General features: G+C 45.4%; 4 protein-coding genes across 10 annotated transcripts in view; all 4 read left to right on the forward strand.

Annotated features, from left to right (window-relative positions):
- The first annotated feature begins 12,766 nt into the window (after window positions 1–12,766).
- Window positions 12,767–28,441, forward strand: LOC120827741 (neoverrucotoxin subunit beta). 3 transcript variants are annotated; one of them, XM_078084717.1, is made up of 6 exons: window positions 12,767–12,952; window positions 16,068–16,208; window positions 16,295–16,468; window positions 16,831–17,004; window positions 27,378–27,424; window positions 27,569–28,441. In XM_078084717.1, the coding sequence occupies exons 2-6, from the start codon at window positions 16,105–16,107 to the stop codon at window positions 28,099–28,101; spliced, it is 1,032 nt and encodes a 343-aa protein (XP_077940843.1). In that variant the 5' UTR covers window positions 12,767–12,952; window positions 16,068–16,104; the 3' UTR covers window positions 28,102–28,441. The 3 variants fall into 3 exon arrangements, with proteins under 3 accessions (XP_077940843.1, XP_077940845.1, XP_077940844.1); XM_078084718.1 differs by having other exon boundaries at window positions 12,825–12,952; window positions 16,071–16,208; XM_078084719.1 differs by lacking the exon at window positions 27,378–27,424 and having other exon boundaries at window positions 27,569–27,781.
- A 13,787-nt stretch (window positions 28,442–42,228) lies between these two features.
- On the forward strand, window positions 42,229–54,765 carry LOC120828148 (MAGUK p55 subfamily member 2-like). 2 transcript variants are annotated; one of them, XM_078084712.1, is made up of 14 exons: window positions 42,229–42,372; window positions 45,357–45,405; window positions 45,891–45,991; window positions 46,061–46,216; window positions 46,352–46,522; window positions 46,860–46,967; window positions 47,292–47,411; window positions 47,535–47,666; window positions 47,825–47,927; window positions 48,315–48,383; window positions 49,141–49,302; window positions 50,074–50,276; window positions 52,351–52,479; window positions 52,580–54,765. In XM_078084712.1, the coding sequence occupies exons 2-14, from the start codon at window positions 45,375–45,377 to the stop codon at window positions 52,754–52,756; spliced, it is 1,662 nt and encodes a 553-aa protein (XP_077940838.1). In that variant the 5' UTR covers window positions 42,229–42,372; window positions 45,357–45,374; the 3' UTR covers window positions 52,757–54,765. The 2 variants fall into 2 exon arrangements, with proteins under 2 accessions (XP_077940838.1, XP_077940839.1); XM_078084713.1 differs by lacking the exon at window positions 42,229–42,372 and adding an exon at window positions 42,799–43,065.
- Window positions 54,766–56,634: 1,869 nt separating this feature from the next.
- Window positions 56,635–63,793, forward strand: LOC120814308 (all-trans-retinol 13,14-reductase). Its single transcript, XM_078084711.1, has 12 exons — window positions 56,635–56,962; window positions 57,372–57,554; window positions 59,007–59,145; window positions 59,340–59,442; window positions 59,573–59,768; window positions 60,089–60,286; window positions 60,469–60,588; window positions 60,692–60,830; window positions 61,012–61,121; window positions 61,778–61,944; window positions 62,147–62,306; window positions 62,394–63,793. Exons 1-12 carry the CDS (start codon window positions 56,797–56,799, stop codon window positions 62,543–62,545), a joined length of 1,833 nt encoding a protein of 610 aa, XP_077940837.1. The 5' UTR covers window positions 56,635–56,796; the 3' UTR covers window positions 62,546–63,793.
- Window positions 63,794–70,303: 6,510 nt separating this feature from the next.
- Window positions 70,304–70,917, forward strand: part of smarce1 (SWI/SNF related BAF chromatin remodeling complex subunit E1) — a 6,149-nt gene continuing 5,535 nt past the window's right edge. For 2 of the 4 annotated variants that reach the window (XM_078084714.1, XM_078084716.1), the window contains exons 1-2: window positions 70,325–70,541; window positions 70,900–70,917. The exon at window positions 70,900–70,917 is cut by the window's right edge and continues 39 nt beyond it. The gene's annotated coding sequence lies outside the window, so the exon portion shown is untranslated. Of the gene's footprint in view, window positions 70,542–70,899 lie in introns of all 4 variants that reach the window. The other 2 variants (XM_040190824.2, XM_078084715.1) reach the window with 2 other exon arrangements.

Genomic DNA, 70,917 nt, shown 5'->3' on the forward strand with positions numbered 1-70,917 from the left:
CACTTGGTGTAAGGACACATTCCCTACCTGGAGTAGGCAATCCATCGGTTTCCTGCTGAGAACCATGGCCTCAGATTTAGAGGTGCTAATCCTCACCTCGACTGCTTCACAATCGGCTGCGAACCGCTCCAGTGAAAGTTGTAGGTCACAGATAGAAGATGCCATCAGGACCACATCATCTGCAAAACGCAACCCCCCGTACTGTAGACCCTCCTCCCCCCGACTACGCCTCTATATCCTGTCCATGAAGACCACAAACAAGATTGGTGACAAGGCGCAGCCCTGGCGAAGGCCAACCCCCACCGGAAACGCCTTCGACTTACTGACGAGCACCCAAACACAGCTCTCGCTTTGGGCGTACAGGGATTGGATGGCCCCAAGTAAGGACCCCCTTACCCCGTACTCCCGCAGCACCTCCCACATTTTCTCTCGGGGGACCCGGTCATACGCCAGGTCCACAAAACCCATGTAGACTGGATGAGCATACTCCCAAGCCCCCTCCATGATCCTGGAAAGAGTAAAGAGCTAGTCCGTCGTTCCACGACAAGGGCGACAACCTCATTGTTCCTCTTGGTTTGACTATCGGCCAAATCCTCCTTTCCAGCAACTTGAGGTAGACTTTACCAGGGAGGCTGAGGAGTGTGATGCCCCTGTAATTCCCTGAGCAAGACACCTAACCTCTAATTGCTCCCCAGGCAAAAATATAAAAGCCATGGGTTAAAAATGCAACGTAAATCGCTTTGGATAAGAGCGGCAGCTAAAATTACCTGTAATGTAATGTAATTGGCACACACTATCTGGTCCCCCTTTTTGAAGAGGCGTACCACCACCCCGGTCTGCCATTCTTTTGGCACTGTCCCAGACTTCCACGCAATGTTGAAGAGGGATGTCATCCAAGACAGCCCCCCAACACCCATTGCTTTTAGGATCTCTGGACGGATCTCATCAAATCCCCCGGGCTTTGCCACTGCAGAGTTGTTTGACTACCTCAGTGACGTCCACCAGGCAAATTGACAATGATCCCTCCTCCGCCTCCAGCTCGCCTCTACCAAAGAGGGCGTAGTAGTTGGATTCAGGAGTTCCTTAAAATTTTCCTTCCACCGCCCGATAACCTCCTCAGTCGTGGTCAACAGGGTCCCATCCTTACTGTACACAGCTTGGATGGTTTCCTGTTTCCCCCTCCCCAGGTGCCGGATGGTCTTCCAGAAGCACTTTGGTGCCGACCCAAAGTCCTTCTCCATAGTTACCCCGAACTCCTCCCATACTTGCTGCTTTGCCTCCATCACGGCAGAGGGCTGCTGCCCTTGTCGGTACGCTGCAACTGCCTCCAGAGTCCCACCGGGTATCATAACCCGGAAGGCCTCCTTCTTCAGTCGGACAGCTTCCCTGACCATCGGTGTCCACGGGGTTCGAGGGGTTACCGCCCCTTGATGCACCCAAGACCTTGAAGCCACAACTCACTGTCGGAGCTTCAGCAATGGAAGTTTTGAACATACACCACTCTGGTTCCTGGGCCTAGGAGTATGCTCATCCAGTCTAAATGGGATTTGTGGACCTGGCGAAGGCGTATGACCGGGTCCCCAGAGAGAAAATGTGGGAGGTGCTGCGGGAGTATGGGGTGAGGGGGTCCTTACTTGGGGCCATCCAATCCCTGTACGCCCTACCTCCACAGGAATGTGAGAGAAGCTCCGACGAAGGTGTAAGTTGAAAATCTTTTGGACCGGGGCCTCCTCCAGATGTTCCCAGTTCACCCTCACTACACGGTTGAGTTTATCGGGTCTGTCCCAAGTCTTCCCCCATCCTCTGACCCAGCTCACCACCAGATGGTGATCATGTTCGAACATGGTGTTTGTTATGGACAATCCGTTACTGGCACAGAAGTCCAATAACAAAGGTTCAGATCAGGGAGGCCATTCCTCCCAATCACGCCTCTCCAGTTGTTTCCATCGTCGCCCACGGGCGCATTGAAGTCCCCCAGTAGGACTCCAGTATGGAGTCCCCTACTGGAGCCCCATGCAGGACTCCATTCAGGGTCTCCAAAAAGGCAGAATAATCTGAGCTGCTGTTTGGTGCACAGACAACAGTCAGAGTTCCCCCCCCCCCCCCCCCACCACCTGAAGGTGTAGGGAGGCCACCCTGTTGTCCACCGGGGTAAACTCCAATGTAGCAGCACTCAGCCGGGGACTTATGAGTATCCCCGCACCCGCCTGGTGCCTCACACCATGGGCCACTCTGGAGTAGAATAGAGTACATCCCCTATCCAGGAGTGTGGTTCCAGAGCCGAGGCTGTGCGTAGAGGTACGCTCCACCTCTTGCACAAGCTCCGGCTCCTTCCCCCCCAGAGAGGTTATGTTCCACGTCACCAGAGCCAACATCTGCCGCCGAGGTCTGTTCCGTCTAGACCCCCCACTGTCACTGTCACTGCCACCCTTGTAGCAGCGCACCCGACCCCATCGGTTTCCCTCCCATGTGGTGAGCCCATGGGTAGTAGAGTCTTGGGGTGTCGCATCACTCCTTCTGGCTGTGCCCGTCCGGGCTACGCGGCAAGCCCAGCCACCAGACGCTCGCTGTCGGGCCCTCCACAGAGACACAGAGACATACAACCATTCACACTCACATTTACACACCTACGGGCAATTTAGAGTTACCAATTGACCTAATCCCCAGAGCATGTCTTTGGACTGTGGGAGGAAGCCGGAGTACCCGGAGAGAACCCACGCAGACACGGGGAGAACATGCAGACTCTACACAGAAAGGCCACTTTATATGGTTTTGAAACTGCAGCTGTCGCACAGTTGTGTCAATGGACTCGTTTTAATTCATGGTTCTAAAAGGGTTGTGTGTGTTGCAAAGCAATTCACTGCTAGAAGGAGTAACATTTTTTGTTGGAGACGACGTCTTTGGTGAGGCCCATAAGGGAACGTGGAAATAGGCATCCTTCAGGTCAACAGACGTGAGCCACTCTCCTTTGGAAACAGTCTGAAGGACATATGCTGTGCTTAGCATGTGAAAAGGTAACACCTTCAGGAACTTGTTGAATGCCCTCAAGTCTAGAATTGGACATAGTCTGTCGGGGGTTGTGACAGTGGGTCCACTCTGTCCATTGCACCCATGGCCAGAAGCGCGGCTAACTCCTGGTTAATGGTAATGGATCTTGCCGGGTCAGTAATGTTGGTAATTTTGTCCAGTCCTCCTGAGAGGGGAGCGAGAAAACTCTCTTCACTAAGGAATTGCTGCAGTTATTAGCGTCCTACCAGTTAGCTTGAGCGAGAGCATTCTGCTACTGTTTCGCAATGTGAGCTTTCGCAATCGGACAATTAAGGTGGACGTCATGAGCAATGTGAATGACTGAGATGGTGCGGGACCCAATACTGTTTATATGCACGTACGGGGACTATTTTTTCCCTAAACTACTGAAATGAGATACACCAGGGGTCTTCAACGTTTTTCAGACTAGGACCCCCAAACTGATGGCGAGATGGAGCAGGGACCCCCTATTCTAGTTTGAGTTTGGTCCGCCATCTTTTATTTTTGAGCTTCGGGCTCTTTAGACGTGAGCATAAAATGCATAAATGCGATCTGATTGGCTGGTGCCTGTGCTGTCGTATTTGGATGAAAGGAGCTGTGAATGAACCGTTGTCCAGCTTGAGAGAGCTGCTGTGGGACTGAAACGTCTTCTCCATTCATGTTAATGTGTATTTAAAGACAAAAAAATTCTGATTCTGAAAACAAAACAAAAAAACAATTGGTTTAATTTTTTTTTTTTAATAAAAAAAAGTAAAATTGTCTTATCAACCAAAAATTTCGCGACCCCCCTGCAGTACTTCCGTGGACCCCCTGTAGAAGACCTCTGAGATACAAAACGTTTGGTGGCTACAACTATTTTGTGCGGAAAGGCAGCTATTTACTTACTATTTAGAATTTCAGCTTTGCGTCGGCCTAACAACACCCCTGAACTGTTATATTATACATTATACATTATTGGACGATAAAGTACAGCCTCTTGTACCTTATTGCTTTATTATAGGTCTAGCTGGAGCGGATACGCCCTAGCTGTGATATCTTAAAAATGAACATGCAACTGACCTAGTCAACTAGCTAGCACCACATCAGTTGGGCTGGGACCATCCAACTAATTCTGATTGAGTCGCATGGCTTACAAACGAATATACAAAGTGATACCAAATGGTAATTGGAGGTAACACTATAATTACAGATGATGAACGGCACACATGTTTAAGTCCAACCTCGAGAGAATTCAGCTGGAGGCTGGGAATGAGATCTGAAATCTCTAGCAATAGATCCCACACATTTCTCACATTTTCTGGGATGCCCCGGATAATGATGCCTTATTGTAAAGAGTGAGCTATTTTACATCTTTAAGTGCTAAACTGTTGTTGGAAATGAATGTGCCCTTAAAGACAGGGTCATAAATAAATATTATATATAGACCATTTCACAGTTATCAACGTATCCTAAATGTTTCCCAGTTTGTCAGGGAGTAAACATGGATCCAAATTCAGTTTGTTACAGACTTGTATATTAGTGCATGCTCAAATTTTATGTTCTCTTCTTTATTTTTGAAAATATCTATTCTTTATTCTTAAATCATCTTTGGCTGCGATTACCATGGAAACCATCAATGCATCTCTGAGTCTCAGTGAGGAAACAACACTGGATCAGCTGGCAACTCCATCGACAGAAAAACGGTAAGAGCACTTTATTCCCTTAATTCACAAATGTTCTCTCTGTACCTTTTTTTTATATCAAGATTGGATTTATTATTTCTGTTGATTTGCACACACACAATACATTTTTATTTTAATAATACAAAAATATCAGCCTTTGACAAAAACTTTGACAAAAACTTTTTGTCAAAGGCTGATGAATATATTTTATTGGAAATAATTTCACAGATACGTTGTAGTTATCTAATTCCTTTTTGGATAGCAGTTATTTGAAAGATGCACAACATAAACATGCAGGGAACAAAGCCTGAGTCTTCTTTGTTGTGCATGTCTGACTTGGATTATCTTACTCATGTCCACTTGTTTATTCATGTTTTCTCCGTCTTATTGTCTTTAATTCAAGAGGAAGAGAAGAAAGGACAACCATCAGAGGTAAACTTTGACTCAAGAAGACACCTGCTCTGTGAGGACGCCTGCTCTCTGAGGACACCTGCTCTGACATATCAGCCTCCCTCCAGGTTTTGCTCAGTGGCTCACTTCATATTTACCCCAGAGGCTATTGGTTCTCATGGCCATTAGTTGCATTACTGCACTTTACCGTTTTTCTACATTCCTTACTATATTTACATTTGTGGATCCTCGGTGCCACCATCAATTCACAAGTTCACACAAACACATATTTTCATTTTTGAGCTAAACCATCACTATGTCACAAACATTCATATGTCTTCCTTGGAGTTACCTTCATATTTGTTACTGTCTACATTAGGCATGTGATTCAACACTTAAAACGTTACGCTTACGCTCTTTAAAGGACATTTGATTCAAAGTCTTTCACTTTGACTGACTAAATATGTCTGTACATTTCTTTAAATCTTTTAGGTGACAGATGTTGAACCCTTCGGTGATGAAGGATCCATTTGTGATGAAGACTACGTTCCTGGCTCTTCACCAAGTGGTGATGACTCGGGCTCTGATGATGCATATTCTTCATGTAGTGTGATGTTGCCTTTCCATCAATCCTGAGCCGCCACATTTTAAGACTGCTCCAACTCTGCTGTCTATGGAGACGACAGCGAGTGTGGCACCACTCAGGAACTATGGTGTAACTGACAGAGTTAGTGTTGATGAAGACCTCGTACCTGATTACCTATTCTGATCATGAACCCACCACAAGCAGCACTCAGAGAAGTTACTGAAACAGAGGCTTATTGTTCTGAAGAAGGGGACACGACTGAGACTGAGCCAAACCCCAAAGCTTCTTCTTGCACCCACAAAAATTATTTGTTTTGTTTGCAGGAAACCTCAGTGAAAAATAGCTCGTCACCTAAAAAATCACTAAAAAGAAGAGTCTGATGTTGCTCGAGCATTCTTGCTCCCTAAACATTCTAAAGAGACAAAGAAATTCACTGAAGGAACAAAGGTAATTACCAACATAATCAAGATGTTCTGGGGAATCAGAATAAACCACTGAAACTGAAACGAGCAGGAAAATCAAACATCTCTGTACAGTCGGTCCAAAAAGTGGGATTTTAGAAACCATTAAGATTTTCCTGCATTCGTCCCATTCAGATTTCAGATGTTCAATTTCATTTGTAAAAAATATTTTTTTCTGGTCCGTAGGAAAACAAAACAAGGTGACATCATCCCAGGATGAAACCAAGAGTTCCAAGGGTACAGAAATGCTGCTAGTTTGTTTTGTTGGTATTGCAGTAGTTCAGTTATGTTTGTCTTGGTTGTATCTAAGCAACATGGGGTCCTCTATCTCCGGTCATGGGGGGAGGGCGGAAGATCCTTTTTGATTTTGGACACTGGGATCTAAAGTCAAGCATGTTGAATAGCACATAGAAGAATACAGAAGGCTGGCAAAACTAAAGATGGATGTATCCTCTATTCATCCCCAGGGGGAAATGTGTGTGTAGCAGCAGGGAAGGTTACATCGTAAACATGTTGGATATAAAAGTATTCCACATGGAATGAAACATGCACAACACGATGAGGGAGCAGAACATGCGATGGATCAGTGCAAGTCATCCAGTGAGGTAATGACGGAGAAAGTGTGGAATGCTTCACGTTCCCTCGCTTCTGACAGACAATTGTGTTTTTAGAAATGAAGTAATGTTTTAGTGCTCAGAAACCAGAGAAGGTCGCTATAGAATCTTTAGCTATTTCTTTCAGCTGTTAAAGTGAATTTATGAACTTCCATACAAAACATAAAAGAGTAATACAATAAAACAGCGTTGGATCCAGACAACAATAAATAGGGTCAGACACATTTGCTTCTTTTTGGGATGTAATATGGAGGTTGATGTGCAGGCATGATGGAGGAAACGTCCAAAGAACCCTTGAGCAGCTTTGCCCAATAGGTCGATCGCCGGCAGCACCAGTAGATCGCGTGCCCTCCATTAAAAAAATGACCTCCCGCATGATGACCCAAGCTAATGCTAATGCTAATTAGCGCTCCTAACGAACGCGTTTCCTTTCATCCCAAAGCGACGCAGGCTGAGTCCAGTAAGGTAACGAGCCAGAATGAGCGGGACGCTTGTGACGGTTTTGCGCTTACGGCGGCGCTGTTGTAGGTCACCGCTACTACTTACCAGCCGGTCTCTCTGCCCCACGTCAGCCGGCCGGTCCTTGAGGGGGGGGGTAGATCGCCAGGACTCGGTCAGTTGAAAAGTAGCTGGCCAGCCGTAAAAGTGTGGGCCCCCTGCCCTCGAGGACCACTAATGGAAAAAAGTGTTTTGACGGTGCTGTTAAGGTGGAGTACAGAGCATAACGGGACCACGTCTCTTTTCTTTCTCTGTTCTTGTCTTTTATTATTGCCGTATTGCTCTATTCATTCTACTACTACTGAGACACACTCGCGCACACTACTGAGACACGCTCGCGAACACTACTGAGACACTCTCGCGCACACTAGTGAGACACTCTTGCGCACACTACTGAGACACTCTCGCGCACACTAGTGAGACACTCTCGCGCACACTAGTGAGACACACTCGGGCACACTAGTGAGACACACTCGCGCACACTACTGAGACACACTTGAGCGCACTACTGAGACACACTCGCGCACACTACTGAGACACTCTCACGCACACTACTGAGACACTCTCGCGCACACTACTGAGACACGCTCACGCAAACTACTGAGATACACTCACGCACACTACTGAGACACACTCGTGCACACTACTGAGACACTCTCACGCACACTACTGAGACACACTCGCGCGCACTACTGAGACACACTCGCGCACACTACTGAGACACTATCACGCACACTACTGAGACACTCTCGCGAACACTACTGAGACACTCTCGCGCACACTACTGAGACACGCTCACGCACACTACTGAGACACACTCGTGCACACTACTGAGACACTCTCACGCACACTACTGAGACACACTCGCGCACACTACTGAGAAACTCTCACGCACACTACTGAGAAACACTCGCGCATACTACTGAGACAAACTTGCGCGTACTAATGAAACACTTGTGCGCACACTACTGAGACACTCTCGCGCACACTACTGAGATACACTCACGCACACTACTGAGACACACTCACGCACACTACTGAGACACTCTCACGCACACTACTGAGACACACTCGCGCACACTACTGAGACACTCTCACGCACACTACTGAGACACACTCACACTCGCGCACACTACTGAGACACACTCGCGCACACTACTGAGACACTCTCGCGCACACTAGTGAGACACACTCGGGCACACTACTGAGACACACTCACACTCGCGCGCACTACTGAGGCACACTCCCGCACACTACTGAGACACTCTCGCGCACACTAGTGAGACACACTCGGGCACACTACTGAGACACACTCGCGCACACTACTGAGACACGCTCGTGAACACTACTGAGACACTCTCGCGCACACTAGTGAGACACTCTTGCGCACACTACTGAGACACTCTCGCGCACACTAGTGAGACACACTCGGGCACACTAGTGAGACACACTCGCGCACACTACTGAGACACACTCGCGCGCACTACTGAGACACACTCGCGCACACTACTGAGACACACTCGCGCACACTAGTGAGACACACTCACGCACACTACTGAGACACGCTCGCGCACACTACTGAGACACACTCACGCACACTACTGAGACACACTCGCGCACACTACTGAGACACACTCGCGCGCACTACTGAGACACACTCGCGCACACTACTGAGACACACTCGCGCACACTAGTGAGACACACTCACGCACACTACTGAGACACGCTCGCGCACACTAGTGAGACACACTCACGCACACTACTGAGACACACTCGCGCACACTACTGAGACACACTCGCGCACACTAGTGAGACACACTCACGCACACTAGTGAGACACGCTCGCGCACACTAGTGAGACACACTCACGCACACTACTGAGACACACTCGCGCACACTACTGAGACACACTCGCGCACACTAGTGAGACACACTCACGCACACTAGTGAGACACACTCACGCACACTACTGAGACACGCTCGCGCACACTAGTGAGACACACTCACGCACACTACTGAGACACACTCGCGCACACTACTGAGACACACTCGCGCACACTAGTGAGACACACTCACGCACACTAGTGAGACACACTCACGCACACTACTGAGACACGCTCGCGCACACTACTGAGACACACTCACGCACACACACTCGTGCGCATCTCACTGGCGTTCGTGAGTGAAATCTCAGTTACACTGGAAGGCGGAAGCAAAGAGGGCGGGTTTTGAACAGCGAACATCGCCAATCTTACGTCCTTCCTTATTATATATTTAAGTGATGGAATGTCATTTTAGGAGGAAGTTAGTTGTTTAAGCAACATTTCTGCGGTTGGTTTATCAACATTCAGCCTTCGTAAGAAGTTGCTCCGAGGATGCTTTAGATGTGAGGTCTAGTTAACGGGACCGTCTGGCTCCTCCAGCACCGGGCGGTCAGCTCATCTCACGCCGCAGAGAGCAGCCTGTTCTCGGCCAGACTTCTATGAAATTATCCGCTTGTATTACGGTGACCAGGGGCCTCATATATAAACGTTGCGTACGCACAAAAGAAGGCGTACGCCGCTCTCTACGCAATAATTGGTATAAAAAGCAAACTTGACGGAAAAATGTGCGGTCCTTCACGCAAGCTCGGACTCATGCGTGCGCACAAAAACGGGTGAAATGAGAACCGTCGGCAAATGCAAGAAACACGTGTGTGACAGTGTAAAACTAGACTGTTGTGTAAAAGAAATGCCAATACTGCCCCTCATAAATAACACAAACACCCGTTTGATCGATCTGCAGCGTAAAACAACCAGAATACAAATGAACACATTTTCAAAAAGAAAAGTGAAATATGTTCTGCAATAATATCGGCATGTTATTAAATTCATCCTCTAAACACAGCTGTTGCTTGTCAGATGCAATCAAATGGACGGTAATAAAACGCCATGATGCCGTCACAATGCGTAATGACGCTGATGGCTGATCTTGCGCTCTTAGAAGATGTGGCACATGGAAGGATTCGCGCTGTAGTGCAGCGCACCATTGGCCTGTTTAAGTGCAGCTGGCGCTGCATAGTGATGGCAAAGTGAAGCTTTCTGAACCAGAGAAGCTTTCCAGCCAATTGTATCGGAAAAAGGTTCATTCATCCAATGCATCGCAAACTCTATGATGACCTCTGCTGTTATAGTGCAAATGTATCGAATAGCCTACCAGTATATTTTGGCCCAGTCTCTGTGGGTTGAACATGATTATGAAAAGTTGAACCAATAAATCATCTAATAAATACACGGATTCCTATATGAATGAAACTATTGTTTTTCAGGTTTGAATTGTGTCCTTGTTTGTGTATTTCAATTCTCTGTACATTGATTGTACATTCGATTTGATTCAATGGGCTGGAAACAGGGTTCGGGCTTGTCGATTTGATACAGTCAAAGTCAGTGTTGTTGTAGCAGCAGCAGCAAAGAGCAAATTTACAATGGAATATGTGGCAAAGAGGTCGCTCCGAGATGTGGCAGCACTTCAATTTGATTTCGTCTAACAATGTTGGCAATAGGCAGGCAAAGTCTGTCATTTGTATTGTGTAATTATAGATGTTTATTTTTATTGTGGAGACCACCAGATATTTGGCTGAACCAAACATTCCACGGAGTGAAGACCCGCTAAAATATTGGGTCAAACACAAACATGTGTACCCACATCTATTTGTATTAGCACGTAATCTTATGATTGTGCCGCGTGAGCGCGTTTTTTCTAAGGCAGGGGAAACAGTATCTACAAAAAGAAACTGACTCAACCCCAATACTGTGGAGAAAATTGTGTTTCTCAATAAAAATCAATAATAATTTCATGCCCCATCCGATGTGTCCACAAGCACCTCAATATCCTGTCATAAGAAACCTGTCCAAAAGCACAATCACTGCCCCACTGACCTTTCCTCTGTAAATCACTTCCCACATTCCACATTCAAACAATTCACATAAGTCCCTATGACTGCCATGAACTGCACATGCAGTAGGAAGCACCTACTGGTATTTTAAATTAAATTGCTTACAATAACTCTATATATATATATTTTTTTTCTATTACTCTGCTAGTGTGATCACAAAGGTGCAGAAAGACATAGATAAGTGTTTGTTCCACTTCTTCCCAATGTACAGAGAATTGAAATACACAAACAAGGACACAATTCAAACCTGAAAAACAATAGTTTCATTCATATAGGAATCCGTGTATTTATTAGATGATTTATTGGTTCAACTTTTCATAATCATGTTCAACCCACAGAGACTGGGCCAAAATATACTGGTAGGCTATGCGAAACATTTGCACTACAAGTTTTCAACAGCAGAGGTCATCATAGAGTTTGCGATGCATTGGATGAATGAACCTTTTTCCGATACAATTGGCTGGAAAGCTTCACTGGTTCAGAAAGCTTCACTTTGCCATCACTTTGCTTTCTGTCAACAGACCAATATGATAAAGACACTCGCCCCCCCTCCCCCCTCCACCCTGACCTCTTCTCACTGTTAATCACTCAGTCAGTCAGCCTCTCTCTCTCCCTCTATCTCTTCCTCACCACCCCTCCCTTCCTTACCCTCCCTCTCTCCATCTACACCCCCCCACCCCACCCAGTCCAATAATTACAAAATAAAAGCCCCATGGAGGGAATTTTTACTGTAATGTTTGTGATGAGGCCTATTAATTAAAAACGTCTTAGTTTAATAACAAACATTCTGTCTCCCAACCCCCCCTCACCCAATTCCTTCATTACAAACTAAAAGCCTCAATGATTATCTGTACCTTAACCATGAAGCGGTTTCGTTGAAATACGTATTGCTCTTTCAAATACTACTACAACCACTACGAATATTACTAGTACTTCTAGTAGTACTACTACAACTGATACTTCTACTACCATACTACTATAGTATTTCTACTGCTATTAATACTACAACTACTACTAATGTTATTACAAATACTACTACGGCTAATAGTATCAGTATTACAGCTGTTTCTACTGCTATTGATACTAAACCGACTTCTACTGCTAGTACTACTGATTCCACGATTACAACTATAACTACTACTAATATTACTACAAACAATTTTAAACCTCTTTTTATTCATCTCAGCTTTTTGTTATTTCTGTATTTTTTTTATTCATTTAAGCTCCTGCAACTTCTGTATTTTTTAGAAAATCTATTGAAATTCAGCTTCCCCACTTCCTGTATTTTCAGCAGTTCTTTAAAATAATTTCAGCTTTTCTTATCCCTTTATTAACAGCAATGTTTTAATATTCATTTCTGTATTTATTTCAGCTTTTTTCATTTCTGCTTTTACAGCAAATCTATTGAAATTCATTTCAGCTCCTCCCATTTCTGCATTTTCAGCAATTTCAAATTCAGCTTTTTTAATATCTGTAATTTCAGCAAATGTTTTTCAAATCTCCTTCAACTTTCTGTATTTTCAGCTATTTTTAAAAATTCATTTCAGCTTTTTGCATTCCAACGCATTTTCAGCAGGAAATGCTTTTCCTAGTTCGACTTTCTAACCCTTCAGGTTTTTGTGGCGGAAATGCCACGAGGACAAGATTCCACACGTGGGCGCGTCATGAGAAGGAGGCGGTTTCACGTCTCGCACGTGGACCAGGAGGTGAAGCGGCTCGGGGACTTTCCTCACTGCAGAAGCAGCAGATTGAATCCGTAATTCCCGTGAGAAGCGGCAGAGGTAAGACACGTGTGTCTTTGTCTCATAACCCACCGATTCGCTGCTGTTCTTTGGCTCCAACGTCCGCGAGCTTCAAGCACCGACAAAATGTCCCACTCGGTCCAAAAGTTGTGGACGTCATATGTGACTCTTCCCCGCCAGCTAAAGGTGTGTTTGGAGTATTTTAATGTGGATTCCAGCTTATTGTAGCGAGGACGGTGGTGATTGTGACCAGTAAAGCTGTTCATGAGGAGACTATTCTGATGTCTCTGTCTTGTCTGTCTTCGTCTCAGACAAACACAACCAATGTGAATAGATTCAGGCTGATGCTGTTTGGTGTGGGTGGGTCAGAACATTAACCACGGAGGCTCACAGAAGCTCCCCTTTGTATAACGGATCCATGTCGTTGACTCCAATCTCCGGTTGGAAGGATCGTACGCGACCTCATGGCGTTTTCACAGGGACGCTGCTTGTTCACTTTAATTGGGGGACCATTAAGAATCGACACATGTCTTTGGATGTGTTCCAGGACCCGCCCACGGCGACCAGTTGTTTCACATCCACGACACCAGAAGGTTTCCTCCGTGCCGACCACCTTGTATTAATATATTAAGACATGAATCGCTCGATGCGTTTTGCTGCATGGGTTCGCAACCTGGTCGGTTCGGTCTTTTAATGTATTCTCTTAACTGTTTTGTTCGTGTCTGTGGTTTACGTCACGCGATGGCCGTAAGAAAACAATATCCTTGTTTTATCCAAATGTGTCGCTGCGAGGCCTCAGCCTGTGAAGAAGTCGCGTTGCACATGTCCTGAAGTGTTCCAAGACACGTTGTTCCAGATCCACGACACCAGAAGTTTCCTCCGTGCTGATCTACGTCAACGACATGGATCCGTTATACAAAGGGGGGCGAGCTTCTGTGAGCCTCCGTGGTGCACTGCTAAGAGCAGCCACCAGGGAGATGTTCTGATGTTTTCACTCACTGGGTTGGAATCCAGGTTGTGCCGATCTTTCCTTTTAATATATTTTTTTATGTAAATGTGTTCATACGTGGCTGTGACGTGGTGCTCACTTATACAATCGTAAACGCTGCTATGGATTTGTGATGCGTTTTGAAGATTTTCAGCAATATGTTTGTGAATATGTGACGGATCAGGGAACTGAGGCGGCCACATCTGCAGCTGTGGAGTAAACACAAGTCGAATTAGATTTGAATGGGAAAAGGGTTCCCAGCTCCACCGTGACTGGTACAGGGCTCATCCTTACTTCTCACTGCTCCATCACGTGAAGCAACCCTGGTGGTGGGTCTGCCAGTGTGGGAAATATAAAAATATAATACCTCAATTCTCAAACTATATAAGTGAAGAACGATGTTAAATATTTTTAAATCAAGAACTGAATAAAAATGATATTCACATATTTGTACTTTGTAAAGGTTGTTGTATTCTTCACTGTTTGCTTGGATTTGGCTCCCTATGAGTCCACAAAGCTTCATGTTCATTTCTTCATCTGCTTTAAACGCATTTAGTCACTTTTTAGTGTTTGTTTTCTTTAGTGTTCAGTTTTTCTCTCCTTGATCACCAGGTTGTAGTCGGCCTTTTACTAACTGATCACATGGAGAAGTGAAGCATCCGGAGAAAGCTTCCCCATGTTACCATGGTAACCACAGTGTCTCATCAGGACAGCTACATGTCCTCTTACTGTCTGTGTTTTACTGACTTCTGGACTCTCAAGAGGAGAAACAGCACAGCTCCATCTGCTGGAAGAAGAGTGATAATGTTCATCTTTTAAATCCTTACATGTCATTTAGCTGAAGCTTTTATGCAAAGCGACTTAAGTGCATTCAACCATAAGGATACAAACCCAGAAGAACAAGAAGCAACAAAGTGCAATTTCATCAAATAAGCCGCTTTACAACTTGCTATAGATAAGAGCCATTATAAGTACAATTTAGTACAGTTCGTGTGTTAGTGGAGGTAGAGTGTGAAGTCTAGAACATCCACATTCTATAATAGGTACAGGATTTCCCTTTACAAATATACATGAAGAAATGCTGCATGTTGAAATCTCCACCCTGTCCAGAGATGTATTTATGGCACTGCATACTTAGGAATAATTATAACCGTGGGTTTTCATATGAAAATAACATTAAACAGAACAGATGGGTGCAATAAATACACACATGCACAAGGTATTCATGTTAAATCAATATATAGGCTACTTAAACTCTGCATACAGAACGGCAACATGAGATATGTGTACTTTTATAAACAGAATATTACTAATATCATTTTACATTACAGGTCATTTAGCAGAGGCTTTTATCCAAAGCGACTTACATTACATTTTTAACCCATAGCTTTTACATTTTTGCCCGGGGAGCAATCAGGGGTTTGGTGTCGTCGTGGCGCAGGGGTTAGAGAAGGTGTGCTGGGAAGCACAAGGTTGGTGGTTTGATTCCAGGCTGCCCCATGTTCCATGTCGAAGTGTCCCTGAGCAAGACACCTGACCCCTAATTGCTCCCTGGGCAAAAATGTGAAAAAGCCATGAGTTTAAAGTGTAATGTAAGTCGCTTTGGATAAAAGCGTCTGCTAAATAACCTGTAATGTAATGTGTCTTGCTCAGGGACACTTCAACATGGGACATGGAGCAGCCGGGACTCCAACCACTAACCTTGCGACACCCCCGCTCTACCCATGCGCCACCGTCGATAATACAATCATTTGAATTATTACTTCTTTAAACTAAACATTTAAAATAAAAAAATATGTATTCATATTATATTATATTACTAGTATAATATTGATATTCTGAAACTATATACCTCGTGTTGTCATTCTGCATGCTGAGTTTTAGTGGCCTATACAGTGATTTAACATAAATAACATCCTGATGGACCGCTGCCTCCTGCCAAAGCAAGGACTACATTTATAGGATGGGAATTTAAAATGACGTCTCTTGACACGTTAACAGAGTTTAAAGAAGATAAAAGGAAGTTTGTCTTTCTAAACTAACTAATCTAAAAGTCTAAACTTTAACAGACAACAACACAAAGTGTCTCATGAGAGTTTTAGTGTTGAGGTGAATGAGCTCTGTGTGTTTGTCCTGATGAAGATAATAATGTGTGAGCTCTTCCAGCAGGTTGGTGTGAAGGTGTGAAGGTGTGGACTCTGCCATGAATGAAGAAGATCTGGAGGTGTTTGACCTGAAGAAATACTCTGCTTCAGAGGAGGCTCTTCTGAAGCTGCTGCCAGTGGTCAAAGCCTCCAACAAAGCTCTGTAAGTACGCAGAGTTAGATTCAAACATCAGAACTTAAACATGCTGCCATCTTTTATACTTACTGCTTCTTCATCCCTCTCTTCAGACTGAGTGGCTGTAACCTCTCAGAGAGAAGCTGTGAAGCTCTGTCCTCAGTCCTCAGCTCCCAGTCCTCTAGTCTGAGAGAGCTGGATCTGAGTAACAACAACCTCCAGGATTCAGGAGTGAAGCTGCTGTCTGCTGGATTGAAGAGTCCACACTGTGAACTGGAGACTCTCAGGTCAGGATTCAATTCAAGTCCACTTGGTGTCTTTATTTACATCCATGGTACATTTCTGACCTTCATAAGATTCTTTCTGCTTCCATGATTTAAATCAAATATGTTTATCCCAAATATTTCCATTATTATTATATTTTATTTATTTTCAATATAATGTAAATATTTGACATTCTAGAGTTAGTAGTAATGTTATCAGAGTGTTGATGTACATTAGTGGGTGTTTAGTTGTGACTGGAAACCAGTCAGCAACCATGTTAATGTGACCCCTCTGTACCTGATAGGATCTCAGTGCTGCAGTGACCTTCTAGTCCTCAAAGCTCCCTCAGATCATGTGACATGTGTGTTGTGTTGTGTGTCTGCAGGCTGTCAGGCTGTCTGATCACAGAGGAAGGCTGTGCTTCTCTGGCCTCAGCTCTGAGCTCCAACCCCTCCCATCTGAGAGAGCTGGACCTGAGCTACAATCATCCAGGAGACTCAGGAGTGAATCTGCTGTCTACTGGACGGGAGGATCCACACTGGAGACTGGAGACTCTCAGGTAAGAAGAGGCTGCAGCCACAGACCATCAGTCTGTAGAGGAGCTGGAAACCTTTTCTCTGTCCCACTGTCAGCCTGGTTCATAAGACCCCGACACACCAAGCTGACCTCAAACTACCAGAGACTCATCTAACTGTTTGTGTCCCACATGCAGAGGTGTCAAAAGTATTCACATGTATTACTCAAGTAGAAGTACAGATACTAGGGTTTAAAAAGACTCCTGTAGAAGTTGAAATACTAACTCAAGCTTTTTACTTAAGTAAAAGTATAAAAGTACTGGTTTCAAAACTACTTAAAGTATAAAAGTAAAAGTAATGTAAGAAATTCCATTAAGGACAAACTCTTAATGTGTAACCTCGCTCACAGAACACGGCAGTCCGTTACCATGTGATCAGAAGGCGCCTGCAGATCACGTGACCTGCCGTTGGGATGATGGAAACATGGCGACATTCAGAGACACAACAAAACAACACGTGTATCTGACTTAAACAGATAAAACCACAACCCATTTTCCAGTGACACGAGTCACACACATGTTGCTCGCATTGATTCGGTAGACTGCAGTGTCTCCCCCAGGTTCACTACGTCATGGGGGGGGGGGGGCGGGGGCACACCCCTGTTTATAATGATGGGAAACACTGAACTGGCAGCGGTCGGTTATCAAAACATCGGCCAAATAACCAGTATGTTCAGGCTTTATGAGCAAATACAGAATCCCTTTGTGTTCGTTTCCAAAGCCGCATTAAGACACACATCACTTTATTGAATTCGCTACTTGCAAGTCGCTGTGTTGTGCCATACTCTCAATAAAACATTTAGGACAAACCCACGGTAACGAAGATACTCATTTAACGTTACATGGGATCTGCGTGAGGAAGAGGAAGAGGAGGAGGAAGAGGAGGGTCCATCGCTAAATACCAACTTTCCACCGACCACTTTTCCCACCCGATGTCGCTCCGATCTGCCGGCGCATCGCGGAGAAAACGGGTGTCTGGATGCTAAATGTTTATACTTCTCATCCAACCACAATCAAATGCACTCTGTCTGGATAGCGCCATTTATCTGACAAATGACATGTAATAATAATCTGTGTTTTTGAACTACGACAAGCCGGAAGTAACGAGGCTGTTTTTAAAATGTAAGGAGTAGAAAGTACAGATATTTGCGTGAAAATGTAAGGAGTAGAAGTAAAAAGTCGAAAAATAAATACTCCAGTAAAGTATAGATACCCAAAATTTCTACTTAAGTACAGTAACAAAGTATTTGTACTTCGTTACTTCGACACCTCTGCCCACATGAGACCATCAACACAGACAGAAGTAGTGAGGAACAGTAGCCAGGATGAGCCTGAACAGGGAGGAAGGTGATGGCTTGTGTTGTGGGTTAATTTATCTATACTTTTAACTATTTTCTAAGTATTCTCGATCTATCTGACTCGATATGAGGACCCACACATCCACACAGGGACTTTCAGTTACACACACCGATAGAACGCACTGGATTCTTCAATTCACAGAGATTTACTGGAGCAACAACACTCGAAGCTCTTTCCAGAAAGACACCAACGAGGCGATGATGCGACACGTTAGGTTACATTTCTTTGACCATCAGATTGAGTGAAGCCCTTCAGTCCTAACTACGTAACTCTCCTCCTGTTGTTATTGTCCTGATGATGATTTATTCTTTGCAGCTAGCAGCCAGGCTAAGATTCGTCCTGGAGTCTCATGTGTTAAATCAGCTGCCGCTCTGATCCGAAATAAACGTGTTTAACAGATGAGGGCGATATATAAAGTCCCATTCACCTGTGTTCCTTCCTGCACCATCATACCCATTTCTGAAGCACGTGTTGGACGAAGAAGCACTGATATTGAGATGTGCTTTCAGACATGAGAAGGTGTTTGTGGACAGATCAGACCAGCGTGAAGCATCTCACCATCCCACAGATGTCTGTGTGGCACTTTTTAGATGCTGAACCTGTAAATAAAGGCACTATTTGTCGTACTGTCAGAAGTGTGTGTTTGGCACTGAAGTCCTTGGCACACATCTTTATCACCTTCATGGACACAGAAGAATGTAGCAGGCATCTTGTTAGTCATTTCTACACCATTTGCAAACTTTGCAGCCTGCAAATTTTTTTTATATATTATCTTGAGAGGATCTTTTTTGTCCCGTCACGTTTGTTGTGTATAAACATTATAAAGATATTTAGAATTAGACACAGCTTCTAGAGATTTGTGCATATGTGTCAAGGGATGCGGGGAAGGCAGGACTCAAACGCAGAGGTCGAGTAACAAAAGAAGACTTTTATAGTCAAAAATACCAAAAGCAAAGGGCCATGGGGGCGAAAACACACGAACCAGGGCAAAAAGGCAGGCACGAACTAGACACATCCAGGACGTTCGACGTGTATGACAGCACCCCCCCCCCCCTCCCTAAGGCCGAATTCCAGGCGGCCTTGGAATGTCCGGATGGTCTCTGTAAAAATCTCGAACGAGATCAGGGTCCATGATGAGGCTGGGAGCCACCTATTGTCGTTCCTCCGGGCTGTATCCCTCCCAGTCTACGAGGTACTGCCAGCCTCTGCCGCGCTTCCGTACTGCCAACAGCTTCTTCACAGTGTAGACCCGACCACCGTCGATCATTCGAGGGGGCGGGGGGGGCTTGGGGTCTGGCACCATACTGCTCTCCTTGACTGGTTTTATTTTGCTAACATGAAATGTGGGGTGAACACGAAGCGACCTGGGCAGGCGGAGGCGTACAGCAGCTGGGTTGATCACTCTGGACATGGGGAACGGGCCGACGAACCGTGGGGCCAGCTTGCGTGACTCCACCTGCAGGGGCAGTTCCTTGGCCACGAGCCACACTCGCTGGCCGGGCTGATAAACCGGAGCCGGTCTCCATCTGCGGTCTGCTGCCCTCTTGACCCTGTCCCCCTGTCTGATCAGCGCCTGGCGAGTTGCTGCCCAGATGCGGCGGCAGCGGCGGACCAGGGGGTTGGTTGAGGCGCTCAGTCTGGCCGTTAGCCTCAGGGTGGTACCGTGATGTAAGGCTCGCCGTGGCTCCGATGAGCTTGCAAAACTCCTTCCAGAACCTGGAGACGAATTGTGGCCCCCGATCCGACACAATGTCCCGGGGGAAACCGTGAATCCTAAAAACGCTGTCCATCATCACCACTGCCCTCTCCTTAGCTGATGGCAGTTTAGGTAGGGCTATGTAGTGCACCATTTTGGTGAATCTGTCCACCACAGTCAGGATAGCGGTGTTACCGTTTGATGTCGGGAGCCCCGTGACAAAGTCTACCGAGATCTCGGCCCATGGCCAGGACGGAATGGGCAGTGGCTGGAGCAAGCCTTCCCGGGTTCTGGAGGAGTTCTTGTTTCTGGCACAGACTGAGCATGCCTCTACGTACTCCCGGACCTCCGGCTCCATGGCGGGCCACCAGAACCTCTGCGTGATGGCAAACATGGTCCGCCGTACGCCCGGATGGCAGGTGAGCAGGGACGAGTGAGCCCAGTGAATCACCTGAGGGCGCAATTCCACAAGGACAAACAGGCGATTATCAGGACACCCACGAGGTGGAGGGGTCTCACCGTTAGCCTGCTTCACCTTGGATTCTATAGGCCAGGTCACTGCTCCAACCACACAGTTTAGTGGGAGGATAGGCTCAGGTGCCCTGGCCACCGACTCGGACCTGAACAACCGTGACAGAGCATCAGGCTTGGTGTTCCTCGACCCCAGTCTGTAGGATTAAGAAGGGGTTAGCGGTTAAAAAACAATGACCATCGGGCTTGACGCGAATTGAGTCGCCTGTCTTTCCTAATATATTGTAGATTTTTGTTATCTGTCCAAACCAAAAACGGGTGAGCCCCCTCGAGCCAGTGCCGCCATTCCTCCAATGCTGCCTTCACTGCCAGTAGCTCCCGGTCCCCCACGTCATAGTTCCGCTCTGCTGGCGTCAATCGGCGCGACAAAAAGGCACAGGGGTGAAGCTTGTGGTCCCCTTCGGCTCGCTGGGAGAGAATGGCCCCGATCCCCTCGCTGGAGGCGTCCACTTCCACCACGAACTGACGAGCCGGGTCGGGGAGTGTGTGGATGGGAGCTGTGGTGAATCTCCGCTTCAGCTCCCGGAAGGCTGCGTCTGCGTCGGCCGACCAACGGAACGGGACCTGTGGGGGAGTGAGAGCATGGAGCGGGGCTGCTGTCGCGCTGAAGCCTCTGATAAACCGCCTGTAGAAGTTGGCAAAACCGAGGAATTGCTGCAACTTCTTGCGATTATCAGGTGTAGGCCAATCGGCTACCGCACTTACTTTAGCCGGATCCATCTGAACCTTTCCAGGAGCTACGATAAAGCCCAGGAAGGAGACAGTAGTGGCATGGAACTCACTCTTTTCCGCCTTGACATATAGCCCATTGTCCAAAAGGCGCTGTAGGACGACCTCGACCTGTCTCTTATGGGTGTCAAGGTCGGGTGAGTAGATCAAGATGTCATCAATGTATACATATACAAAATGATCTAGAAAGTCTCTCAACACATCATTAATCATGGCCTGGAAAACTGCCGGGGCGTTCGTAAGACCGAAAGGCATGACTAGGTACTCGTAATGTCCTGAGGGGGTGTTGAATCCCGTCTTCCACTCGTCCCCCTCCCTGATGCAAACCAGGTGATATGCATTGCGCAAATCTAGTTTTGTGAAGATCTGCGCGTGTTGGAACTGGTCGAATAGAGTGTTCATTAGGGGAAGGGGGTATCGATTCTTGACCGTGATTGCGTTCAGCGGGCTATAGTCTATGCATGGGCGAAGAGTTCCATCCTTCTTCCCCACGAAGAAGAACCCCGCCCCTGCTGGGGATGAGGATGGCCGAATCAAACCTGTCGCCAGGGATGATTCAATGTAGTCTTTCATGGCCTGCCTCTCGGGCCCCGAAACTGAATACAGTCGACCCTTAGGGATGGGGGATCCAGGTAGGAGATTGATGGCACAATCGAACGGACGGTGAGGTGGTAGGGCTGTAGCTTTGGTCTTGTTAAATACCTCCGCCAGGTGGTGGTAGCACCCCGGCACCTTGGTTAGATCGGTGACCTGCGAGTCTGTAACAGAGTCAGTGCACACCCGATTAATTGAGGAGCTCCTCCCCTGGAGCTGTGGCTCCTGACACTGGTCCCTACAACTCTTCCCCCAACCCACAATGTCCCCGGTGCGCCAGTCTATGTGTGGGTTGTGCCGAGTTAACCACGGGAAGCCTAGGATTAGGTGGTGCAGGGGCGAGTGCATTGGGTGTAACCGTATGTACTCCCAATGACCGGCTATGCGGAGTTCAACTGGTTCTGTCACGTGGGTTATAGTAAAAGAGAGAGTTCCCGTTGAGCGCGCTCGCCTACACCGGTTTCTTTAATGGGATCACTCTAATTCCCAGGCGAGCGCACAAACTTCACCAACATGTATGACATAAGGGTTTGAAATGAGTCTTTAGGGTAAATTTCCAGAGGAAGATTAACTCCCTCTGCTCACTTTTGAGGCAAAGTAGTTATAATAATACTACATTTTATTTATGTAGTGCTTTACATGGTAGGCTACTCAAAGACACATTACAGTAAAACCAGCACATTTACCACATAAACACACATACAGCAATAAAACACATATGCACACTTGCTCAGCAAGTGAAAAATATGCTGCGCGCTTCTTCTCCATTTGTGCGTCAGTAGATCTGTGATGGACACCGTGGTCCACTTAAGAAAGCCGTGGACGTGCACTTATCCCAGCTGTGTCCACCTGGATTGACTTAGCTCCTCCTTCTCCTCCTCCATTTAGTTTTTGTTCAGTGCATTTTGCAGTTCAACACATTAGATCAGTTAGTTTTAGTGCCGAGCGATCTTGTCTTCAGCCGAGGACATTGTCCCACAAACAAGGTCTCAGCAGTTTTGTCTTTTTTTTCATGCCTTTGTTTTTAACTTTTCCTTCAAATAACCCTCCACCAACTTCAGAGCTTTGGCCTCAACGCTGCCCTCCTCTGCCCCCTCTCCCCGCCCTTACAGCTTCGTCAATGCAATGACGCCCAACACGTGTTTGTCCACTTGGTTTTGGCCCATAAAAGCTGATCAATGGATGAGAGTGTCTCTGAGGACACCTTCCTTGTCTCGCCACTGTGAATCTTCCCAAGATTCCCAAGTCGTTTTTTTCTCTCCACTACCAACAAAACCCACTATTTCATCACACTTTGTTGGTTTAATCCAGCATCTACTCCAGCAGTGCTCCCTCAGAGCAGCCTGCAAAATACCTTTTATTTTTTTTTTTTTTTTTTGACTGATGTGTTTTTTAGACCGTGACGCCCCGTGGACTCTGGGAAAAGTCCCCAGTAACACGACTTAGTCTGACACTAGAATTAAACTCTTATGGTCCCGTCCTTATTGTCCACAAACAACGTCCACTAGGTCTGTCAAAATGCTCAAAAATGACCTTCGAACATTGCCTTTAAAAAAACACACATATTCTCATAGCGCTTTAAATGAACGACAACAATAAATAAATGCTGATCAAGAGTTTTGTGCAATTTAAGGTTGTGATTCTTGTCCCAAATATGGCAGGCTTCATTCAGTGATTGAATCAATTATTATTAACATTAATTGTTAATAATAAAGTAACGACATTGAACGCTCCCAGCGAGCTGTGCTGGTAAACATGCAACTTTTCCTTGAAACAGCAAATAATCCAACCAGTGCATGAAGCTGTTGTAGTCTATTTAATTCATGCAAAAAGTAGCGACGAGCCCACACTAGTAATGTTTCTGTTAACGTTAAATAAAATGAGCCACACAATTCCAAGAAATGTGACGACAAAGAACTTTTACCCGGAGGTTCATAAAAAATAAAGTGCCATTAAAAACGACAGAGGCTACTTACATTTTTGGTGCTTGTATAAATAGGGAAAAACCTGAGTGCAATTGATTCCATTGTCAGGGGTTGTGAGGAGCTTTCAGTGCGCGGTCACTGTCGGGTCTACAGGTTATTTGCCGTCCACATTTGAAGGGGCCAGTGCCGACCTATTTTTATTGACTATATTCCAGCGTTCAGAGCGGACTGCGGATCCAGGCAACGTGAGGGGATCGCCCAGAGCCCAAAGCTTTGCACCACATGAGAGGATTTAGTTGAGCAGCTATTGGAGACTCTCTTTTTCTCTATGTCTTCATCTGGTTCTGGTTCGCCTGCCTTTGCTTGTTCACAACATGTTTTGAAGGTCGTTGGACAGTTGTCAGTTGAAAGTGCTTCTGTTGCCGTTTGCATTTGTCCAGCCTGTCACGGTACATATTTCATACACTCTGCTCACCTTTTTCATTAGGGACCATTGGCTTGTGGTCAGCTCCATTCTTGACAGTTTCTTCTCAAAGATGACAGCAGACACATCTGCTCCGATGCGTTGCAGATCATTTCATATGTGCTGTTCCATCTCGTTGGACAGTCGTTGATCAGCTTCTCACTTTTCAATCCTAGAAGTTGTTGTTTCTGCTGGAGGAGGTATCTGTCGCCGGGGACGGGGATTTCAATGGCTCTGACCCCGAGCCCTTTACGCACAGCCAGTTCATTGTGTGCTCACACATGGTATATGTCCCCTGTGAAGATGTCACGTAATCGTGCCAAAATATGTCAAACATACAAGGAATTTGTCTTGGCAGTTGGTGCGTGACAGTAGACAGTGTAACAATAGACAACAAGACAGCAGTGCACAAGTAATAAAGTAAAGTAAAATTAAATGCTAATGCAATGGGTTAGTAGAATAAGGCTATGGGTTAGTATAAAACAAGAGAATAAAGTTAAACATTTAAAATATTTTAAAAAGTTAAAAAATATTAAGCATAAAGTGCACTAGCGAACAAGTAACAAAGTGACGAGTGACGACAAAGTGATAAATTATAGTTAAAGTGGCATGTGTAGTATGAGGGGGAGTGACCGGTGGGATGTCAGAGTCAGTCAGTGGGGGACCGGCTCTGTTGATGAGCCCGACTGCCGACGGGGAGAAACTGTTGGTGTGGCGGGAGGTCTTAGTCCTGATGGACCTCAGCCTCCTGTCAGATGGAAGAGACACAAACAGGTTTTGTCCGGGGTGAGAGGGGTCGGCTACCATCTATTTAGCTGCTTCAGAGACCTGGAAGCAAACAAGTCCTGCAGGGACGGCAGATTGCAGCCGATCAGCCTCTCTGTAGAGCGGAGGACACGCTGCAGCCTGCCCTTGTCCTTGGCTGTGGCTGCAGCGTACCAGACGGTGATGGAGGAGCAGAGGATGGACTCCATGATGGCCGTGTTATCCTCTGCTCCTCCATCATGTGAAGAACCATGTATGTATATCCTCCATGTATGTGAAGAACCTCCAATATCTCTTTCATTCGCCTAGATTCTCTGCAGTGTGGCTTCCCTTCAGCTCGGTTCCAGTGCTTCACAGAACTCCCTGAAGCCGATCCCGTCCAACACTCTGATCGGCCTCAAGTCCTCGCATATGAACAAAATCTATTTTTGCCTGCAGGCCTCCTGTCGTGCTGCAGACAACCAACTTGTGGCGGACGACGCAAAATATGTATCCAGACGAGGCTGTTTGGCTGAAGTTGCACATTTTATGCCGTATGCACTTGGGTGCACAATGGAGCCTCAGGTTTTCGCCAGCAGCGGAACTACTTTATAGTCACTGTGTAACTTATCGTTGTTAGCGTTAAGATGAGCTCCAATATCGATTATATTCCTTAGTATTTGTATTTGTTCGGTACACACAGTATTGCTTATCTTCCCCACAATATCTGACGCGGATGATGGTGAAGCAGGTTAGTTAAGACAATACCTTTGTGATACTTTATTCTAACACTTTCTTGCGTAAAGGAACCTTTTTGATTAAGTTCTCACCCGGGACCCATATGTTTGACCTACAGCCCCTCCGACGGGTGAGCTTGTCCTTTCATACCGAGTGTGACTGGTACCTCTATGTATCAAGATAAGGGCACTCACCGGTGTCTGCAGCTTTCGAAGCGGTGTTCTGGTCATTCAGCTCCTTGGAGGAGGCTCCTCAGTGGAAAGGAATCCCCCGGAAACAAATGGTCTTTTGTCCCCCAAAAAGGAGAATTTTTATTCATATAAAAAGCAAAAAGGTTTACAAAAATTGATATAGAAAACAATAAAAAGCAGTTATATCTTACAGAACCTAAAGGTCACTGAGGCAGAGCACCAATGGTCAATTAGCTAGACTGAAGACTAGTAGATGTTTTTTTAAGGTTAAAACATGTTGGTATATATACGTTTCTAACAGAAGCAATGTGCGTCACAGGGGCTTCGGTTGCGCCAATCGTGGTTTTGAGCTGACATCTCAGGTTCGTGCATTATTTGCGGTACTAAGTGCTTATACAGGAAAACAGCTTTATATGGTAAACTGATTTTTTTTTTTTTTGGTGCAGGAAGCAAAGTGACTTTGTAAGCATTTTTGTTTTACACAGTATTAGCTTTTTAGCAGGCTATAAAACACATTGTTCATTTAATGTCTTCTTCTTCTTCATGACAGCCTCCAACCTGCAGTCAGTCTGCACCCTTTACACTTAGATGGACGTCCAATCTGCATTATGTCCAATTTAATAAACGTACCAAGCAGCATTACTGGTACTTACTTCTTTGGGGTCACAAACAGTTACTTCACACAAACACCGCCCTTCACCTCCATGGTGGTCTGGAAGGTTCCTGTGGGAGAACTTCCTCCCTCAGCAGCACTCCTCGTCCCTCACAGACCGACGGCACCACTGTAGAGGACTAGAAAAGGTCTCCCTGCTTCCCTCTGGTGACGTCTTGGCGTGTCGGTGAGAGGAGAGGAGCAGCAGCTCCGGTGTCGGTCCGGCTCGTGGTCGCTGGTAGCTCGCCAGATGTGGTGGATTCATTTCTTCCCAGTTTGAACTATTTAACTGTGACTTTATCTGACTGGTGATGAGGACCCACGCGTCCTCACAGGGACTCTTAGTAACACACAGAACACACTGCACATCTCATCCTTCACTTCAGACTCTTATTGGAGCAACAGCACTCGAATAAACCCACTTCTTTCCTGAAAGACACCACCTGTCACCACCTGGATGTGTAGATGCTGGTCATCTGCCTCCAGTGTGTCTTGCAGTGGTTTCTTTGCAGTGGTTTCTTTGTCGATGCAGGTCGATGCAGGTTGAAACATTTGATTGACTGACTGCTGAAGGAAGCTGAGTGTGAAATGAAGATGATGGTCAGTATGATGCTGATGATGAATGAGTGAACATGATGAGCTGTGGAAGAAGAAGAGGTGAAGGACAAAGCTGTGTGTATGAGAGTGATGTAATGTCCATGTCTCCATGCTGCTCTGACCCCCCTCCTCCTTTCAGGGTGGAGCCTGATGGAGTCCGATGGTTGAGACCAGGTCTGAGGAAGTGTAAGTGTGCTTTGATTCATGAAGATTCAACCATCTTCACACTGTGACATCACTCATTCACCTCTGTGACGTCATCATCAACGTGTCAGTAGATGAACACATGATTAATAACTGCAGCTGTATTGTGTCTTGTTCTCTCATCAGATTCCTGTCAACTCACAATCGACACAAACACAGTAAACAGAGAACTCAAACTGTCTGACAACAACAGGAAGGTAACATGGGTGATGGAGGATCAGTTTTATCCTGATCACCCAGACAGATTTAACCACTGGCATCAGCTGCTGTGTAGAACTGGTCTGACTGGTCGCGGTTACTGGGAGGTCGAGTGGAGCGGAAACGTTGATGTATCAGTGAGTTACAGAGGAATCAAGAGGAAAGGAGACCGTAGAAACGCAGTGTTTGGATGGAATGATCAGTCCTGGACTCTGACGTGCTCCTATGGAGGTTACTCTGTTCAGACAGGGACACGCATCACCTCCTCCTCCTCCTCCTCCTCCTCTGGTAGAGTAGCAGTGTATGTGGACTGTCCTGCTGGCTCTCTGACCTTCTACGACGTCTCCTCTGACACACTGATCCACCTCCACACCTTCAGCACCACATTCACTGAACCTCTTTATCCTGGGTTCAGGTTCAGGTCCAATTATGGTTCCTCAGTGTCTCTGTGTCCTCTTTAGGATGGAGAGTCTCCTCCTGGTGGATGTTGGTTCATGTGGGTGTAGATGCAGGTGGAGCAGGTGAGGGGTACCTGAGCTGGTCTGGACTCTGGGGGGTCCACAGCTCTCTGGGACTCAGATGGAAGTGTGAAAGAGCTCAGCTTAATGCTGCTGTGCTCCTTCAATCAATAGATGATCATTTAGATATTGGCTCCTAATTAGGCTTTAATCTTCATCTTTATGTGTTCAAGAAGACATTTTATAAGACGCTCTTTCATCTGTCCCCCCATATGAGACAAATGTGTCCTTATGTGTGTGTGCGCTTCATCAGCAATAATAAAAACAAGGTGAAGAAGGAAAATATTTAACTGCAAATCTTTCTAAATCTGTTGAGTGAAATAAAATCTAATTTCACATAATCAGGTTTGTTTTGAACAAGAAGCTTTTTAATGGTTCAGCAAACCTCTCAAGGAAATATTGAATATGCGTTACTTTTACTACTTTACTACGTGTTTTTATTCACTATAATGTCATTTACAACATTTACTCCATGTGTTACTTTAACAGAAATAGAATTGTTTGGCTCTAATGTTAAATGACTTTTATTGGAAACAACTGTACATGTTTAAACAGGCCATCAAATAAAGATGCTTTCAACACGCTGTATTATTTCTTTTGACATGAAATACTCTGATCCTTTTTAAAGATGCTGTACTATTGATTTTTGTACTATTTCCTCCATAATATGTGTATTTATTCTACAGCCCTGTTGCTGTGTCAATAGCACAGAGGAAACATTGCTGGTGCAGCATGTTGAAGAAGGAAGTGAGTAAATAAAGAAATGAGTAATGAATAAGTTGCTTTATTAACCTTATTAACCTTCACGCAGAGCCGTCTCACAACAACACAAACTACTGAGCTCGCTGCTTCAGGTGCAACTTGAAGCTTTCATTCTGCACTAAATGTCACACTTAAGTCACCAACAAAAACACACAAAGCACAAGGCCATCCTGGGTTCTGACAACGAGCAAGGAGACATGGAAAGTTGGATTGATCTTGTAATGAGTGGGCAACTGTAACCGAGAAGACACCGCATTGACTTGCTTGATAATCTTGAATGGGCCGATAAAACGAGGACTTAGCTTCTTGGACTGGAGGCGGAGATGGATGTTCCGCGTGGAGAGCCAGACTTCCTGACCGGGTTGGAGCTGAGGTGCCGCGCGTCTGTCGGTCTGCGTTCACCTTCTGACGTTGGATGGCCTGTCGTAGATGGACGTGAGCGGCGTCCCAGACCGCCTTACTCCTTCTAAACAAAACGGGACAGACCAACTGGACAGTAAACAGGGGGGAGTTTGGGGACCAGATATTGAAGGCCTCAGTACTCTGGGGAAGGGGAGCGCTGGATCGTGACAGTCCCTGAGCAAGGCACCTAACCCCTAATTGCTCCCTGAGCGCCCTTACAGCTGCACACTGCTCCCACTGTGTGGGACGGGTTAAAAACGCTACGTAAGTCGTTTTCAGCTAAATGAAATGTAATGTCTTACTTTGGATTCAATCTTGATTGCAATTTAAAGGGTGGCTCTGATTTTGATTTGATCTTCTGAAAAGTTTTGATAGATGTTGATTTGATCTCCAGTGGTTGAACCTAATTTTATTTAAATGTCAGATAAGGAAGTTATTATTCCATTGTGCTTTGAGTTAAGGTTACATCATCACTACTAGTTAAAGTTTAAATGGTATTCAAACGTTTAAACACGAGAGGATTTAAATCCTGATCGATTATCATTGCAGGTGGTTTAGACTTTCACTTTCTTAATTCGGCTTTTTTGTTTGAATTTAATTTGAACTTCTAGTTTGTTGGGTTTCCTCTTCTCTCTCCTGTGTTTACACCGTAATTGTATACGTTTAATCTCAGGTTTCCGATTCTAACATTGAGTTGCTCAAGCCATAACTAGTTTGATTTTTTGCCCTTTAATTACACCTGTATTGATAGCGTTTGATCTGTATTGTCGTTATTACTTTGATTGACTGTCTCCCTTTCAGATCCAGTAGTTTACTTTGCATTGCATCTCATCATAGTCAGTGACAGAATAGCTCCTGGGACAGAAGCGACACCTCAGGGTTCTTTAGACACACCAGGTTGCATCATGGTTACTTTTACCAGTCGGTTGGGCCAGTGAGCAGATGAAGATCAGATGGAGCCCAAAGAAAGAGAAAGGGAGTGGAGTAGGATGAAGAGATGCTTGAGAAGATGGCAGAAGAATGGGTGGTTCCCAACCAGGTCACCACCTGTGGGTGAAGACAGGCGCAAGGTGTGGAGGGAGACTGTAGCAGCAGGAAACCAAGCCACTACGGCTTATGTGGGAGCCGGCCGCTTAGATAAGTAAGAAGAGACGTGTCTGCACCAAGCGGCTGCTCGCCTACTGGAGGGCAGTCCACCCAAACACCCCCAAACCTGCTGTTGGACTGGCAGAAGAAGAAGAAGCAGATGGTGAGCCCAGTCAAGCCGCCACCTCTCAGTCCAGACACCCATGCCCCCCTCAGCTGTACCCAGAAGCTGCACAGGAGAGGCCAGGTCCTTCCCGCCACATGCAGAGAAAAGGAGAACTTCAAACAGTCCCTTTGTCAAACCGAGCATCCAGAACAAGAACCTCTGTTGCATCTGAGAGGAGGAACGGGGGAAGTCGTGAGCGATGGAAAAGATGAGCCTGAGGGAAACAACTTAGAAAAGATGACATCATCACATGAGGGTCACGAGAGCGTGGTGGTTGAAATAGGAGAAGAGGAAGCAGGAAGGAGGAGAGGCTGCTATTGGAGGACGTCCTCCCCATAGACATTCTCGGATATCTGCAGCAGCAGAAGCAGACTAAAGACAGTGAGACAGGAGACAACTGCAGGTGATAGACAAACAGCCCCAATACCTCTGGGGGGCAGAGGACAAATATCCAGCAGGAAGAGACCATTCAATGGGTCTCCAGCAGCCCCCACCGCGCAGAGGCAGACGACGTGGGAACAAATGAGGACGTGGATGTTATAAATGTGGACAGGAGGACTATTGGAGTGTCCCAGGAGTTATGAAAGGGACACGCAACCAAACGCTCCTCCACGGCTGTTCTATACAACGCAGCCCGGCAGAACCAGAGGACGGGTCCACCTCCCACCCCTCCCCATGCAACCCCCATAACAACTAGCTGGTGACACACCGACCCCCACTACTTCCCAACAGCTCAGTCTCCCCAGTTTACGACTCACATTCCAGGTAGAAGAAGGGAGAATAGAAAGTACAGACTATTGAGAGTGTCAGAAAATGGATTTACAAACAGTACGAAACATTGATTTACTAATAGAGGGAAACTGTCATTAAAAATGAAGAGACAAGGTTGTGAAAGATTTAAATGAGGAATGAAGGTGATGAGAAATAAGGGGAATTGTTGTATATCGTGTCAGTTTTTTGCAATAATCTTTGTAGTTTTTTAGTCTCCTCCTAAGCTCAGAGATAAGCAGTAAATTGTTGAGTGCTGCTGTTGAGGTTAAAGTGCACGATACACTTGATACAGTATCTGGATGATGGAAGCAAATGTCTGATCAAAGGAACATTGATAGCAGCAGTACATGAAATATGGAAACTTTGTTAGACGTCATCTTGTGATGGTTCAACTGGTACACACTTACATTTGGATACGCTAAACATGAGAGGTTGCTGAATGAATGAATGTACTAGATGGTTTATTTTGATGGGAAGGAAATAGGGAAGTAAGTAAAGAAGAGAAAAGAAAGTGTTTGAAAGTATGACAGAGGGTAAGTGGAAGTGTAAAGATGGAAAAATAGGTTGAAGAGTCAAACAGTAATGATGCAGATGATCACATATCATGACTGCGCAGACAGGCTGAAGGCAAAAGGAGAAAGAATTGACTGTACGGTTGGAGAAATGTGAGGTCATATTTGTGTGTAATCCTGGCGTGAGCAGATCTATTACTTCAAGGTCACAATGAACAAGAAAACTTGATGAATTAGTTGATGAAGACATGGAAACGTCATGCGACACCATGAGGATGAGACCTCTAAGTGAGAACGCACAGAGAACATCGATCGGGACATCAAGACAACATTTGTGTTCGCTGTTTGTGATTTGACTGGAATGAATGCCTCCTCAAACACGTCGGAAACGAGGCTGGTTGAGGATTTACAAAGCAGTAGGTAAATACTGAATACGCAGAGGCTTTCTTTATATCACATGCTTTCATTTTTCCATTGAGATGTTGTTCTAATATGAAGTGAATTCAAACAGGAGGGAACAGAACCAGAACAGCAAGAACAAAGAAGGGATTTTTCTTTTAAGAAAGCAACATTCATAAGCGTCATCAACGTGCTAATTACTTCAGGTGTAGTGGGTAGATATGTGTGTTTACCTCTACAGGCTTCATGCTGTCCTGATATCATTAGGGAACTCCTTCCACCATTTGGGAGCCAGGACAAAGGAGGACTTTGTTGAGTGTTTAGCTCTCTGTGAAGAAACCAGCAGATGCAGAGTTGGGAGTGAATGAGGGACCAGAGGCTGCATTCAGCGGAAAATGCAGAGGTCAAAGGTGAAGACAATTCGTGGTCGAGGAGGGACTAAAGGCTGCCGCATGTTTCTGCGTCTTTACGCTCTGTCGTGTCGACGCACTCGTTTCACTTCCTGGTTGTAAAGTCTTGCGTGTGTTGCAGAGTGTTGGGAGTAACGCGTTACACGTTACTGTAACACATCCTATGAGGCAGAGTTTTGGCCGTCCACCATCCGACAAGTCTAAGGGACCGCCGTCACCACCTCGTAGTGATCGGGAATGCTTTTATTGTCATAAGAAAGGACATGTCATTTCGGATTGTTTTTCTCTGAAGCGTAGACAACAGGTCTCGCCTGGCCCACAAAAGCCAAAAGGCATGGGTCTGATTAAAGGGGTGTCACCACCGGAAGCTGGAATGTCACAACCTGAAGAGGATGGACCTGATGACTGTTTCAAACCCTTTATGTCTGAAGGCTTGGTCTCCTTTACTGGGAACCCTGAAGACCAGCGTCCAGTACAGATGCTAAGGGACACAGGAGCATCCCAATCTATTATTCGCGAGGGCATCTTACCATTGTCATCAATATCCTCATGTCGCTCAAGTGTAGTTGTTCGAGGTGTTGGCAGGAGCTTCATACCAGCCCCTCTCCATAGAATTAATGTTCTGTCACACCTGGTAAATGGGTTCTTTAGAGTGGCTGTATTACCAGCATTGCCCATTAGAGGGGTAGACTTCATCCTGGGAAACGACCTAGCTGGTGGCAGAGTTGTACCAGTCCCTGAATTGGTAGACAGCCCCGATTTGCGTTCGGAGTCTGACAACATGGCAGAGATGCATCATGGCACATTTCCAGCTTGCGTGACTACCAGAGCCCACACAAAGAGATATCGCATTGATTTGTCTGACACTTTTCTGGTCACAGAACCGGTTCCTGAAGCTGTTGTGAGCGAGGTTCAGCCTGCTGATGATACTGGATCTACCCTCACCAGTCGCGAGGGGGTTGAACTGCCAGCCACCAGAGACGATTACATTGCAGCCCAAAGAGCAGATGTCACCCTGGTGAAATGTTCTTCATCTGTTCTTAGCCAAGAAGAAGCCAAGAGAAAGCAAATGGCCTACTTTCTCGATAATGGCCTGTTAATGCGTCGCTGGACTAGTGGAGGTTCAGAAGAGATGGATTGGAGTGAGACTTACCAGGTCGTGGTACCTACATCCCATCGTTCTCAGGTACTGTCCTTAGCCCATGATCACCCATGGTCAGGACACCTGGGGATCACCAAAACCTACGGTAGAGTCCTCAGACATTTCTTTTGGCCAGAACTCAAAACTGATGTTGTTAACTATTGTCGTACTTGTCATGTGTGTTAAGTCGTTGGAAAACCGAACCAAGTGATTCCTCCCGCTCCCCTCTGCCCTATTCCGGTAATGGGTGAGCTGTTTGAGAGAATTATGGTCGATTGTGTCGGGCCATTGCCAAAAACTAAGACTGGAAATCAGTTCTTACTAACCGTAATGTGTGCTTCCACTAGGTTCCCCGAGGCCATCCCACTACGAAGGATAACTACCCCAATTATGACAAAGGCTGTGGTAAAATTCTTTTCATTGTTTGGTCTGCCAAAAGTAGTTCAAACCGATCCTTCATGTCCTTCATGCCAAAAGCCTTTGCTCAAGCACTCAGAACGTTGAACATTAAACATGTGATGTCTAGTCCCTACCATCCAGAAAGCCAAGGGGCACTGGAAAGATTTTACCAGACGATGAAGTCAATGTTGCAAAAATACCGTGACCCTCCCACCCAAACATCTGTCATAACGCATGAAATTGCATGAAATTGTCTTGACCAGCCCTACACCGATCAAACAACACGCTTATCGGGTAAACCCAGTTAAGAGAGCGGCCATGAGAGAGGAGGTTGACTATCTTGTGCAGAATGGATTTGCAGTGCCAAGTTCCAGTCCATGGAGTTCCCCCTGTCTCTTGGATACAAAGTCTGACGGGAGTTATCGGTTGTGCACTGACTTCCGCAAGGTAAATGCCGTAACTGTCCCGGAAGCACATCCATTACCCCTGATCGACGACTGCATTGATGAAATTGGTCCCGCAAAATATGTAACTAAACTTGACATGTTGAAGGAATACTGGCAAGTTACTTTAACCCCACACGCTTCAACAATTTCAGCTTTTGTAACACCTGACTGCTTCCTCCAGTACACCGTCATGCCATTTGGTATTTGTAACGCTCCTGCTACTTTTCAAAGGCTGATAAATTCAGTCCTTGGATGTTCCACACTGTAGAGCGTATCTCGACGATATTGTCATCTACTCCCATGAGTGGGGTGATCACATGACTACCTTGAGAGACGTTTTCAGCCGTCTTTTAAACGCATCCCTTACGCTCAATCTTACCAAATGTGAGTTTGGAAAAGGAACTGTCCTCTATCTTAGTCAGCAGGTTGGTCGAGGACAGGTTTGTCCTGCGGATGCAAAGATCTCTGCGATTAGAGCGTTCCCCGAGCCAAAAACCCGGCGAGAGCTGCGTCGTTTCCTTGGAATGTCGGGATATTATCGACGGTTTTGCAAAAACTTCTCTTCTGTAGCAGCTCCGTTGACCTCGTTAACCAGTCCAGCAAAACCCTTTGTGTGTAATGAGTGCAAACAATCTTTTGAGAGCCTAAAAGGAATTCTGTGCACTCCTGTTCTGAAGGCCCCAGATTTCATGTTGCCTTTCAAGTTGGAGGTTGATGCCAGCGCAGTTGGAGCTGGTGCAGTTCTTCTGCAGGAGGATGCCCAGGGCATCGACCACCCTGTGAATTATTTCTCGCGGAAATTCAACAGGCATCAGCTTAGGTATTCAACAATAGAGATGGAGGCTCTGGCCCTGTTGTCTGCTCTACAGCATTTTCTGTGGCAGTCCATAACGGAAGGACTCCTGAGAAGTGAAAGGGGGTGTGTTCTGCGCTGCGGGCTGGTGGCCAGTCTTCCTGTCCGTGAGCTTTTGGCTGTCTGGTAGCAAAACTGGAGTTTTGTAAGGTGGAGGTTGAGGACCTTAGTAAGTTGGGGTACCCTGTACATTTTTGCACGTAGGTATACCTTTGTATAGATACACCAGGTGTAGTGGTTGTTGCCTCCTGTGTAACGTTTTCCTTTAGTCCTTTTTAGAGAAGCAGGTAAGGTATTTTGTTTGACGTGTTTTGGATGAAGAGCCAGTGGTGAGCTAGGCCTCGTTTTGTCATATTCATTTCATTTGTTTGGCACAACCTGTAGGTCCCATCTTCCACCATCTCCCTCCCTCCTGTTGGGAGCCATCTTTGTGTGTAATAAAAAACAGAAAGATCCCTTTTACCCTGACTCTGTCGCCTGTCGTTGATTGTCGTGTTACTGTCCTGGAATCAACAAAAAGGCCGTAACACAAGGTCTGGGGGACTTGCTGCTTGCATCATCAGCCTTTCCTCCGCTGCTGTATAAAGCCTTATAAAAAAAAAAATATATATATATATATATATATATATATATATATATATATATATGCCATCTTTATCTGCAATATACGATGGAGCCAAATCCAGGTCAAAAGTTTTGTTCATTTGAAAAACATACGTGAAGTTTTGGTCTTGAACATTGAAAAATAGAACAATGTATTCAAAATAAAAGTAAGTGCACACAAAGTATTTTCTGGTTGAATATAGTTTTGACTTTTTTTTTTATACTTTTTTTTTTCATTCACAATTTATTTTTTGAGATTCACTGTATAATATTTTTCTGTTGCAGATTTTATATTTTCAGATTCAAAACCCCTTTCATGACTTCAAATAACAATATTGGTTAAGCATGAAGGCCTTTTTTTCAGTGAAGCAACAGCTTGGCTCTCTGCTCATGTTTCTATGAGGAGACATGTTGAGGAGGGGTAGCCCCCCCCCCTTTAAATACTCCAAACAGCCATTTCATTAAGTCTATGATATCTATGATCATCAACACTTGGTTATTGAGGTGACTTTTTACACCCAAGGCTTGCAAAGAACTGTCTCCAGCTTTCAATGAATTCGCTTTATCTGTAGCAACATGCGTGAGGATAATAACTAATCTTGAATTGCTGAAAGAATCGTTTGTTATGTCTATTTGGGAGCAGTGGGGCTGTTAGATTTTGCCATGATTATTCTATTCATTTCATTTCATTTTCTATAGCCCAAAACTGTGAATTTGCTTTACAGTCCGTACACATGCAACATCCTCTGTACCAAAAAGCTCCCATCGGCACAGGAGAAACCCCCCAAAAAATGATACATCCTTCGATGGGGTGGGCACGCTTTTAAAAATAAAAATACAAATTTAGAAAGCAATTCAATGTGGCTTTGTGCCCACTTAAAATTCATCTTAATGTGTTTAAAGGAGAAAAAGGGACAATGGGGACAAGCTGGTGGTTTGTGTTCTCCCACGTATCAGTCCTTCTTGGTAGTTTCCTCTGACATCCTTTTTAATGTCCCGGAGGAAGGTCCTGCTATATCCCCGACGTCTCAGGGCCCGGCAGAGGGTCCTTGTGGCCAACTCGACATCCGCCGCTACTGAACAAATCCTGTTCAATCTAATCAATTGTGATTTAACAATTCCCACGCTAAGTGTGTTTTGGGTCAGAACTCGCGCCCCCCAGAGGCTCAACGCGTACCCGAGAGTCTCTTAAAGGACCCCCAGATGGACCGGACGCAGGTAAGCGATCCACTAGCGTTCCACCCTTCTTTCAGATGTGGACAGGTTGGGTCTGTTTGCCGGGCCCTGGAGGAATAGGTTGTGCACCCCATGCCTGTGAAGTGTGACACCAAAGGAGTTGAGGACTTGTACCGGTGTTGTGACAGCCAGGTAGAGAGACTGTTGCTGGTTTCACCCAGTTTAAGGATACCACACTGTTTACAACGGATCTGCTAAAACCAGTTTTTGTGTCGCAACGTGATGTCCTTTGGGATTTTGATCAATGGGTTCCTGGCAGTGTTAATTTAGTCGACGAAAACTATGACCAAAAATTTTCGTTAACGAACCTTTTTTCCCTGACTAAGACGAGACTAAGACGTGACAAACGATCTTAAAAAATAAAAACTAAGACTAAATCTATTCTAACTTTCGTTAACGAGACGAGACGAACATGGTGGTTGACGAAGTCACGATACTTTTTCCCCCTAAATCCGCACGCAGCTGACAGACAACAGACAGACAAAGTACGGCGGATATTAACGCGCCATGATGACGTCATCCACGAACCCAGGACGCTCGCAGCGGCGCAGCGGTGGTTCTTGTGCACCGACTACGGACCGCGACGACTATTTTACGCTTCGGCTTCGTTAGTTTAGCTCAGCTGTCTCTGGTTAGCTGCCTGTTAGCTGACTGTTAGCTGCCTGTTAGCTGACTGTTAGCTGCCTGTTAGCTGCCTGTTAGCTGACTGTTAGCTGCCTGTTAGCTGACTGTTAGCTGCCTGTCAGCTGCCTGTTAGCTGACTGTTAGCTGCCTGTTAGCTGACTGTTAGCTGACGGTTAGCTGCCTGTTAGCTGACTGTTAGCTGACTGTTAGCTGCCTGTTAGCAGGCTGAAGCCGCGCTGCTTCACAGAAACATGAAGACGCGTTTAAAGACCGTCGGACCTTTCTGCTCTGTTCTCTGGCGACGGCAGGCAGCGTTTCCTCGCTGGATGAGACGCTCCGTCACAAACACGTCTAACGTAATAAACTCGTTGCAGGTTCTGAAGCCAAGAAAATAATGTATTGCAGCGATTGTAGGACGTTAAGGTCTCTTTTGTTGGGACAGTGGAAATAATAAAGGAGCATGAAGTGTCAAAAGCGTTGCAAGTAAACAGACAAAGACAACAAAGAGTTGCATTTAGATCCCTGGTCCTCATGAAGTTGTTACACCTTTGCCAATTTGTTAAATTGCCTTGCAAATAAATGCTTTGCTATTTGTTAAAATCCAAATCCTTTCATGTAATGATGTTTCACACGTCATTTATATCAGCTCACACAAACACTTCAACCATTTGTTCTTCCTCCGTCACATTTTACAACCCACTGTGGCCGCGAGTCAAAACGTTTGCCGACCTGCTATAGACCTGTCCTATGAGGGACATCTATAGACCTGTCCTATGAGGGACATCTATAGACCTGTCTTATAGGAGGGACATCTATAGACCTGTCCTAGGAGGGACATCCATAGACCTGTCCTAGGAGGGACATCCATAGACCTGTCCTAGGAGGGACATAGACTATTATGCAGCTGTAGACACAACACAGGGGGTCCCTGGGCCTGAGAAGGGAAGAAAATGAGTTTAATATGGCTGTTAAATGTGACTAAAACTAATTACATTATAGTCTAGTTTTCGTCAAACTAAGAAGAATTAAAATGACTAAATGTGACTAAAACTAATATGCATTTTTCGTCTAAAGACTAAGACTAAATCAAAAATAGCTGCCAAAATGAACACTGGTTGCTGGTGGTGACTTGCGGTTCTGGTAGGGGTGTACCAATGCATCCTGAATCCAGTTTGGGTTTTTCTGTGGGCCGAGACAATGTCCAACAACAGAAACAGTGATGTGGGACCCAAGAGCCGGTCAGAGTTCCTTCTGGTGTTCCTGGTCGCCCATGCTGAAAAGCGTCTGTAAGTTTAATGAAGGGGATCAAAGTGTTGTCCTGCCCCCCTGGGAGAGCCGGGTTCAAAGGCGGAGATATCTCATAGACCTCCTTTCTAACTTTTTAAAGAAGGGATCAGGGGTAGCCACTCTCTCCTCGGGCCTTGAATAAGCTGTGCGTGGCCAAACCTCAGTCCTGCGCCTGTGAGCAGATCCGTTTAAACCTCAATAATTGGGACTTCAGAATGCCTCACAAGTTGTGAAGGTGATGGTTACCAGCAATAAGTGTCAATCTGTTAGTTAAAAAAAACACTTTGATTTAAAGGATCCCAGACAACAAGAAGTTGGAGCCATTGACGGTGAAAAAGTCCAAAAAGATCCCATTAGTTGGTGATGGCTGTTTAAAGTTTAATGACTGGGTGGTGTGAATTGAGGGTCTTAAGGAAGGAGTCAAACTCCTTTCCTGAGTGGGGCCAGACCCAGATGTCATCCAAATAGCTGCAGTAATGACTGGGACTGGCGCACAATGGGAGAATGGATTCTTCCCAAGTGGCCATGTAAACATCTGCATAGGCCGGGGCAAATGTCTTGCCCATGGCTGCTCCCCTAATCTGTAGGTACTGTTGGCCATTAAAGTCAAAGTCATTTCTGGTTAGGCTGAGCTCCAGGATCTCCTGGTCTGGTTGGGATTGTTCAGGGAATTGTTGCAGAATCTTAACTGCTGCCAGCTGCATTGTTGTGTCGATGTTCATATAGAGACTGTGCATATCCATGGTGAAGCGATGTGTCGTCCAAGAGATGTTAGGCACTTTCTGGAGGAAATCAGAAGTGTCCTTGTCAATGGAGTTGAGAATGGTTCCGACACAAACAAAAATAGGTCATTTTTTTGCACAAATAATTGGTTCCCAGTCCGCCATATAAATATTTGCTTATGCTGGGCAAACTTTTAGCCCATGGAAGTCCCGTGGATCTGGAGGTACAAATACGAATAGGCTGTCACAACGGGGTGGCGGAAGCAGGACTCAATAGCGGATTTAGATCACAGAAATACTGAAATCCAAATGCCTAGGCCAATCAAATGTCCCAGTATCCATCTCAAATTAACGAGATCATTGGTGTCAGGCTATCTCGGTTCCTCAAAGGCTGATTAGGATATTTTCTAATGTCCCTTATCGCTTTCAGACCCAGTTGGGTATCTATGTTGGTGTAGAGAGAATCAATGTCGATGGAGAAAAGCATAACACTAGATTTAAAAAAATGTTTTTAATAACTTCATAGGTGTCTTTTTATATATCTTTCATGCTTTTGGGACAAGTGGTTAATACGGATATCAATAAACTCTATTCTATGAGACACAGTCTCTGCCGGTGGGAATCTGATGTGGGACCGTCCAGGTCTCTGGATCCTTATGAATCTTGGGATAAAGGTAGAATATGCGTTGGCACCAACCGCCAAGACAAATTCCTTGTATGTTTGACATATTTTGGCAATAAATGTTTCCTGATTCCTGATTCCTGATGTGTAGGCTCCTCACCAGACAGGTAGTACAATTGTAATCATCTTTTTTTCATGAATTTGTCCCACAACCTACCGGATTAGTTTTTTTGTTTCAGGTTGTAAGGAGCAGGATGAAGGTAAGTAATGTAGTGCTGTTTAGCTTCGGTAAGGTGTTATTATTATGTTATTATAAGTCATTTTGAACCCTTGTCAGCAGGTTTGATTATTTTGGATTTGAACTGAGTGCCATCCTTTCTCCAATAGATACATTCTCCTTCTCCAGGCCCCGGGTATCTGGACTAATTGGTTAATGGGTTCTGAGGTAAGATTCCTTCAGGTTGATGAAGGGCTGGCGCGAGATCTCTGTGCTATATGGTAAATGGTAAATGGGCTGTACTTGTATAGCGCTTTTCTAGTCTTCTGACCACTCAAAGCGCTTTAACGCTACATGACATTATTCACTCATTCACACACTGATGACAGGAGAATCATACACAGTGACACCTGCCCATCTGTCACTAACATTCACACTCTGTAGTCCAGCTACAGGAGCAATGTTGGGTTAAGTGTCTTGCCCAAGGACACAACGACATGCGGGTTAGCAGAGCCTGGGATCAAACCGACAACCCTCTGATTGGAGGACGACCGTGCTCCCCACTCACCCACAATCACCCCTTAGTTGAAATGGTTCATCAGTTTAGATTTTCTGTGATAACCATATAGGTCTCTGCAGAGCATATATTTGTCCATCACTAGTGGAGCAGGAATGAAGTAGAAGCTCTTCTCCAGCAGTCCTTCATCCCCCTGATATAATAATACTCTTTTATCAGGATGTGGCTTGAATTAAATTGCACTTTTCTGATAATGATCTCGTGCACGAATTCAAACCTTCAAACAGAACTTTGACTATTGACGACACATTGGGTGAACACCAACAGTGAGACAATTCATTTATAGTCTGGTTATTGGCCCCTGATCCCAGGGTGGTGCACGTTACTATTTGTTAAATACTATTAATTTGAATAATTTGATGTTTGTACCTGCTGATAAACAGGAACCTGGCAGATGTCAACAGATGCCATTGCTTTTTAACTTCCAACGAAAATAATGTGTGACAAGTCTAACAACTTCCCCAAACGTCTTTCAATTGTATTGCTAATGCATGCTGATTCTTAACAAAATGGCAGGCGACCTCACCTGACGCCCGGATGGTCCATCTGCTGGTGCACTACGTCTGCATGCCTTAATTAACAAAATAACCTAATGAGAAGTGCATGCAATGCATTTGTTTATTCTGAAAATTGTAATATGTAGGTAATTGGTTGTGGCTGTCAGTCGTCTCCTCTGCTTCAAAAACATTTATAATTTAATATGATCTTTTCTTTAGTTTTGGGTTCAAGGAGGAGACATCCATTGGCCACCCGCCACTGTCTCTCATCTGACAGTTTAACTTTAGCTTTCTAATGAAACTGCATGTACGCGAATGTTTACCAGAGGCGTTTTATTCTGAAATCTTCCCGGAAGTCCCACGCACGTGTTCTTCCGGTGACACACTAGTAACGCACTCATTGGCGCGTGGCTGCATCTTGGTACGACAACAAGCAGCGCACGCGACCAGGCAGCGCGGCGGACGCGTCTTGCTGGTGAACGGTAGGTGTCTTCATCCGCGCGCCCCGCCGCCATTGTTGTGACGTCCCGGTGAGAGTGAACGGACGACGCTGCGTAGCGGGAGTGTTTGTATCACGACCTGTGTACCGTTAGCGTGGTGCTACTGTTTGTTTCTTTGTGTGTGTGTGTGTGTGTGTGTGTGTGTGTGTGTGTGTGCTGGCTGACGTGGTCACACATTGTACTTGGTTATTACATTCAGGTATTATGGGGTAAAAAGGTCCGAAAATATGGGGTCATTATATAGAATAGTTAACGCCAATAGTTACAGCTATCATGTTTGACACACTGTGTGTGTGTGTGTGTGTGTGTGTGTGTGTGTGTGTGTTTACACATTAAGGCGGCGAGCAGATGGATGATGGTGGAGGCAGGAGGGAGGAGGAGGGAATAAATTAGGGAGACATGGAGGCAGAGGAACAAGGGGACATTTATGTCCTCTTGTTCTGTCTTTGTTGAGGTGACTCATTGTCTGGTAGATCTTTTTAACCCTCTCCTCACACTCAGATGTGGTCTTGCTTGCGTCCCCCCTTCTTCTCCGTCCATAGACTGCTGCATGTAGTTAACAAGGAGAGGATGCCTCCACCTTTCTTGCTTGCTCCCATGGTCCCGTTGTGCTGCTGAGCACCTCCTTCTTCACCTCTCCTGTATATTCCTATAGGGCGTTGGTTTTATACTCAGGTGGGTTCCCGTTAGCTCTTTGCAGAACAACAGCTACTCTTCCTGGGATCCACAGAAAAGTATGACCACTTTGTATCTTCTCAAATGAGGATTTGACATGTGACTCACGTATTGCTGCCTAGTGGCTTAAAGCAAAAGATGGTGAAAGTATTTATCAGTGAGGATGCAAACTAAGCTAAATATGCAGAGCAGGACTGGTAACAACTATTACTGTATTATATTTTAGCTCATCAATCGTCTCGTTTCTAGTTTTGTAACAGTTGTTAAAGTTAACATCTCTAACCAGCTGCACGCACAGGACTGCAGTGAGGACACGCAAGCAGGACGCGGATGAAAACAGGCACATTTTATCCAAACTTCTTCATTCTGTGAAGTTTCGTGGGGCTTTTGAGTTCTTTCCTCAACACACTGATCGGGTGTTTTCCCAACAAACTAGGTTCATAGGTGCATCTCAATATATACATATACATGTTCTAATAGATCACATATATATATATATATATATATATATATATATATACAATACACACATTGGAAATACTGAATAATAAGATGTCCTTATTATGTTATACTGTTGGAATAAATGTTAAATATTTAAGTAATAATGCATGTTTGATACCCTTTTTTGCATTGCATCATGCTGGTATGTGTACTGAAACTGATTGGCTGACCCTACCAAAATAAAATCTACCATGTAAGCTGCACAGTGACGTAATTCCCTCACATGCATGACGTCAACAAAACGAAGCAAACAAGAGGCGTCAATCTAACTTAATGCCTTTCAATATATGTTGCATTTCTTTAGTTCCTGCACAGTGAGCACACATCTGTAATTAAATGATTCATGTTCCAATTACCTAACGACATACACACTTCTGGCTGTTAGAGGGGGAAAACACTGTCATCATACGGTGCACAGTTCATATATTGTGCATAGTTTAAGTTACAAAGTTCAACGCTGTAGTTTGAAGCCAAGTGGGTTTTTTTTCTTTATATTTACAGTATTGTTTTAAACAGTTAATATATTGTTCAATTTGAAGAAAAATATTTGACTTTGACTAAAAAAAACTTTCTTTTAATTTCAGCAATTGTTGTTTATGTGCTTTTTTTCTTTAAAAAAGTGTCTGTTCAGGGACCGTTTAGGCACCGGTATCTAAAAACCCCAAACGATACTCATCGCTAGCGGCTAGCACTCGAAACCCAGCAATTATGTGTTCTGTGGTTGAAAAAGGCAAAGAAACGATGATGACATTTGGGTGCTTGTTTGTTCTCACATAACAGGAGAAATGTTCCACAGATCAGATGCAATGCACTCGCTCTTTGTCCCAAACCCTTTCTATCTATGGGGACATTGTTACATCTTGTAAGTCAATTTACTTGAACTCTTAAAATTGAAGTTGGGAACAGTGCAAAATATATATTTCCACATTCAAGTTTTTCCAACAATCTTTTCTGTGTTGCACTGCATGCGCACATTAATGGATGCCTGATATTATCCTACATTACTCAATATTAGAATATAATAGAGAATAACATTTAATAACAACCATCACCAGTTCAGCTTATCACAGATACATTGGTGTAAGTGTATATTGTAATTCCACCGTTACTAACTTGCATAACCTGATTGAAACGAGTGGTGATAGTGATGGGAGGTGTGTTGTGTAATCGCTGTGGAAGCAGAGCGAGGTGGTTTCCATGGCAGCACCAGCTCAGCCTCAGGCACGTAGATGGTGTTTACGAGGCGAAGGCATCACGTGTAGTTGAATAATCAGTGTTTGCTCTTTGTTCTCTCCCCAAATTGACGTTGTATTGTGTCGGTTGTCATGGCAATGTATAGATTAGTCACGCCCATATTCCCCCCCCCCCCCCCCCCCCCCCCCCCCCCCCCCCCCCCCGCTCAGAATGGAAGCTCGGTTCCAGAACAATCACTGTGGCTCCGCCCCCTTTCCGGCGCTGCTGCGGCCTGTGAATACGTGTGTTTACTGTCCCATGTTGTGCTGGTAAAGCAACCATTTTAAATGATTATATATATATATATAATATAATATCCTTTGACTGAGTGTAGTCACCCGAATCACAAACGTGTGATGGCGACTTGTGCATCGCATCAGAAATAAGACATTAAGACATCGGACAACAAGACCAGTGAATGGTGGATGAACGCAGTATATTCAGCTGACAATAGAATAGAAGGGCTGTACGTGCTCTACATATGTCCTCTACACCAAAGCTGAGCTCACTGCAGTCGATGGACTATTGGATCACTTTCTTTATTTTCTCTTCCTCAGGTCGACTGAAGGCCAACAATGCCTGTGGCCTCCACCAGGACGGAGCCTGGTGAGACACCGTCCTCCCCACGGAGGAGTTTGTTGCTTGTACCCAGTATATATATATATATATATATATATACTGCTCAAAAAAGAAATAGAGGAAACTTGGAAAACACATCAGATCTCAAAGTGAAGACATGGACATTTTAATGTCTTTAGATGGAAATAAATATAAGTATATGAGTAACACTAAAATGACATCATCATTACTGAAACGGACTAACGCAGTGGTCATATTGGGTGTGTTCTATTTAAAATATAACGAGGATTGAGCAGTGAACTGTGTGTGTGGGTCCACAGTAACAATCTGCACCTCCATGACCAACGTACGTTTGTAATAGTGTGTTTTGAAATTAATAAACCCAATTTTCAAAATCGTGTTGAAAATATGCTGCAAGTATCTGACCAATCCGACAGTTTCTGTACATGTGTATTTGAATTGACTCTGGTATGTCACGGCCTCCCCGCTCTGTGTGTGTGTCCCCGTCTCAGTGCCCCAGATGTTGGACGCGATGAGCGACAGCACCACCAGCTCCACCACAGCCAACGACCTGGACCTCATCTTCCTCAAAGGCATCATGGAGAGCCCTCTGGTGTGGAACACGCACACGGACAGCGATGCCTCAAACGTTGTGTGTCGGTTTGACGTCTGTGTTTGTTAGGAGCAAGAGGAGAGCCTGAAGGAGCCGCGCCCGGCGCCGGTGAGGGAGAACAATGTGGAGCTCCTGCAGGAGATCCTCAGGGACCTGAACCCCTTCACAGGCGACTCGGACACGGCGGCAGAGCTCGCCCGCATTCTGACCCAGCCTCACTTCCAGGTGTAGAACGCTTTGGAATGCACTGGGAAACCAGAGTGTCGTTCTAATGGTTGAGTCTTCCAATAAAGGGCTTTTTGTAGCGCTTTGCACAAGAAATCACAGTGTCTAACGTCCCATGTCTTTGCTGCCTGTCAGTCTCTGCTGGAGACGCACGATACAGTGGCGTCCCAGGCGTGTGACAGCCCCCCTCTCAGCCCGTGTCATTTTGTGGATCACGAGCAGGAAGACGGCCCCACGCCGAACCTGCCCCCGCCCCCCGACGCAGTCCGCATGGTGGGCATCCGCAAAGTGTCTGGAGAGCACCTGGTAGGTACCGTTCAAACCTTCCCATCAGACATTGATCGTTCCGTCCCCCCTACGTGATGCACGCTCTCATGGACCGGGCTCACATCTAAAGAGCTTGTTCTCAAGTCAAGCTGGCACAGAAAGTGGGAAGCATCCATTTACAGGAGCTCCGCATGGGGACCCAGCTTTTAAGGCATAACTGTTGCAGACTGACGTAGGTCTGGGCGGTAGATTTCGCCGGCTCGCACCACCTTAGACCTCCTTAGCTCCTCCCACGCCGGTCAGCACTTTTCTGCTGCAAGCTGGTGATTATAGCAGAATGATTCTAACAACAGCCTGTTGCCTTGTTGTGTTGCAGGGTGTTACGTTCAAAGTGGAGGGTGGTGAGCTGATTATTGCCCGCATCCTCCACGGAGGGATGGTCGACCAGCAAGGACTGCTGCATGTCGGCGACGTCATCAAAGAGGTGCGGCAGACGTCAGTACGCGTGACCTTACCTGGGAGGGAGGGCATTAAACCTCCAGCTGATAGTCCTTGGTCTTCTCTTTGTTGGAGTTTGGATCTCCTTTTTAAATGAGGACGGCCATCGTACTTGTATATGTAGAAGCCACTGTCAGCAGCCGGTTTAGCACAAAAACACTGAAACATGTTTGGCTCTGTCAAAAGTCATTGATAAATGGCTGATCATCTGCGTTCCCGTGTGCTGGCTCTCCTATTCTGTTATTTGTGGCTGACTTTGGAGCGCCGTGCTGATCTTGCCCATGTGATGGATGATGCGTGGTGTTGGCAGGTGAACGGTCGGGAGGTGGGCCAGGACGCCAGCGTTCTGCAAGAGGAGCTGCAGGCAGCCAGCGGAAGCGTAGTTCTGAAGATCCTGCCCAGCTACCATGAAGCCATACAGCCGAGTCAGGTGACGGATCGCTGCCCCCGTTGCCATAGTAACAGACGTTCACGAGCATTTACAAACGTGAAGCCCAACGGCAGTGAACTAACTACACCACTATATTCTACCGCTATGTGTGTCTGTTTCCAGCTGTTCTTTAAGTGTCACTATGACTACGACCCGGCCAACGACAACCTCATCCCCTGTAAGGAGGCGGGGTTAAGGTTTGAGGCCGGAGACATCCTGCAGATAGTCAACCAGGATGACGTCAACTGGTGGCAGGTGGAGTACAAGGACTAGTGGAGATCTGGGCTTTTACGTGTTTAGTTGACTTCTGGCTCGTAGCGGTTTCATGTGATGCTCGTATTGTCTTTGGGTTGAGATGTAATAAAACCACAGCTTCTGTTATGAGTGTGAATGTGTGTGTGCGTGTTACACAGGCCCGTCACGTGGAGGGTGGCAGCGCGGGCCTGATACCCAGTCAGATGCTGGAGGAGAAGAGGAAAGCCTTTGTCAAGAGAGATGTAGAACTGGCACCAGCAGGTAACCGGGAGGGCGAGGAACAGCGGTGCTCCTCAGATGGACTGCACTGGTTCTAGTCTGCACATCAGACATTTATACTATCAACACCGCCGTCACATCTACTGGGATTTAGGACAAATGTCCCGTCCTTCTCATATGGACGTTCTGCTGCTTCTCACTGCCGCCTGGTGGTGAAAGCCGGTGAGACAAGCGAGTTGACGTCCCACAGCTCTTCTCGTGCCGAGTTGCTTCAATAATAGTCTATTTATATGAAAGGCAAACATTGTGTTTGTTTTACTGATGAGAGCCTGTGAAATCGGTCTAAAGGGGTTTTCAATGAAACCAGCTGAGGGAGGTCTGGGAGTCATGGGTGACAGGGACTAACTGTAGGCCCCGTTGATGTGACAGGGAATCTGTGCACTGGTGTTGGAGGCAAGAAGAAGAAGAAAATGATGTACGTAACCACCAAAAATGCAGGTAATAACGCGCTGTCCTCGGATACAGTCATCACTGTCCACGGTCCACTGTGAAATAATGAATCCTCCTCTCCTCTGTCCTGGTTCCTTTCTTCCCCTCGTCCACACTTCTCCTCTCAACCCTCCGTCCTTCTCTCCTCTGTCCTGGTTCCTTTCTTCCCCTCGTCCACACTTCTCCTCTCAACCCTCCGTCCTTCTCTCCTCTGTCCTGGTTCCTTTCTTCCCCTCGTCCACACTTCTCCTCTCAACCCTCCGTCCTTCTCTCCTCTGTCCTGGTTCCTTTCTTCCCCTCGTCCACACTTCTCCTCTCAACCCTCCGTCCTTCTCTCCTCTGTCCTGGTTCCTTTCTTCCCCTCGTCCACACTTCTCCTCTCAACCCTCCGTCCTTCTCTCCTCTGTCCTGGTTCCTTTCTTCCCCTCGTCCACACTTCTCCTCTCAACCCTCCGTCCTTCTCTCCTCTGTCCTGGTTCCTTTCTTCCCCTCGTCCACACTTCTCCTCTCAACCCTCCGTCCTTCTCTCCTCTGTCCTGGTTCCTTTCTTCCCCTCGTCCACACTTCTCCTCTCAACCCTCCGTCCTTCTCTCCTCTGTCCTGGTTCCTTTCTTCCCCTCGTCCACACTTCTCCTCTCAACCCTCCGTCCTTCTCTCCTCTGTCCTGGTTCCTTTCTTCCCCTCGTCCACACTTCTCCTCTCAACCCTCCGTCCTTCTCTCCTCTGTCCTGGTTCCTTTCAACCCTCCGTTCTTTCCTCTTCCCAGAGTTTGACAGACATGAGATCCTGCTCTACGAAGAGGTGGCCAAGGTCCCGCCTTTCAAGAGGAAAACTCTGATTCTGATTGGTGCCCAGGGTGTCGGGCGGCGGAGGCTGAAGAACAAGCTTCTTCTGAGGGATCCACTGCTCTTTGGCACCACCATTCCATGTATGACATCTTGTGTAAAGCTCTATTAGCAGCAGGAAGCCGAGGAATGATTTAGAACAGAGGTCATGTGGACTTCTGCACTTCCCCTCGTCCCTTCTGAGACCAGAGGTCAAAGTCAACTGGCTCGAGTTTCAAAATCCTAGAGAATTTAATAACAGAAGTAATATAATTACAAATGATAATTACAAAATCCGAAATAAAGTATGAGTAGTGTAATATTACTTTCCTCTGGCCCGGTCTCATATGACCATGAATATTGGTTCTCAGGAGGCGTCTGCCTGCTCCTTCTCAGCTCAGGGGGCGTGGCCTGTGCTGTCCAAACAGAGAAGGTGAGAGAGAGAGACGGGTGAGAAACATGAGGAACAATCCTCAATGGACTAAATACTAAACCACCACAGTGGGAGAGTGGAGATTATATATTTCTATTTCTATTAAACTGTTAAAATCCTGTTTTATTTTTTCAATTGCAGCCCTACTTTACTTAGTTGAGAGAACATTATGTGTATTTGCAGTCACACACAGATGTTCAGTTCTTTGTTACGTCACATTAAATATTCAAAAGAGTTTTAGTATTTGATTTGTTAGTGGTGTATTGATTAAATGCAAATGCTGATACAACTTGAAGCACACTAAGCAGTCACATTATGACCTCTGCTTGTAGAAACTTTCTCTACATTTTAGTTGAAGCCCCCCGCTGTAGAGTAACCACAGCTTCTTCAGGGAAACGGCGCCGGCGTGTGTGTGCATAGCTGAGCGTCACATTGTGTCCAGATACCTCCAGAAAACCCAAGAAGGAAGACGGCGAGAGTCGCATGTATGCCTTCACCAGCCGCAGCAAGATGGAGGCCGACATCAAGAACGGGCGCTATCTTGAACATGGAGAGTACGACGGCAACCTGTACGGAATAAAGATGGACTCCATACACGAGGTGGTTGAGGCCGGACGCGTCTGCGTGCTGGACGTCAACCCTCAGGTAGGCACCAGCATCCCCGCGTGATGAGCTACGCCGCAGCCACCGGGCAACATGCACATACTGTCTGCCTGCCAGCGGGGCGCTAACGTTAGCCCGCTTTACACAGCGCTCCCTTACAACATCCATTAGCTCTTCCGTTCAGCTGACAGGTCGTCCATGATTCACCCCGTTGAGGGGAGTGTGTCTGTGTGTCTGTGCGTTTGTTGCTGAGCAGAAAGGACACAGAGCTCTTTGAGCTTCACTGAAGCAGCTGACTGTTGGAAGGGGAGGAAGCGTTAAAGTGCCCATAAAACCCAAACGTTCAGCTGGAAAGGTTAAATGCTGCAGGGCCTGAGGGGTTTTTCACAAGTACTTTATTCACGTAACGCAAAGTCATGTGATCCATTTTAAGAGCAGTGTTTCTGCGTCTTTACGTGTCGACGCGCTGGTTTCACTTCCTGGTTGTAAAGTCCTGCGTGTGTTGCAGAGCGATTCACCTCCAGAACAACAGGTGGAGTCACGTGTTTTGTTGAAGACGACCTGGAGAGTCACGTCTTTGTGTGTGGAAGTCGCTGGTTGCTTTATTTATTGATCATAGACTTTATTGCCCCGTGCATCCACACTGCTGCTTTGCATCAAGGACACATTTGTCCCGTATTTTCCTCCACGACTTTGTTCCCCTCGTTTGTGGAGATCTGCCTCCATGAATCAGAGGCCATCCGGCGTCCTTATAGTCCGCCAATGACGGCTCATATTTAAAAGCTCTTCAGTCTGATCCGTTCTCTCGTCAACGTTCTTCCTTTTAATAACGGCCGTATTGTGCTGTGAAAACGGAGACGTGAGACTCTAAAGGACGGAGTTAGAGACCAATCATAGCGTTGCGTCGCTTTTGAAAAATGGGTCGACGCACGCAAGGAGGTGTGAAAAGACACGCAAGGGACACGAATGGGGCTCGTGCGTCTGCGTGTCCTTGCGTCGCTGTGAAAACGCAGAAGCATAAACTAGGCTTCAGTGTCCACAAACAAATGTGAGGTAGTGTGTTTAGTCTCTGTGAATCTGTGTGCTTCTAATCATCATCATCATTTTGCATTAACTTCCAATGTAAATATGTTCGTGGCTGTTTAGATGGATGACATGTACCTGTGGATCCTTTGACGCACACAATTGAAGAGAGTCTAGCCGACCTCTACAGAATGACCTGTAACCCATCGAGGGTGGAACCCCTGGTCCCGACACAGAAGGGGTGGATTAGTGAAATGAAATTCCGTTCTAGGGGCAGACTTTGTTTGCTTCACTCAGAACCACCTAGTGAACTTCTGCCCAACGAGAAGGACACGTTCATTGTACATTGTGCAGCTTGTGGGAGTTTCTCCAAACAAACTGATTTAATGTTCTATTTCTAGTGTCTTTATGAGTTGGACACACTCCTCATTGTAGCATCAGAACATTGTCTTAACTGTCTCCTAAAAGTCTTTCCAGACTTCTGATTCAGTTGAATGTTGTTTGCTTCCTCAAGATTCAACTCAATTTATTTAGTATGGAACAAATGACCGATTGGCCTCCGAGGGCTTCAAGTCTGTACGTATGCAGGATGGAATAATGATGAAATCCTAGTCATTTATCTCTCAACCGCTTCTCGTGGTTTCGATGTCCATTCGTATGAGTAAGTATAAGTATAACGAGCTGGCTGGATCAATAAATATAATTATCGTCTGCAAAACAATGAATGTTTCTGCAGTGTTTTCTGATTAACCTGCCTAAAGGAAGCACGTACAGGCTACAAAACCCCAAAACAATGTTTGCGCGGCTGTAATATAATGTATGGCTTATGCCCTAACTCCTCCTTTAATATAAATATCATTAAAACAACGACTAAATAGGGGGAAAGATCAATATGCAGGTATGAACATCCTCTACAGTAGAGTATAACCTCATTAATTCAGTGTCACCAGTTTAAACGCTCAAAGGCACAAATTCAAATCCAAATTGTGTGTGTGTGTGTGTGTGTGTGTGTGTGTGTGTGTGTGTGTGTGTGTGTGTGTGTGTGTGTGTGTGTGTGTGTGTGTGTGTGTGTGTGTGTGTGTGTGTGTTGTAGTCCCTCAAAGTGCTGAGGACCTCGGAGTTCCTGCCCTGCGTGGTGTTCCTTCAGGCTCCAGACGTTGAGGTGATGAAGGCGATGAACCGCTCGGCGGTCGAAGCAGGCGTGATTCCCAAGTCACCGACGGTAAGAACCACTTTCAGTAGCATCGTACTCATGGAGGGAGGAGCGTGTTTCAGCTTGAGAAGTCACTGTGATTACGATAATCCAATCAACGTGTTTTCAGGACGAAGAGCTGCAGAGGACGTGCGATGAGAGCACCAAGATGCAGGCGGCCTTCGGCCAATACTTCGACCTCAGCATCGTCAACGACAACTTGGACGAGACCTACCGTACCGTCAAAGCCGCCCTGGAAACGGTCTCTAAAAACCCGCAGTGGGTCCCGGTCACCTGGGTCTTCTAGAAAGAGGCTGTAGTGAGGATATGAACATACGCCACTGGGTAAATCCTGTGCGTGTTTATCCATAGATTTAAGTATTGATTAATTTATGTTTTTAAATGATTTGTATTGTTAATGATGTTTGTATGTCGAGACATCGATACTAATTACACCCAATCACCAAGCGCTAATCTTTTTATTAGAAATCTTTCAGTCACCCAATGTTAGATCTATGATGCTTTCGTGATCAAACGGCCATCGTGATTTACGACTTTTATTGTCCTGCTAAATTGTGTCCCCGGGTGTCCAAACCGCCAAAAGTCTTCAATTCATAAATAGTGTGAAAAGGAAAAATTCAGCAATTTATATTGTCATGAATACATTTTTTAGAATATTCAATAATATTTGGTACTCATTTCTTCATTCAGCAATCGATGGCGACTTACAATGTAGGATTGTAATAGAAAAGGTGTTTGGTTGTAACTTTCCCCTCTGCTGCCCTGCGTCATGCACGAGGGGGACAAAAGGCCAAATGGGGCCAAATATTTATAAAAATGTTTACAGAGAGTGAGGGACTCTCCATGGTGTGCATTCACCATTTAATAAGATTCCATTGTAGTTTTCACACCACGAACTGTAAGCCAGCGACCTGAATCCACAATAAGCCACGGGTACTAACGCCAGAGCTAAATACACGGCGACGAGCAAAACGAATGCGTGTGTAACATCAAACGGGTCCGTGAGGACTAAAGGTTATGGGCCGCTGTCTCAGCTTTTGTTTTGGTGGCTTCCTGTTTTATTTTGTATTTCAGTGCCTCCTTTGTTATCCCGCTGTGTGTCCCATGTCTTCTTACCGTAATGGTGATGTAGCTTCCTGCTACTGGCTCTCTTTTGCTTCCCTTGATGCATTGTGGGGCTTTTCCTTGATGATATTTTCTGATCCATGTATTTGTTTTCCTTGGATTCTCTGTCTGTCGTTTTGGACCTGGGGGTTTATTCCTCGGGTCCACTGGCGCACCTTTTTCAGCCTCTCCCATTCGGGTTATTGTTGAAACAAAACACCTGGTGAGTCTGATATCAGTCATGAACACATCCAGGATCTAACGGTCCCCACGATGGTCAACGGAGCAGTTGTCTAGTTTGAGCTCCATTGACAGATCGAAACAGAAGCTCTATTTTATGACAAAATTACTCCGACTGTCATACTTCTTCTTTCAAAGGGGAAGCTGGTTGTGTTTATTAACTTGGTTGTAGTCGTTTGTAGAGACAGAGATACAAGACACTGCATGAGTGGAAGGATGTGCAGGATTAGTCTCGTGTTGTCTTTAAACTTGACATGTGTGGTGCACGCCTGGGCATCACATGCGTAACTGTGCCAAAGCTCCCCGAGCTGCTCGTTGTGCTCCGATCTTTTATTGTGGCAGCTACTCACCTTTTGATGCACAGTTAGATAGAGAGTGAAATAGTGATGCTCAGACCAGTTGTTGTTAGAGGAGACATTTAGTGACTCATTTTTTGTAAAATTACATTTGTATTTATGCTCTATTTTCTTAAAATAGCGTGATTTTGTCCGGCAGCTCTGAGATACACGCCCGTGTTAATCTCCCTCTCATTGTAAAACCTCACTGTGAACTCTCCACAGGAAATGCAAATGTGTGAGTATCTTTAATGATAAACATTTAGATACAACTGTAAAGTCATTTGGTTTTACCATTTTGTATTCAGTTTGTACAAGAATTGAAGGTTTACTGTACATATGTACTAAATAGGCTCATTTCCAAATGTTCCATAACATCATTACGTCTGAGAATGACGCACCTCTGTTGAAACCATTGACTCTGGCTCCATGTTTGTGAAACCTGTTGGTCACTATTCACTTATACGAGTGTTCCTCCCCATCGGAGGTGTAGAAGCCGTGGACGGCTTTTAAATCAAATGAAAAGTGAATTCATTTTGAAACTTGTAGTTGTGTTGAAGGACTGATGATTGTTCATGCTTCTGTTTATGCTGAATAAATAATAGTTTCTGATTAATTATTGATTGTGTTTTTGACAGAATTTACCTTCTTGTTCAATTGGTTTTGTGTAGCTGAAAATCAACCTCAGGGGGCAGAAAAGTGACAGAAACTTAAACATTTAGATTAGTAAGCAGAATAATGAAGTCAAAGTGATTAGTAATAACAGCAGCACTGGATATAGTAGGTTAAACATGATATTTAAGCAGTAATGCTGTCAGAAATAGTAATGTGACTAGTAATCACTGTTAGTAGCAGCAGGGACACGCAGGAGGCCGGACCCGGCTCCAGATAGAACCAGGATCCATGGAAACCTGTGAGGAGAGAAAGCACAAAGACCTCCGGGGCAGAAGCTGCATCAATGAGCTGTGACTTCTTCTAGAAGGAGAGCTGACAGAGGAGCTCAGTGTGTCCCAAGAAGTCCCCCGGCAGTCTAAGCCTATAGCAGCTTAACTAAGGGCTGGTCCAGGCTGACCTGAGCCAGCCCTAACTAAGAGTTATCAAGGAGGTCTATGTCTCATGTTAAATGAGCCGACCACATGAACCAATTGTTCTGCATCACTTTGAGGCAGGGTCTCCCTGATTTTCAATATAATGTGCAGGTGAAAATGGTTAATGGTAATAACAATTATGGAATAAACAATAAATGGAACGTCTCCTTGGTCTTATTGTCCTGATTTAACACACATAAAATCAATTCTCAAAAAGTATAAAGAGTGTAAATAGCAAAAGCTCTTTGTGAGCGATTTTATTTAGTATCCAAAGACAAAGTCCTTGTGTCTTTGTCTCCTGCTCCGCTGGGTGGAATGTCCACTGAGAGGACGTCCCTGCCGCTGCACAGTCGAGGTTGCCATCAGGTTATGGACATGACCGGTGCAGGTTGTATGCCTTTAGTCTGTGGACCTCAATACATTCACAGAAATAACATCAAGTTTGAATTCACAAAGGGCGATATTATTAATATTCATGTTAATTAACTAAAATATCTTTTGTTTTAGATAGTGTCAGATAAGACATATTTAAAGTCAACCTTTAACTCTCCTATTGCGTTGTTGGTTTTAAGTTTTATTAAGTGTAACTCCTTTGATTTAATAAGTCAAGTGTCCGTGGGGCAGACACGGCCTCTATAGGGTTATGATGGTGTGGGTGGGTAACTGCTCTGATGGAAGCAAGTGTGTACGTCTGAACTCTCGAGTCTTTGAGGTTTTATAAGTCTATCAATATGAGAATGCATTAAAGGACCCGAGACCCCAGTTTGGGAACCACTGACAAAACCGGTTCATTTCTAATGTTGCTCATGCCGAAAAAAAAGAAGCCATTTTTTCAGGATCAGAATGTATGAATGGAAAATCAGAACACGAGGCCAAGAAGAGATCGAGCTGAAGCATTTTTTCCTGTCCATCAGTCTCTAGCATTCAGACACCGTAGCCATAGCAACGGGAGCAATGTGGGTTTAAGTGTCTTGCCAATGGACACATTGACATTGGACACTAGCGGAGCCGGGGACCTTTTGATTGAAGGACAACTCTGCTCTCCACTGAGGCACAAGCCTTCACTTATGAACCTTCATCCATTTACCAAAACAATAACCCCTTTACAACATCTCCGCTCTGAAAGCAGCTTTGTCCTCCATCAGTCAGTGTAACTACTGCGATTTTGGCTGTATAGTAAGATTGTTGTAAAAAGTCCCCCCAAGGCAGTTCAGCAAGATCAATAAATTGGTGAGGGGTGTGAAGAGGAGATGAACAACAAGCTCCCTCTCCTCTGCCAGTCCCATGTCCTCGCCGAGGAGAATGTGGCATCTGCTCGGCTCTTTGTGGAATCAGAATTTGTCATGCGTTCCGTGTTCTTCCGGAACCTTAATAAGCGTCGCTCCTTCTCTCCACCCCTCACTTTAACTATATCCTCCCCTGCACTTTAGCGCTCTCTGTGAGGGAGAGCCTTTCCTATCTATCCGTCTTCTCTTACCAACCTATTTTTCATCACTTCTCATCAGATCTACCTCAGTGTTCTCCTTGTTCCTCTCCTTTCTGCCCAGCTCTCCTCTGCCATGTGGTGGTGGATGCTCGGGCTTTTGGCCTGTGTGCTGCTGCTGGCGGTCGTCATCTTCTTTCTGACGGCCGGACGGCGATACAAGGTGTTCAGCGAGAAGAGCCTGAGGCCACCAGCGCCCTTGGTCACCGACAGCCGGCAGAGGGACGACCGGCTGAAGAGAGGTAAGAAGTTGTCTCTGATTCAGCGTTTTGAATCTTGATTGAGACTCTTCTGTCTACCAGAGCTTTGTATTGTCCTTCGAGGTTAAGACCAAATCACGAGCTGGACAGGGCTTGTGTAGGCCTCGTGAGAAACGGGTAACAGAGAGTCTTTCAGAGAGGTGAATTAGGAGAAAGGCAGGAGAAGCCTCACCTCATCTCCAGCAGGGTAAGTCATGTTGCTAGGTAGGCCTGGACCTTCCACATATCTGTACCTCCCAGATATCAGTTTTCAAGACGATATGACCTGAACTTACAGTATTTGTACACAACTTTGTACGTTTTCAAGGGGGGGTTATCGCGCCCCGCCGACAGCCGTCCACCACGCCAAGCTTTTAGCGATGATTTTAAATGCAACCTTTGCTCCATGCAGGCTTTCGTGAGGACCGCGTTCCCCCGGCTCTGGATGCCGTGGTGATCGGCAGCGGTGTCGGCGGTTTGACAGCAGCGGCGCTTTTGTCTAAAGCCGGCAAGAGGGTTGTAGTCCTTGAGCAACACGATCAGGCTGGAGGCTGCACACACACCTTTCAGAATAAGGGATTTGAGTTTGATGTGGGTAAGAAGGCAAAATCTATGGACACACATAAACGTTCTTTCCCTTCTGCTTCAATCTAGATGTGTGAGGAAAGTTCATGATGATAATTCTATTATTATAATACAAAGATTAGCCCATTAGTTATTCTAATGTATTCACAGTCACTGCATCCAGTATATTTCACTGAGTAAGAGGAACTATACTTGAACATCAATGTGCTGAGTGATGAACCACAGCTGTGATGGCTGATACGAATACAAAGATCATGCTCTCTGTATCGGAGAGGAAGCAGATCCCAATGAAGCTAAACCGCAGCACAGACCTGCGTTTGTACAGCTTTTAATCAACTACGGAGCTCCGTCCTGGGGGCCGGGGGGCTCCGTATACCACTCCATGAGCCAACCTCTTACTAACATACTCCTGTTTGGGAACTTTTTATAGTTTTTAGTTGTTTTTTAAAGTGGTATATCTGGTTTATGCCTAACATACGGTATATCGATGTATGTGTATTACTGTTTAAACGTTTCATTAATAAAGTGTCACAACTGTGTAAAATACAGAAGGGACTTTACAAAATAGAATAGTAGAAAACCCACGAGGACTTATTAACCTCCAACCTCTCGCTGCAGATTTGGTGACGAATTAGTGGTTGTCATGATGGAACAGAGACGTACAGGACTCGTTGCACAACCGTTACTATCTTAACATCCATTAAACATTTGGAAATGTCACGGTTTGGGTTAATGTCTGGTTTTATTTAGTAGTTTCTTGCCTCTGTTCTCTCTGAGTCACGTCACTTCCTGCCTTGTCCTGTCATCCCCTGTGATTGTCTGTCTGTCATGATTGTTTCCAGCTGTTTCCAATCACCTGCACCTCCCTAGTGTATTTAAACCATGTGTGTCTGTTGTCGTGTCATTGTTAACTGTTTGGAAGTCCTGTCCACGTGCCTGTTCCCGATCCTGGTTCTGCCATCGTTTTGGCCTTTTTGGCCTTTTGATTTTGAAAACCTTGTTTGACTATTAAAGTCCCCTTTTGTTGCTGGAAAGAACTCTGCGTTTGAGTCCTCCCTTCCACCCACCCTGACAGGAAAGTTAGGACTGATTCAATGGTACATTTGTTTGGCGTCTCTCACTTCTACACCAATGGGAAAGGCTGCTCATCAGGTGCCGCCTGCTCTCATTTAAATGCTCACGTACACACTGACAAGCTGATGGCGTTTGGGAGCTATTTTGTGGGCTGTTAAGCTCCACGACACATAGACATGCATACGTGAATCTTCAGATTAGAGACCCCGGTCATCCTGCCGAGCCTCGGCGCCCCAATGACTATGTCTTTTGATACATTTTGAAGTTTGTTCATATTTCATTTTTATCAGGTTTGGCAGCCCTGTTTACTAATCCATAGGATATTGTTTCTGCACCACTACAGTAGCGTATAATTGATCCTCACCGGCTGCATAACGTTACCCACCAGGTATCCACTACCTCGGCCAGCTCCACGAGGGCAGCATGCTGAGGGTCGCTCTGGACCAAATCACAGAGGGACAGTTGCAGTTCACACGGCTGGAGCAGCACTTTGACACACTGATCCTGGGTCAGCGTGACCAACGCAGGTGGGGAGCAGAATCACATTGTGACTATCGCACAGTTGAGTCATTTATTTCCTACTGAGACGCCTCAAGGCTCCTCACACATCTAAAGTGTCACGGTGTCTTCATATTTCCACCCTTTTCAGAATGACCACAGAATGCATCCGACCAACATCTGCAGCCATCTCTGATCCCTTGCTTACTTCTGACCCTCACAGGGAGTACCATATCCATGCAGGGAAGACAGAAATGGCAGATAGCCTGAAGAAGCAGTTCCCAGGAGAGGAGGAGGCCATTGACGAGTTCATGAGATTGATGAAGGTGGAAGGGAGCTGATCATGACAGAAAAGCCAGAAGCAGCAGCATTATGATTTGAGGCCACGTTGTCTTGAAGCACCTGTAGTGTTTCTTATATTATATTGTGTCTTGTGTCTGCATTATCTGCTTGTAGCTTGCCTCACGCCGGACGCCACTCATAGCCACCTTGAAGATCATTCCTTATTGGCTGGCTAGCTTCCTGGTTCGATCCGGCCTGTTGGATCGCATATCTTCAGTGTTCCGCCTAGCAGCAACCAACCATTCAGAAATGATGTCCCGCCTCACAAAGAACAAGGACCTGAAGGCCCTGTCTGCCTACCTGTTCTATGGTGATGGACACACACACACACACACACACACACACACAGTAAAGAGCAGTGTTGTCCTTTAATCAAAGAGTTGGCGCTTCAATCCCCGGCTGTCTATGTGTCCTTGGGCATGACACTGGACCCCCACATTGGTGCCTACAGTTAGTTACTGATAGACAGGCGTCACTGTGCACAGTAGCTCCTGTCATCAGGGTGTGAATGGGTGAGGGATGAGTGTTGAAGAGCCTTGCGTGGTCAGAACACGAGAGAAGAGACATACACATAAGAAGCCCGGCAGATGACACTTTGAATCCTCCTGAATGTACTTTGTGTCCTCTCAGGTGTCCCTCCTAAGGACTCCAGCTTTCTCATCAACGCTCTCCTGCTTCACCACTACAAGCGTGGTGCGTACTACCCGCGGGGGGGCGCCAGCGAGTTCGCCTTTCACATCATCCCTGTCATTCAGCGGGCGGGTGGCGCTGTGCTGGTCCGGGCTCCTGTGCACCGCATCCTGCTCAACCAGCAAGGGAAGGCCTCCGGTGAGGAAGGGAGCTGCAATGAAAGGCAGCTCCACCTTTTTAGCATTTCAAGCAGAGTTCTTAGGGTCTCGGTCAGAAGCCTTAATTGATCGACTCGTCGTTGGGTGTAGGGGAATCAACCAGACCCGGTCGCCATGAACACTTCTGCTTAATTCTTTAAAAAGATTCAAACTGTGTGTCAGGTGTGACGGTTCTGAAAGGCCAGGAGGAGTTTGAGATCCACGCCCCCGTGGTCATTTCCAACGCTGGAATCTTCAACACCTTCCAGAAGTTTCTGCCTCAACCTGTGCAGGACAAGCCAGGTAACAGTATTGGGACTGCAGCCACAAAGTGTCACATTGCACCTTTTTCTCATTTGCTGTCCTTTTGTACTTCGTACTTCCTGCGATGTGTGTGTGTCTGCAGAGATACAGTCCTTGTTGGGCCTGGTGCGTCATGGTATGGGTTCCTTCTTGGTCTTTGTTGGTCTGGATGGAACCAAAGAAGAGCTGGGCATCGTTTCGACCAACTTTTGGATGTACAAAGACAATGACTTGGACACACTGTAGGTTCTTATAGAAGAACAATGTGTTTTGATTATATTTTAGACTGACATACCCCATGTGTTTTTAACGTGTGTGTGTGTGTGTGTGTGTGTGTGTGTGTGTGTGTGTGTGTGTGTGTGTGTGTGTGTGTGTGTGTGTGTGTGTGTGTGTGTGTGTGTGTGTGTGTGTGTGCGGCTGTAGTATGGAGCGTTACTCTTCTCTGAGCAGAGAGCAGGTACTGGGAAACATTCCCATGATGTTCATCACCTTCCCATCAGCTAAAGATCCTACATCCAATGTCAGACACCCAGGTAACTGGTGCACATATTGACACAGAAGTGTTGGCTTGCCATCAAATCCGATCTTCTCTTCCACACGCAGGCTTGTTTGTGGGAAGAGACGCCACTTAACGCAGAAATACTGGAGGAGGATTAGAAACCTTCAATTATTTCAATCTAACTGCTCCTTTAAAATGAAATGCCTTCAACATTTGATTTAAGAGGTCTATGGTCATATACTAAATTGTTGGCCAAAAAAAAGTCTCTTACTTTTTCTTTTCTTTCATCACATTAGATTATATAACTCTAGCAATGTATGAATAACGAAAAGGGGATTCCTCTTTGCTATTTGTTATACAAATGTCTTCGTCTTTCCTGGTCAAATAGAGAACATGCTTCTGTATGTATGGAACAAGATAATGTCCTATACTTTGACACAGATGTTTTCTTATACACGAACATCTGCATGTGTGTTGTGACTGCCCCACAGCGCTCATCATTGACAGAAACAATTTCAGTTTATTGTTACTTAGTTTGTTGAGGCATGTTTCTTAATATCTAATAAAGTATAAAAGAAAGGTAAACTGAACCGTTATACGAGATCCAAACACTGCCACAAGTTTTCACAAGTGGAATCGGATGTTTCCATCATGATGTCATCATAATTACTCTTTGCGCTCTGTCGGCAGGTAAATCCTGCATGACGTTGCTTACGATGGCTCGCTACGAGTGGTTTGAGGAGTGGGAGGGGACAAAGCTGGGCAGAAGGGGACAGAACTACGTGGACATGAAGAACAGTATGGCCCAGGAGATGCTGGACTGGGCTCTAACAATCTTCCCTCAACTGCAGGACAAGGTACTGTCCTCCAATCCCAAGGCTCAATCAATTGCTTTGTTCTGGGGGACTTGGACTGTCCCACATTCGTCCACTCAGGTGTCCCCATTTTATGTGCTTGGTTGGGTTCATATTTATCACGATATCTATGTTGTTTTTTCTGTTCTCGTCCCCATACACACCAATAGTGCTGTACTTTCTGAAAGTGTGTGTTTGTGCTCAGGTGGTGATGGTGGATGCTGCCACTCCCCTCACTAATGTCCACTATCTGGGCGCTCCCAGGGGGGAGATGTACGGGGCTGAGCACAACGTGGAGCGCTTCACCCCAGACACCGTCGCCAGGACACGCCCTCAGACACCGATTGAGGGTCTCTACCTTACAGGTGACCTGACTGACAGCCATCTCTCCCCACCCTGCAGATGTGACGTGCCCACTTGACGGTTGTGTGTGTGTGTGTGTTTGTGTGCAGGCCAGGACGTGTTCTGTAACGGCATGGCTGGGGCGCTGCACGGGGGACTGCTCTGTGCCTCCGCCGTCCTCAACCAGATCCTCTACATTGACCTTCTAGCCCTGAAGACCTACCTTAAAAACAAGCAGCGCAAACATAAGACCAGCAGGTAGCAGCACGAGCGCTAACGTGTGCTGTGGGTACGACGAGGCTTCAAACACTGCGTTGTGTTATCAAACTTCAGGTTGACTCGCCTAGTCGTTATTTAACACCAGATCCTCATACTGGTAGCAGACTGTCAGCGTGTGTGTGTGTTGTGTATGAATACAAAATAAAATAAAATGAAAAAGGACTGACTGCCAACGAGCCCAAATAATATTAATATTGATCAGGCCTGCAAAGTAGCACTAGGAAGTCGGCCGTTATGAGCTGAGGCCGAAGTCAGTTTAACCTGATAGTTCCAACAGCTTGAATACGTTACGTTTCTTAAATACAACAGCAGTCAATCAAATCAGAAGCCGAATTGTCAATATTTGCCAAATGCACAACGTTGCCAGGAATTTGAAGAAGTGATGCTGTGTCAGAGTTTTTGGTGAAGTCTCCACACGCCAACGGACCTCTTTCACGTTCATTGCCCGTTGTGCAGCCGGTAATTTATGTTTGTTTGTGTTGTGGTTTTCTTTTGGCCCTCCCTACGCTACGAGTTTGTTTATTTGTTTGATGTTTATTGCTAATGAGCACAATAGGTTGAAGATGTGGAAGGCTTCTGTAAAATTGGATCCATCTGATGTTTACCAGAGTGGTGGTATTTAATGCAGTGTCATAATTAAACTTATTGTAACCATGAGGTTGATATGGCACATTGATTAACAAAACACCTAAAAAGTAGCTGATCCCATGTGCGTATTTAATTAGGGGTAATTGGGGTATGACAGGATGAGTAAAAAAGAAAAGCTACACTGTGGAATTAAGTTTATAATGAAGGAGAGGAGAGACAGGTGAAGAAACTCGGTATGCGAGTGTAGAAAGAAACATGGAGGAAGTTAAGAAGAATTTCAGATAAAGGTGAAGAAGGAAAGAAAAAAACTGATTTAGCTCATCAGGTCACAAGAAGAGATTAAACATTTAGCGTAAAAAAAACTATTTTGATATTTGCTGGCCTTCAAAATGAAAGATTGGAACCTCCTATAAAATGAATGACAGATGTTTTAATAGAGTTATGCTTGACGACAATTTTATTATATTATATGTTTTAAAAAGGCATTTCAATGCAATGAGCACAATTGTCTTATATATTGTTTACATTGTGCTTGTATGTTTTCATATTTTATTCCTTTATCACACCGATCGTTAAGACAAATTCCTCTGTGTAACATATTTGGCATTGAATAAATGGCTTGTGATGCTGATTCTGATGAAAACCCAACTCTTTTTGCTCCCATGATTCCACTGCATTCGAAATATGTCAACTTGAAACTTCAAAAAGGAGATTTGTAGCTTGAAGATATCCGCCAACACTAATTGATGAACTCTTTAAAAGATCCTTCATCAACTGGATGTGTTGGGCCTGTAAAGCTGGTAGCTTAAAGCTTCTTTTTTTCATTTTCAAAAGGTCAACAACAAACTTTCACACCCAGGTATCTTCCATGTTACAATTAGTCTTGTGATTCTGTATTGTATGTATCGTGGTAACTATGTGGTAACTATCGTAACTATCGTTGTAATGTGGTAAGTACGTGGTAACTATCGTGGTAACTATTGTAACTATCGTGGTAATGTGGTAACTACGTGGTAACTACGTGGTAACTACGTCGCAACTATCGTGGTAACTACGTGGTGACTATCGTAACTATCGTGGTAATGTAACTACGTGGTAACTATTGTGATAACTATCGTGGTAATGTAACTACGTGGTAACTATCGTGATAACTATCGTGTTAACTACGTGGTAACTATTGTGATAACTATCGTGATAACTACATGGTAACTATCGTGGTAACTATCGTAACTACGTGGTAACTATCGTAACTATTGTGGTAATGTAACTACGTGGTAACTTTGGTAACTATGTGGTAACCATTGTGGTAACTATCGTGATAACTATCGTGGTAATGTAACTACGTGGTAACTATCGTGGTAACTACATGGTAACTATCGTGGTAACTATCGTAACTACGTGGTAACTACGTGGTAACTACGTGTTAACTATCGTGGTAACTATTGTAGTAACTATCGTGGTAACTATTGTAGTAACTATCGTGGTAATGTGGTAACTACGTGGTAACCATGTGGTAACTAGGTGGTAACTAGGTGGTAACAATCGTGGTGACTACGTCGTAACTATCGTGGTAATGTGGTAACTACGTGGTAACTATCGTAACTATTGTGGTAATGTAACTACGTCGTAACTATCGTAACTATTGTGGTAATGTAACTACATGGTAACTTTCGTAACTATTGTGGTAACTATCGTGGTAATGTAACTACGTGGTAACAATAAAGGTATGTATGTCGTGGTAACTATCGTAACTATCGTGGTAACTACATGGTAACTATCGTGACTACGTGGTAACTATCGTGGTAATGTGGTAACGACGTAGTAACTATTGTAACTATCGTGGTAATGTAACTACGTGGTAACTATCGGAACTATCGTGGTAACTGCGTGGTAACTAGCGTAACTATCGTGGTAATGTGGTAACTACGTTGTAACTATGTGGTAATACGAGGTAACTACGTGGTAACAATCGTAACTACGTGGTAACTATCGTGGTAATGTGGTAACTACATGGTAACTATCGTAACTATTGTGGTAATGTAACTACGTGGTAACTATTGTAACTATCGTGGTATCTACATGGTAACTATAATGGTAACTACGTGGTAACTATCGTGGTAATTGCGTGGTAACTAGCGTAACTATCGTGGTAATGTGGTAACTACGTTGTAACTATGTGGTAATACGAGGTAACTACGTGGTAACTATCGTAACTATTGTGGTAATGTAACTACGTGGTAACTATTGTAACTATCGTGGTAACTACATGGTAACTATCATGGTAACTACGTGGTAACTATCGTGGTAACTGCGTGGTAACTAGCGTAACTATCGTGGTAATGTGGTAACTACGTTGTAACTTTGTGGTAATACGAGGTAACTACGTGGTAACAATCGTAACTACGTGTTAACTATCGTGGTAATGTGGTAACTACATGGTAACTATCGTAACTATTGTGGTAATGTAACTACGTGGTAACTATTGTAACTATCGTGGTAACTACATGGTAACTATCATGGTAACTACGTGGTAACTATCGTGGTAACTGCGTGGTAACTATCGTGGTAATGTGGTAACTACGTGGTAACTATGTGGTAATACGAGGTAACTACGTGGTAACTATTGTGGTAATGAGGTAACTACATTGTAACTATCGTAACTATTGTGGTAATGTGGTAACTACATGGTAACTATCGTAACTATTGTGGTAATGTAAGTACGTGGTAACTATTGTAACTATCGTGGTAACTACATGGTAACTATCGTGGTAACTACGTGGTAACTATCGTAACTATCGTGGTAACTATCGTGGTAATGTGGTAACTACGAGTAACTATTGTGATAACTACATGGTAACTATCGTGGTAACTATCGTAACCACGTGGTAACTATCGTAATTATCGTGGTAATGTGGTAACTACGTGGTAACTATGTGGTAACTATGTGGTAACAATCGTGGTAACTACGTCGTAACTATCGTGGTAACTACGTGGTAACTATTGTAACTATCGTGGTAATGTAACTACGTGGTAACTATCGGAACTATCGTGGTAACTATCGTGGTAACTGCGTGGTAACTAGCGTAACTATCGTGGTAATGTGGTAACTACGTGGTAACAATCGTAACTACGTGGTAACTATCGTGGTAATGTGGTAACTACATGGTAACTATCGTAACTATTGTGGTAATGTAACTGCGTTGTAACTATTGTAACTATCGTGGTAACTACATAGTAACTATCGTGGTAACTATCGTGGTAACTGCGTGGTAACTAGCTTAACTATCGTGGTAATGTGGTAACTACGTGGTAACTATGTGGTAATACGAGGTAACTACGTGGTAACAATCGTAACTACGTGGTAACTATCGTGGTAATGTGGTAACTACGTGGTAACTATTGTAACTATCGTGGTAATGTAACTACGTGGTAACTATCGTGGTAATGTGGTAACTACGTGGTAACTGGTAACTATGTGGTAACTACGTGGTGACTATCGTAACTATCGTGGTAATGTAACTACGTGGTAACTGTGGTAACTATTGTGGTAACTATCGTGATAACTATCGTGGTAACTACGTGGTAACTGTGGTAACTATTGTGGTAACTATCATGATAACTATCGTGGTAACTACGTGGTAACTATCATAACTATTGTGGTACTGTGGTAACTACTTGGTAACTGTGGTAACTATTGTGGTAACTATCGTGATAACTATCGTGGTAATGTAACTACGTGGTAACTATTGTGGTAACTATCGTGATAACTACATGGTAACTATCGTGGTAACTATCGTAATTACGTGGTAACGTACTATTGTGGTAATGTGGTAACTGTGGTAACTATGTGGTAACTACGTGGTGACTATTGTAGGATATTAGAAAACAAATATACGACCCGGTTCATAAAATTAATAAAAATGCATATAGTGTACACCAGAATACAGCCATGATTCTGAAACTGTAATCAATAAATTAATGACAATATTGTAAAACCACTGTAATTCTGCAACTGTAATAGAATAATACCAATGCAGTTATGATTGTATTTGATGTAATGTAATCAACTGGAATGCATGCATGTAATACTTGCACAACTGATATTGACTAAGGATCATTCGAAATCCGAGTTACATTGAACTCACCAGAAGACTCCCAGAGGTGTGGACACTGACTTTCACACCTTTAAGCATTGTTATAAATACCTGTAGGAACCATTGTTCTCGAGTTCGCTGGTGGAGGCAACAGACGGGCACTAGGGATGGTCAAAAGGACTGACCTGGGGCCTGTTGGTCGCTGAGACGTGCGTGGTAACTATTGTAACCGTCGTGGTAATGTAACTATGTGGTAACTATCGTATTAATCGTGGTAATGTAACTATGTGGTAACTATCGTGGTAATGTGGTAACTATGTGGTGACTATGTGGTAACTATCGGGGTAATGTAACTACGTGGTAACTATTGTGGTAAGTACGTGGTCATGTAACTACGTGGTAACTATTGTACTTACTACAAGGTAACTATCGTGGTAATGTGGTAACTTTGTGGTAACTATGTGGTAACTACGTGGTACGTACGTTTCCTGAAGGCAACGCAGTCAAAAAGGTCATGATTACACGCCCCTCTTACTTAATGCCACGCCGCCTGATCCGGACCAGGGCCAAGAGACTGAAAGTAAAAAAATACAATCATTTTAAAAAAGGAATCTGAATATAAAATTATAAAATCTCCAACTGAAAAATATAAGACCTCAAATATAAAAAATAAGTATGTGAAGAATGAAAATAAATATTGTATTCAAAACAATTCAAGAAGTTAATCAAAATTATTTTCAATACAAAAATACTTCATTCATGTTCTCATGTTCTTATTTGGAAGACGCGATGGGATAGAATCAGCATCAGCGTCCCATCGCTCCTTCCCTCCTTGTGTTCGATGACCCAGTTGAAAGGATCCAGCCCCGATATCCACGTGCTCTTTCCATGTCAACAGACATGATTGTAATCCGTTATGACGGTGAAGGTGGCCACTCGGATGTAAAGGCTGAATTGGCGTGTGGCCCACACTCTAGCCACAGTTCTGTCAAACGTGGGCCAGCGCCTTTGGGTAGCAGTGAGCGACTAGTTTACACCACCCACCAATGGCTCTGGTGCTTCCTTATCTTGAGCCAACACGGCCACACTACTTCCATGGAGGCCTCTGAATACATTATAAAGGGAATGTCCGACATAGTGACCATCGGGGCATCTGATAACAACCCTGTTGTCAAAGACCTCATTACATTCCTGGGTGCATTGGAAACGCGCCCTTTACGTGTCAGGTGGTGCAGAAGGGATGCACGCTGGGACAAGTCCTCCACAACGCGTTTATAGTAGCAGTCAAAGGTTTGGACACCACTGGTACTGAACATCAAACACACTTGCCATGGCAGCTTAGCACCACCTCTATTGTGAGACGTTGCAGGTGAGTTGGTGAATCCCATAGATACTGACTTACTGAGAGGCCCCTGCCAGTCGTGAAGGCCAGAGAGACAATAAATACAAACTATGTAAACAGCATCTTAAGCCAGACGCTTACTGGAAGAGATGGCGAAAATGCTATGGAAATAATTAACTGGAGAAATAAGAAGTGAAATGAAAGAGTAAAATAACCGACTGAGGTCCAGTGGCTGGGAGGACAACTGGAAAACGCCTGAGTCTGTATGTGGAGGTCCATGTGTGTGTGGAGCAGGGCCCTGAGTCTGTACGTGGAGGTCCATGTGTGTGTGGAGCAGGGCCCTGAGTCTGTACGTGGAGGTCCATGTGTGTGTGGAGCAGGGCCCTGAGTCTGTACGTGGAGGTCCATGTGTGTGTGGAGCAGGGCCCTGAGTCTGTACGTGGAGGTCCATGTGTGTGGAGCAGGGCCCTGAGTCTGTATGTGGAGGTCCATGTGTGTGGAGCAGGGCCCCTGAGTCTGTACGTGGAGGTCCATGTGTGTGTGGAGCAGGGCCCTGAGTCTGTACGTGGAGGTCCATGTGTGTGGAGCAGGGCCCTGAGTCTGTACGTGGAGGTCCATGTGTGTGTGGAGCAGGGCCCCTGAGTCTGTATGTGGAGGTCCATGTGTGTGGAGCAGGGCCCCTGAGTCTGTATGTGGAGGTCCATGTGTGTGGAGCAGGGCCCTGAGTCTGTATGTGGAGGTCCATGTGTGTGGAGCAGGGCCCTGAGTCTGTATGTGGAGTTCCATGTGTGTGGAGCAGGGCCCTGAGTCTGTATGTGGAGGTCCATGTGTGTGGAGCAGGGCCCTGAGTCTGTATGTGGAGGTCCATGTGTGTGTGGAGCAGGGCCCTGAGTCTGTACGTGGAGGTCCATGTGTGTGTGGAGCAGGGCCCTGAGTCTGTACGTGGAGGTCCATGTGTGTGGAGCAGGGCCCTGAGTCTGTATGTGGAGGTCCATGTGTGTGGAGCAGGGCCCTGAGTCTGTACGTGGAGGTCCATGTGTGTGTGGAGCAGGGCCCTGAGTCTGTACGTGGAGGTCCATGTGTGTGTGGAGCAGGGCCCCTGAGTCTGTACGTGGAGGTCCATGTGTGTGGAGCAGGGCCCTGAGTCTGTATGTGGAGGTCCATGTGTGTGGAGCAGGGCCCTGAGTCTGTACGTGGAGGTCCATGTGTGTGGAGCAGGGCCCTGAGTCTGTATGTGGAGGTCCATGTGTGTGTGGAGCAGGGCCCCTGAGTCTGTACGTGGAGGTCCATGTGTGTGGAGCAGGGCCCTGAGTCTGTATGTGGAGGTCCATGTGTGTGTGGAGCAGGGCCCTGAGTCTGAGGCCAGTAAAACACACATTACAGTGAAACTTTTATTGTCAAGGACCAAAACAGAAAGTGACGGTCTGATTGTGTGAATCAAATAAAGTGGTTCCCATCTTGCTGCAAACTACAGACTTCTTGTTTTACTCCTATCACTCTAGTACTATAGTAGTAGTACACAGTAGTACTATCAGTATTTACACAACATAACTGGCTGGATTAGTTATTGATGACACATCTAGAACTGTCAAAAAATCAAGCTTTGTTCCCCCCAAAAATAGCTGAATTTAGGCTATGGCTAATTCCAGAAGATGGTTTTATTTTATTGGTCTGTTTTATCGCAACTATACAGCCTTTTAAGTAACGCGTTTATTCTGAAAATATCATTTCCGCTCAACAGAAAAAGAGACTTCCGTTTGCGTGAGGCGGAACAAGCGGCCCGCGGAGGGAACAAAGGACGCTTCGCTCAGTATGTCCACCCCGTTAAAACAGAATTACTTGAGAAACGTCACATTTGACTGGTTTCGGGCGGCGCGCGTGAGAAGGAGGTCGGCGGAGACGAACCGTGCTGCCATGACTAGCGGCGCTCCGCGATGTAACGTTAATGGGAGCCGGTTTGTATTGTTCGTTAGCCTAGCTCGTTAGCCTAGCCGTGAAGCTAAGCTAACGAGCTATAGAAAGGCGTGAAGCTTCTGTCGCGTCAACCGTGCGCGTGCCGCCTTTGAGTCGTTTCTGCGTATTAACTACATGACATTACTTTGATTACACGTGGGTCCATTGGTGGATAAACGGGCTCTTTGCGAGGCCCGGCGGCGGGAGACCGCGTTCGCGCTGCCGCTGTCCTTCCCCGCTATCGTCGGTACCCGTTAACTTCACATCATGTACCGGCGTCCTCGTGCTGCGGTGTTTAGCGAGCTACGCGTCAGTAGAACCTGTACTTCAGGTGTGTGACTGACGTCTGTTCTCCTGCAGGTTGACCGGATGGAGATC

This window comes from Gasterosteus aculeatus, chromosome 11, assembly GCF_964276395.1.
Source record: "Gasterosteus aculeatus chromosome 11, fGasAcu3.hap1.1, whole genome shotgun sequence".
NCBI lineage: Eukaryota > Metazoa > Chordata > Actinopteri > Perciformes > Gasterosteidae > Gasterosteus > Gasterosteus aculeatus.

What these genes read in the sequence shown, in the direction of transcription:
- LOC120827741 (XM_078084717.1), top strand. Translation starts at nt 16,105, where the DNA reads ATGAATGAAGAAGATCTGGAGGTGTTTGACCTGAAGAAATACTCTGCT. An exon ending in TGTGAACTGGAGACTCTCAG is followed by an intron (nt 16,469 to 16,830) that starts GTCAGGATTCAA and finishes GTGTGTCTGCAG; the next exon opens with GCTGTCAGGCTGTCTGATCA. An exon ending in GAGACCAGGTCTGAGGAAGT is followed by an intron (nt 27,425 to 27,568) that starts GTAAGTGTGCTT and finishes TTCTCTCATCAG; the next exon opens with ATTCCTGTCAACTCACAATC.
- LOC120828148 (XM_078084712.1), top strand. Translation starts at nt 45,375, where the DNA reads ATGCCTGTGGCCTCCACCAGGACGGAGCCTG. An exon ending in TGACCCAGCCTCACTTCCAG is followed by an intron (nt 46,217 to 46,351) that starts GTGTAGAACGCT and finishes GCTGCCTGTCAG; the next exon opens with TCTCTGCTGGAGACGCACGA. An exon ending in AAGTGTCTGGAGAGCACCTG is followed by an intron (nt 46,523 to 46,859) that starts GTAGGTACCGTT and finishes GTTGTGTTGCAG; the next exon opens with GGTGTTACGTTCAAAGTGGA.
- LOC120814308 (XM_078084711.1), top strand. Translation starts at nt 56,797, where the DNA reads ATGTGGTGGTGGATGCTCGGGCTTTTGGCCTGTGTGCTGCTGCTGGCG. An exon ending in GTCTGCCTACCTGTTCTATG is followed by an intron (nt 59,769 to 60,088) that starts GTGATGGACACA and finishes GTGTCCTCTCAG; the next exon opens with GTGTCCCTCCTAAGGACTCC. An exon ending in GACAATGACTTGGACACACT is followed by an intron (nt 60,831 to 61,011) that starts GTAGGTTCTTAT and finishes GTGCGGCTGTAG; the next exon opens with TATGGAGCGTTACTCTTCTC.